The sequence below is a fragment of the Sceloporus occidentalis genome, unplaced genomic scaffold (genome assembly GCF_023333645.1).
Source record: "Sceloporus occidentalis isolate IW3139 unplaced genomic scaffold, rSceOcc1.0.p SCAF_104, whole genome shotgun sequence".
In the NCBI taxonomy this organism is placed as follows: Eukaryota; Metazoa; Chordata; class Lepidosauria; order Squamata; family Phrynosomatidae; genus Sceloporus; species Sceloporus occidentalis.
This window is the reverse complement of record NW_028317084.1, coordinates 427,247-499,335: the sequence shown is the minus strand read 5'-3', so window position 1 is coordinate 499,335 and position 72,089 is coordinate 427,247. Positions and strand designations below refer to the sequence as shown.

Here is a 72,089-nt window from a genome sequence, read left to right as displayed (position 1 = left end):
CGGTAGGTATTATTGAGCTGCTGGAGAGTGTCACTCTCTGTCTCAAGCACTAGCACATCCCCTTGTCCTGCTTCCCTGTCTATATCCTAGTCTGGACCAGACATGTCCCCCTGTCCTTCTGCTTCATTGTCTGTGTCAGAGTCTGAACTTGGTTCTGGGAACAAGTCATGGTAGAGGCTACAATATTCAAACCAGTGGTGCTGCGTTCTGCCTCTGGCTTAATTCATTTGGTATTGAACAAAGGGCCCTAGGTTGCCCTGATCTAGTTCTAAAGCCCCTCTGGAAGCAGTCACTTCAGCCCTCAGCAGCCTTTGGGGTAAGGAGAAAGAAGAAGAAAGAAGGATGGTCTCACCCACTTTTGGCTCTGACTCCACCTTCAACTCATTTTAGCCCCACCATCTATTGACATTCTCAGCTCTCAGCAGATTATCCTTTAGAGAATGGTCTTCATCCTTGGTTCTGCAGGAGCAAACACATCTAGGACAGCCTTACGACTGAAGAATGGCTGTCCTATGTAAATCCACATCTCTCCATCTGGGGTGAAGGGTCAGAGCACTAGAGCTGGCCATGATTTGAAAAGAGCATATTTCTAATATTTAAATGGCCTTGGTGGTCAGTAGGTCTTAGCAAAAAGGAACTTTCACATGGTCAGCCTTGGTCTGCTCCTGCAATATATTTCTCTTTTGATATAATAGTTTATTATATTTGATAATTAAGTACAAAAATATATAAAAACAAAGACAAACAGAATACACAAAGTTAAAAAAAAAGAAAAAAGGAAAGACCCAAACAAATATATCTAAATATCTAAGTGCATAACCATTAAACTATAAATGTTTCACTTCTTTTCCTCTCCCCCCATTTAAAAAGAGAAGAAAAATAGAAAATCAGAGAAAAGAGTAAAACTTCCCATATATTTTTAGATGTTATCTTACTTAAATGCTATTATCCTTATTCAATATAGATATGTTCAATAATAATCCAGATTCCTTTTATCAACCTATCTACAAACAAAAATGGAGATAAAAAAAATAAAACACCATTGTTTCCTGATAATCTGCTTAATTGAAAATTTTAGTGCTACCTATTCTCAAGGGACAAGTCATTGTTAAGACATTCTATGCAATACTATTAGCATCGGCTGTGAAAAGGTGCACTCAACAAATAGAATCGTTACGTCTGGCTTGCAGAAAAAGGATGAAAATAACAATTACTATGAGGACAATAATGATGGCTGCAACTAATATCCATGGAAAGCAACTGGGAGAGAGCCCGATATGAAAAATGCTTATGATATTCAAAATTGCAAACTTTGCACCTGAGCTACAGTGTTAAGGAGGTCTTTTGTAACTTTCTTATTTAAAAAAAAAAGCCCTGGAGTACCTGCTGTAGCATAACAAATTTGAACATAACCAAGTGTGGCACCTGTTGGGTGAATTCTACTGTAGGGATCATTGGGGAAGGGATCTAAACTAAAGCTGCTAACATCATAATGCTTTTATACAGGTCTAAGGCACCAGATCCCATCTGATCCTGGAAGCTAAGCAGGCAGAACCTTGGTTAGTACTTGGATGGGAAACTGCCAATGGATACCAGGTGATGTAGGCAATGTTTTAGAGGATGGAACTATGAAATTCAAGGAGTCGCCATAAGTTGGCAGGTGACTTGAAGTGCACACACAAGGTATGGACACACTTGGAGTACTGTGTATAGTTCTGGTGGACATTTCATTAAAAGTGGGACAGGAATTGTGTGGCCCTCCTGATGCAACCAGCCCTAGTCAGCATAGCCACTTGTGAAGAGTACCAGAGTTAGAAATTCAACAACAAAAGGATATCATATTAGATTATTAAAAATAAAGACAATGAATAACAGACCAAACAGGAAAAATTCAACAACGATTTGAACAGGTGGAATAAGGAAATTATTTAACTTTTGTCAAAAAGATGAATAAAGCTTTATTTGGAAATAAGAGATTGCAGTGTAACAGAAATCTAAAGGTAGATGTGATGTTAATGTGATTGATGGAATGTTTGTGTATTTTTTTATTATCCCCCCCCCCCTTCCCATCTTTTGTGTTTCTTATGGTAAACTCAATAAAATAATTATTTAAAAAAACAAGAAAATATTGTAGATCTGAAAAGAATACAGAAGAGGGCAACCCAAATAGTCAAGAGGCTAGAGCAATTCACTTATGAGGAAAGGCCGCATTGGAGCCAGGACCAGCACAGCAAGTCATCAGTTTCAGAGGACAGATACTGTGGGACAGCAGCAATGACATCCCATCCCCTTGTAATACGAGATCCAGGGATTATCCAGTGAAGCTGAGAGATAGAAGATTCAAGACAGATGAAAGAAATAACTTCAAATCACAAAGCTCTTCAGTGCTCTTGAGTGGTAACTGCACTTGACTTTTGTAGTTAAAATAGACTCTTGTGACAGTTTTAAAACCTAACAGACTTATTCATGGTCACTAGGCATGCCGGTTGGAGGATTCTGGGAGTTGTCATCCAAAAAAGTAACTTTTCTCAAACTCTTATAATGTTTTTGTTGCTCATAGCCAGCTTTCCCATATAAATGAAAATGTCTTTCAAGCTGGTAAGCATTCACTTACAAATTTATTTTATTTATTTATTTGATTTGCACTTTACTTCCCCCCCCCCCCCCCTTCCTCCTAAAGGGACTCAGGCAGTTCAGTATATCTACTTGAGCATGTCATGCCGGTATTGATTCAGTTCTACTATCCATCAGTTTGTTTCTCAGCCAAGGAACAAGGTTCCTGAGAGGTTACTTTTGCCAACATGAAGATGGTGGTTCAGGTTGTATGTTTGTATGTATTTGTCTTCAAGTCCCTTGCCAATTTATGATAATGCCCTGAATTTCAGAGGGTTTTCCAAGGCAAGAAATACTCACTCAGAGCTGGTTTTGCCAATTTGTTCCTCTAAAATATAGCCTACAACACCTGGTATTCATTCTTCCATCTAAGTACTAACCAGAGCTGACCCTGCTTAGCTTCCAAGATCGGATGGGATTGTGCCTTTAGGGTATCTAGGCCTTACTGCTCTCTTTGATCAGAGGGTCTTCTCCATGTGCCACCACCTGTTGTTGTTAAGGAAATGGTGACAGGAGAGGTAGCCTTTTTAGTGGTGGCATCCAAGCAGAGTAACTCCTTTCCAAGGTAGGCATAACCTTTGATTTCTTTTTCGGGCATTAGAACAAATGCTGTCTGTCTTGCTTGGGCATTTTGTGGACCCTATTTGCCCTTGTTGGTGTCTTGTGTGATTGCTCATGACCTGTTTACCGATTTTATGTTGTTTGTTGATGTTTTATAACTGAAAGCTGTTAATTCTTAAACACATGTAATTCTGGAAACACATGTGAAAATGCCAGCCATTCTTCCAAAAAGAAATATGGTTTCTTGGGGGAAATCCTACATACCAGTTGAGGGGGCATTCTTCATACCCACTAGCAAACAATAATACCCAAAGAGGGGGTTTCCTGAAGACTGAAGTAGTTGTAGGGAAGGTCCCTTCTCCATACCTGCTTTGATTCCATTAATTATTAGTGGGTGCACCTTGCATTTCAAAAGCCCACCATAGTGAAGAAGGCAAAAGCATCTTTAATTGGTGAGTCTCTTTTGGCCGTTACATCATATCCCACTCCTTTCTCCCTTTAAAGGGAGAGAGCGGGTAAATGAAACATGAGAAGAAGCTGGTTTAGACATGACCTTATCTATAATTTCAGCTTGTTTTTGTTTGGGTCGGTTTCATCTCAAGCGCTTGGGGGCTGTTATGTCTTCTGTGAAATTCCTGAGCAGTGTTCTCATTCCCTCTAATAGTCAAAGTGGCTGGCATGCTTTTCATCTGCCATTAAGGTAACAAAAAGTGGACCCTCATCCAGCGAGCTATGAGGTGGGGTGGCTTATCCAGAACAAAAAGTTACAGAGCAAACTAAGGGATGGGGAGAACAAAAGTACATTTCCTCCCTCACTACAATGAAAGGGTGATGTTTATACCTGCTGCCTTCATGTTACCAAGAAATTTGAGCTTATGAAACTGTTTAAAACAACAACAACAACAACATACATACATACATACATACAACTCTCAGAATGTTCCTGGGGAATCTGTCCCACCCAGACCAGGAGTATTTTGGAACTGCAAAAAATAACTTTTTCATTGTTGTAATTATTGTTACATTCATTTAGATCTTGCCCCTTTCCCAATAATGAGACCCAAGACAACTTTCAAGTTATTAAAATCAGCACAGACTATTGTTATTCTTGTGTGCTCTCAAGTGATTTCTGGATTGTGGCAGACCTATTACAGGGTTTTCTTGGATAGATTTGTTCAGAGGTTTGCCTTTGCCTTCCTTTGAAGCTGAGAGAGTGGGATTTGCCCAAGGCCACCTAATGGGTTTCCATGGCTGAGCAGAAATTCAAAGCCTGGTCTCCCAGTGTCTAGGACTTCACATGAGGCTGCCAGAGCAGAATTACAGCAGATTAGCAGCATTTGTAATTGTAACTTATCACAAGATGCCTTGTCGGTTTTGTAGCTGCTTTGTTTTCCATCCATTTCTGGAGTGCTCCTTTTCATTGACAGGCAAAACCTGTCAGTGCCTCCCCGTCATGTTGCTTTTTCACTATTGATTCATGTGTAATAAGTTCCTCCCACTGCAGGTCCAATATGCAGACAGTTATATAGTGCGAGTGGGTGTGATTATACTCCTTTTCCCCTTTTCCTCACTATTCCCAAGTAAGCTGTTTTTCTTTCCTTTTTTTTTTTTAAAAATCTTTTCTTATTTTAAAAATTTCCTAACATTATTGGGTTTCCCCCCCCCAGTGATTTATGCCTTCTCACGATGGGTCCAAAGTATGCCAGAAAAAGTTTTGTCATCTTTAAGGTTTTTAAGCAGAGGCTGGATGGCTGTTTGTTGAGTATGCTTTGATTGAGAGTTCTTGCGTGGCAGGGAGTTGGACTGGATGGCCCTTGCGGTCTCTTCCAACTCTACGATTCTATGATTCTATGATCTTGGCTTCCAGGGAGGTTTTTGGCTTGATCTGCTCTAGGACCCATTTGTTTGTCTTTTCGGCTGTCCACGGGATCCTCAACGCTTTTCTCCAGCACTGCATCTCAAATGAATTGATTTTCTTCCTATCTTCTTTCTTAACTGTCCAGCTCTCACAATTCTAAGTAATCCAGTCAAAATTGCAAATCTAAGGATTTCATAGGATGGAACCACAGGACTTGAAGAGGAATTATAACACTATAATTGTGAAAGGGCCCTGGGTCTAGCAGAAACCTTTAGCATGAATTCTTTGCAGTTGCTACAGCTAACAATACAACCCCAGTACTCCGTGTCAGTATCCTTGGAAGCCCAGGAGAGGAGCCCTGAGGCACTACAGGCTCAGAACACATTGTGACATTTTGTTGCAGGTTCCACTACTCCCACATTAATATTTGAACACTGTTGACTTGCTAAAGCTGCTTGGTCAAAAACAGTATGGGTTGTTTTGCAAGAGCTTCTCTGCCAGTGAATTAGAGCATGGCCCATGCTCCTAGTCCAGAACAAAAGGGAAAGCAAGCATTCAGGTGGATACTTGTGTGTAGTCTTTACTGTAGACGCAAGCAGAATTCCTGCCATGCAAGAGTGCAAAAGGTCACAATGAGCCTGTGCTTGCATGCTGCAGCATGTGAGACTGGCACAAACAGGCAGGGATGAGAGTAGGATAAACACTGCTCACTTCAGGATATATATATATACACACACATATACATACACACACACATACTGTGTGTGTGTGTGTGTGTGTGTGTGTGTGTGTGTGTGTGTGTGTGTGGCATGAAGGTCACTCATTGCCTGATCCCAGAGCAGCTGAGGTACCAAAGTGTACAGCTGCACACAGACACCTCTTGGGTGTGACCGAACCAAAAGTGTAGCTGACCAATAGTGAAAATATAGGAGCCAAACCTTTGTCTTTAATAGTCAACCCAGGCACACAGTGATCCTCTCTTACCCTTTACTTGCTCTCTGCTCAGAATTGTCCTTTCATACAAAAACATGCCCTGGTGAGGAGCAGACAGACAGATACACTTCTTTTGATGTTTTAACACAAGTTTAACCTTGTGTGCCTGTTTTTCTATCATGGAGATGACTTACTGATCTGTGTAGCTTGGCTCAAGGTCTTGTTTTTGTTCATTTGGGAGGGTTGTTCTTCACTGTGTATTTAGGAAACACAAGCAAAGCTACACAAAGGGCAGTAGAGTAGAAACACAGTCTGGCTAGCAAAGAATGGGGGTCATCTTTCCAAAACTAGCAGATAAGACATGCTGGGTTGTTTTTTTAAAAATTCATCTATTTTTAGTTGTAAGAGCTACTAGGATACTGAAATCCTAACTCAGCCTTGGTAAAATTTAATCCTTGATCTTGATTTTAACCTCAATAGTGTGGTGTTATCTCCAGGAGAGGGGTATATGGTTACATTTCAGAAAGAACAAGACCTTTGTTAATACTGAGGCATTCAAATGGGAAAATCCGGGCATCTTATTTGAGAAATGTCATCAGATGAACTACAGCTTAAAGATAAAGTGATCCATTTTCCTCAGAAAACTGAGCTTCAGTGTGAGATACAGAGTACAGACTAAGTTCAGCCTTCTGAATTACTGTTAAGATGACTGAAACACCATAGTTGATTTAGGCCTGGAAAGCGGCGGCCTGGGACTAAAATTATTGTTTGGGAGAATGAAGCAATCACCCACTCCTGAACCCTAATATGTGCCAGCGGTGCCATCATGACTCAGCCCCATCCATATGGGGGCCACCATGATAACGCACGCACTGTGCAGCATGCAGACATCGCTGGCAGGAAGTGGCATCATGGTGGCACCTTTCCTGTTTACGGTGCCGCAAAAATGAAACTGCTCTAGGCAGCTTCTTTTCGGTAGCACATAGTTGCTGTGCTGTTTGGTGGCTGCGGCAACGATGCAGGGCAAAGATGGGCAGCATGGAGCCACCTGTATGTCGAGCCCCTTAGATAACTAAAAATACTCTGGCACTTTGTTTTCACTTAAAAGATCATTTGTGCAACTAGAGAGCTCATTTCCAATCCTACATTATTTGTTAATTTTTTTTTAAAAAAAGGGAGACAACAATAACAACGGTATTTGTTTTTTGTAGCTCATCTGTGTGGTGTAGTGGTTTGCGTGTTGGACTAGGTATAGTGTAGTGGTGCAGGGGTTTGAGTGTTGGGCCAGAACTCCAGAAGACCAGGGTTTGAATCCCTGCTCAGTCATGGAAACCCACTGCATGATCTTGGGCAAGTCACACTCTCTCAAGGTGCATCTGCACTGTAGAAATAATAGGGTTTGACACCACTTTTAAGTGCTGTAGCTCCATCCTATGGAAGCCTTGGGTTTGTAATTTTACAAGGTCTTTTGCCTTCTCTACCAAAGATTGCTTGTGCCTCGTTGCTATTGTTTTTGTGTGCCTTCAAGTTGTTTCCAACATATGGTGACCCTAAGGCAAACCTATAATGGGGTTTAATTGGCAAGTTTCTTCAGAGGAGGTTTGCTATTGGACAGTGTGACTTGTCCAAGGTCACTAGTGGGTTTCCATGGCCCAGTGGGGATTCAAACCATGGTCTCCTGGAGTCTTAGTCCAGTACTCAAACTACAATGACAGGTTGGCACTACTGAATATGATACAGCAGATCTAATCCAGATTCAGAGGAGAGGAAGGAGCTTATTGCATTAGCAAATAAGCCAGTTTACCTCTTCCATCTTGAATTCAGGATCCAGGATGCCCTCAGATGTTATCATACCTAAATTGCTGCTGATCTAGCCGGGATGCCACCGCCCGGATGTATCAGGTTGCTCGGCCAGCCAATTTTTAAAGCTCCCCTACTTGAAAAAGTGCTGGCTGAGCGAGGCCTTCGATCTGGGATGCATCCCAGCTAGATCAGCAGCGATTTAGGTATGATAATATCCGGGGCATCCCAGATCCTGAATTCAAGCTGGAAGAGGTAGGCCGTCTTATTTGTTAATGTGATAAGCTCCAAACAGTTCCCTTGTTGTGGTAGGGTGACATATCAAATTGTGTCTATACACTTAAGGGGGAAGGCAGCTGAGATGTGAAATTTAGCTATGAAGAGGGAAAAGTCTACCCTTTCTTTTTAGGTTTTAAACAGCTAGATGGATGCTTCCTATACATAGCTGGTTCAAAGTTCAAAGTAACTACAGTCAGCCCTCTGTAACTACAGATTCAGACTATCCAGGGCTGGAAAATATTCTTTCAATTCTAAAAAGCAAACTATGATTTTGCCATTTTATATTAGGGACACCATTTTACTATGCCATTATATTTAATGGGACTTGAGCATCCATAGATTTTGGTGTCCACAGGGGGTTTGGGACCAAACCCCAGCAGATACCAAGGGCCCACTGTATTCTATATATCTAGCATATGATTGTCATAGCAATGTTTTTTTGTTTGTTTTTTGCCCCTTACTCAGCACATACTCTCTCTCTCCTCTCTGCATTTGGCTAATGATAATGTACTGAGAAAACAGTGGGTGAAGTTCTTCTTAAGCCATTCTGGCCTGATTCCCACCCATTAAGAAGCAGCTCTTTCATTCATGTGTAGATCAGATAACAGCTGTTGCTGTTATCCAAAGAGTGGGCAACAAACCAAGCTGGCAAGTGAAAAAAGCATGATTGTTAAGTGTCTGAATGCCAGTTATATTATGTTCCTGTACAGAGACTTTTATTCTCTGACAGCGCATGATAATTCAGTTCTTATCTGGCAGTCGTGTGGGCACCTAGTCAGAAGGGTCAGTGACATCGCTGCACAGGTTCAAGCAAGTACAAGCATGTTGTCACCTCGGATTTTATTTGTCTTGGTATCTGAAAAACTCACTTTGATATAAGTGAAGTTATAACCATTTAGTGTTTAAAATATAAATGCAAAAGAGATGAAAATGTTGAGGAAAACAGGAAAGGGAGAAAGATGGAAGTATATAGAATATAACTGTGGGTTTGGTATATATTTTAATAGAAGCTAACACCATTCTTTCCAATGCCAATTTCCAGTGTTAGTATCTGCCAAACACATGTAACATTCCTATTCAATTTTTAGAATATAAATGCAAAGGAGGGCATGGACAGGCAGCAACTTGTTTGCATCCAATAGTTTTTTTAAAAACAATTTTAGTATCAGGTTTGTGAACTCATGGAAGTATTCTCATTTTCAACTTTTCTTGGAATCCAAGTACTTTTATATGGGGTATAAAAGTACTGTATACATTATATACAATTATACCTTATATACAAATAAATATACTCAATGTACACATACATAGTGCAATCCTATACATATTGAACAAAATCATACTGAACTAAATGAGACTCGTTTCCAAATATATGTGGACAGGATTCCAAATTTTAGCAAAATCCAAAATCCACAAGCAGCGATACTGTTTTTGGGCCAACTCCAAAGCATAAAATACATTATGTAAGCTTTTGAAGCTTCACTGGCTTCATCAGGCAAAGATGTTAAAGATCTTTTTCTTTGAATTATAGCCTGAGACTGTGAAGTTGAAGGCTTTCACAGCTGGCATCCATAGTTTTTTGTGACCCGGAAAACCCACAAAAAAACGGAGACTACAATTTGGCAGATTTTGCCAAATGCAGCACCTAAATTTTTTTGGAGATGTAACAGCAGAGACTCTTTGGGGATGTTCCCACTTAAGATTTGAAACGATTTAAAATATAACGTTTTTAATAGATCCGATTCAAAATAATCCTGGTCTTATCCCGCGTTCCGAATCGCTTTTATTCTTCGTTCCCATCTGGTTTTTTAAATCGAAGTTTTTACCTGCAAGCGTTCCTACTTGGCATGAAATCGGTGTTTAAATAAAGCGATTCTTCTCCTCCATACCTTATTTGGAGCTGTCGATCAATAGTACGTCAGAATGACGTAACGTTAATCCGGAATATTTGGAAGCGATTTATCTTTTGGCATCGTTTCCATTTCATTGACAGCCAGGGAGAATCCCTTCAGAGAGCACAGAGATCAATGAAGAAGGAGGCTGCTGGCAAAAAGCGAAGCTCTTTCCAGAGGAACTATGGGATAGGTTTTGGAGGGCAGCATCCTTTCTCCCAAGACAGCCAGGGAGAATCCCTTCAGAGAGCCCAGAGATCAATGAAGAAGGAGGCTGCTGGCAAAAAGCGAAGCTCTTTCCAGAGGAACTATGGGATAGGTTTTGGAGGGCAGCATCCTTTCTCCCAAGACAGCCAGGGAGAATCCCTTCAGAGAGCACAGAGATCAATGAAGAAGGAGGCTGCTGGCAAAAAGCGAAGCTCTTTCCAGAGGAACTATGGGATAGGTTTTGGAGGGCAGCATCCTTTCTCCCAAGACAGCCAGGGAGAATCCCTTCAGAGAGCACAGAGATCAATGAAGAAGGAGGCTGCTGGAAAAGCAGGGAGGGAGCACTCTTCCCAAAGATTCTCTTTCCAGGGTTGGAGGAGAAGGCAGATTCCATTTGAGAAATGGAGGGAGAAAAGCTCTATCCCCCCCCCCCCATTGATCAGAGCCCTTCCTTGCCTGGGCGAGATCAGATGCCTCCTCGCGAGGAGCTTTCCCTTCCCTGCCTGGGCAAGATCAGATGCCTCCTCGCGAGGAGCTTTCCCTTCCCTGCCTGGGCGAGATCAGATGCCTCCTCGCAAGGAGCCTTCCCTTCTCTGCCTGGGCGAGATCAGTGCCCAAGCGGGCAGGGAATGCCTCTTTGAGAGGAGCCTTCCCTTCCTGCCTCTCCTCCGTTAGAAATGGGCTCTCCCCAGACAGAGGGGAGGTTGCAATCCACCGGCAGATGCAGGCGCTTGAGCAGCCGGGACTTCAGGCGCTTAAAGCGCTGAAGAGATTAAGCGCCTGTAAACCATTAAAATAAAAAATAAAAATAATCCTTATCTCTTATTGAAAGACCACAGCGGACAAAGGGGTGAGGGAAGCAAAAATGGCGACAGCCATGACGGATGGGGACAGAAAGGGCAACTCCCCCAAGGCCAGCCCCATCACACTCGGCTCCTCCCATCCATCTAACCCGATTTCAAAGGTTGTCGTTCCTATTTAAATACTCCGGTTCCTAACTCGAATCAAGGGAAAAACGAAGGTCAGACCCTTCGTCTTTTTTAACACGCGTTAAATGACGAAAAATCGATTCAAAATTTTAAACCGCTCTACGATTCGATTTGTAGTGGGGATGATTGCGGGTTGCTCTAGAACCGTTCTAGGTTTAAATCGGATCCTAATAGGAACGCCACTCCTTGGATTCGATTCAGAACGCGGGGTTTCACCTAATGGGAACATCCCCTTCATCTCTGCCCCAGAAAGGAGCAGATTCAATGTTCTCTGCTCCAGAAAGGACAAGTTGAGTTCAAACAGGACAGGGACATCTGGGTTGCAAGAACAGTTACCTTTCTGTTCCTAATGGGAGTTGAATTTTTGTTGTTGTTGTTGTTGTTGTTAACTGCTCTCAAGTTGATCGTCATCCACGGTGGATGAGACATCTGCAAGACCCCCTGTCCTCCACTGTTCTGCCCAGCTCCTCCAAACTCATACTTATGAGCTCTTTAATGTCGTCCATCCATCTACATGTGACCTTCCTTTCTTTCTACTTCCCTCCACCTTTCCTAGCATTATTAGTTTTTTTTTCCACTATTGGCTCATGCCTTCTCACAATGGGTCCAAAGTATGCCAGCTTAAGTTTTGTCATCTTGGCTTCCAAGGAGGTTTTTGGCTTGATCTGCTCTAGAACCCATTTGTTCATCTTTTTGGCTGTCCACGGGATCCTCAGCGCTTTTCTCCAGCACTACATCTCAAATTAATTAATTTTGGGACAAGACAGACGGGCAGGAAAACACCACCCCTTTTTGCTGCATAGTGTTGCCGCAGCAGCCAAATGGCAAGGCACTGCTGCGCAGCAAAAAAAGAGCCGCCTAAAGTGGATGAGAAGATGCAAAAGAAGTTATCTCAAAGTAATAGTTTGGGTTCAAAACATGAACGATACAATAACTGTATATAACCTTTATCTGGATTATCAGAAAATGTTCAAAAAAGGTGTTTAATCTCTGAAGGTTCTGACAAAACTCATAAAGCTCAAAGTCTCAAATGTGGAAGTTCCTTTTTGCTCCTGCTTCTCCCACAGCATCACTTGCTCTAACTCCTCACTCTGGTCAGTCTGTCCCAAAATGGTGCTGTGGTGGTGTTGCCCATTCATGCAAGCCGGCAAAGAATGGGCAACACCACCACATGAAGACATCAGTGATGCTGTGTTGTGGTTTTAAGGGGCCCTGAAAAGACGTGTTGCATACATTCCTCATCCCCACCTAAAGGCTGCTGGTTCCCCTTAGAATCATAGACCTGGAAGAGACCACAAGGGCCATCCAGTCCAACCCCATTCTACCATGCAGGAAATCCACATCAAAGCATCCCCGACAGATGGCCATCCAGCCTCTGTTTAAAGACCTCTAAGGAAGGAGACTCCACTACACTCCAAGGGAGTTTGTTCCACTGTCAAACAGCTCTTACTGTCAGGAGGTTCCTCCTAATGTTGAGGTGGAATCTTTTTTCCTGGAGCTTGTATCCATTGTTCTGGGTTCTAGTCTCTGGAGCAGCAGAAAACCAGCAGAAAACTTGTCTTTTTTGTATGCCAATACTTTGACTGAAGACCCACCACCACCTCCTTCTTTTTCCTCACTGCCCTCTAGGATGTTTCCACTGCCCCCAAGAGGGCAGTACTATCCACTTTGGGAATCATTAGTATAGATGATACTGATGCTTGTATTATAAATTATAAACTGGTTCATTGGCTTTTTTGTTGTAATTGGTACTTTATGTCTCCTTTGATACATCCCTTTCATATTTGCTTTTTTACTTACTTCTAACATCTTTTTTTTAAAAACAAGGCTTTATATTTCAGGAAAAATCAAACTGGTGATTCACTCTGGTAAGTATAGAATATAAAGAGAAGGTTGGGAGGAGGAATTCAGGATTGCAAGAACTGTTAAAGAATATTTCTAGGGACAACTAGTTTCCTTGGAATAAGACACTGTGGCGGGATACAAACCGCCATATAGTACGTATAGGATACGTACTAGGGTTAGGAAGGGGCGGTGCTTCCGCACCCCCCTAACCCTAGTATGTATCCTATACGTACAAGATGGCGGCGCCCCTTCCACATGGGCGCCGCCATCTTTACGTACTGGACGCATAGCATCCAGACGTGTCGCGTCCTTTGTGACGTAGTGAGTGCGCCCCTGGCGCCTTGCTACGTTGCAAACGCGACTCCAAAAGAAGCTCCATTTTGGAGCTTCTTTTTTGCTCCACGCGGGAGCCGCGCGGTTTGGCTGCTGCAGCTCCCGCGCGGAGCAAACGGCGGCGGCGGGGAAGCACCGCAAAGCGGCAGTTTGTATCCCGCCAAAAAACCCAGACAGAGGATGTGATTCCTGTATAGAACATTTGTTACAGTGCTGGTCAAATCCATCATCTTGGTGCTGTAAGAGTCAGAACAGATGAAGATTGTTCTCTTCTTCTGTCTAACAAAATTGACAAGAAACAGAAATCACAATTGTTATTATACAAAGGTGAAGGCTGCAGCTGCCCTCTGAGCCTTATAGCTTTATTGCATTCAATAGGGTAAGGACCTAGGAGTAAACCCTACTGAATGCAGCAAAGCTATTTTTTTTTAATATTCTGCATATGGTGTATATCTATAATTGTATCGTCAAGCTCAGTGTTTCACAAAATAAATAAATAAATAAAGGCTAAATTCTGGGGGATTTTGGCTTAGACCTTTGTGGTTTGGATCCTTTCCCATGCTGGCAAAGACATCCCGGTCCTGTTCTATGACTTTTTGTTTTTCCAATTCTTTTTCTCCCCTCCACCCTTGCCTTTCACTTTTCTGAAGTCCTGCAGAGAGAAAAGAAAGGGGCTTTGTTCTGAGAAGACTTGAACCAGCAGCAACTGGCTGCCAGTTCCTCAGGCTAAAACAATACCATCTTGAGGACTTGTTTGTCTGAGATGGTACACCTGCAACAACCTCTCTTGGCTCCTGGATACAATTTCTTTTCAGTTTTCACTTTTCTTGCTTTCTTTCTACTTGAGGTAACATTCTGCCTGCCTTAAGTAGAAACACTTAATACCAAAGTCCACAGATATTCTTACTACTTGCTGTTGTTGTTACTACATTGTTGCTGGGGAGATCAAACTACCGCTTGACCTGAATTTGGCAGCAAGAGTTGATTTGTTGTTGAGAACCATGTCACTCTGTGCTGGCTATTCAACCACCATATTTAGCATGGGGTATACATTTCCTTGTAGGAATCTTTCCCAATGTGCTACTCTAAAGGCACAGGATCCTGTCTGATCTTGAAAACTAATCAGTCAGTCCTAGTTAGTACTTGGATGAGAGACCGCCAACTAATGCCAGGTGTAATGCAGGCTCTATTTCAGAGTAAGAAACTTGCAAAACTACCTTTGAGTATTCCTTGCACAAGAAAACCCTATGAAATTCATTAGGTTGCCATAGGTTGACGGTTGACAGTGACTTGAAGGCACACACATGCATGGACAGAAACCTTTCCCATAATTGCATCACAGATGAAGCAAAAGCACACAGGAGTGGATTTAAGCACTGAATTTAATTTGTATTTAAATGTCATCTTTTAAAAAATAACAAGAATAGTTAACATTACTATAGCACCACCAGGTGTTTAAAGTGCTTCAGGCCTATTGTTTAACTTTAATCCTCACAAGAACCCTGTAGGGCAAGATGGTGGTAGGGAGGATCTTTTGACCAAGAAGCAAGTTAAATTTAAGAGGGACGGGAGTTGTATTCCATTAATGGTGGGAACCAAAGGCAAACAAAGAGCAGGATAAAACTAACAGTATATTTTAGCTTTAAAGTGCTTACTACTAGGAGAGACACTGCAAGCTTTTGGAATGGGGACAAAGCTTGGAAACTAAATGATGGGGTCATGCAGAAGAAGACATAGCCTTCTGGAGAACTTCAGAGAGCTGGATTGGGACCTGGCTTTGTCAGCAAAGGCGGAATGTCTCCATCCCTGCTGTAAGATTTTACTATTATAGATGAAGGGGACTGAAGCTGAAAGAGAGTGGTTTGTCTAAGGATCACCTTGGAAAGTCAGAATAGATGCCTCTTCACTCAGTTTTAGTTAGATGGTAAAAGTGTTTTTGTTCCACATGGCTTTTAATGCTTTTTAATATGTCATTGGCGGGGTACAAACCGCCGCTTTGCGGCGGTCTGCCGCCGCCGCTGGTAGATCCGCGGGGGAGCCGGAGTCTCCAGACGGCGCGGCTCCCGCGCGGAGCGAAAAAGAAGCTCCAAAATGGAGCTTCTTCTTGAGTCGCGTTTGCGACGTAGCGAGGCGCCAGGGGCGCACTCGCTACGTCACAACCCCCGCGACACGTACGGACGCTCAGCGTCCGATACGTAAAGATGGCGGCGCCCATGTGGAAGGGGCGCCGCCATCTTGTACGTATTCTATATGTACTAGGGTTAGGGGGGTGCGGAAGCACCGCCCCTTCCTAACCCTAGTACGTATAGAAGACGTACTATATGGCGGTTTGTATCCCGCCATTGATTCTCCTGTCTCAAGTTTTAACAATGGCTTACATTCAGTATAGCAGTTACAGATATATAACCTAGAGTTAGGGATAGTAATTGCTCCGTATTCCATAACATGTAGCCTCGTACAATAAGATTATGTATGAATTGGGTGTTCAGTTGTTGATCCAGGTGCAAGAAGGAGGATATTTCCACCCCCCCTCTCTCTGTGTATGTATACTAACTTGGAAACCCTATGTGGGTCAAAAGGTGGGTAATCCCACTGGCCTGCATCAATTTATGGAGAACATCTCCCCACTGGCCAAATACAGTGGGCTCTTGGTATATCCTGGGGTTTACTTTCCCAGATCAGATATTAGAAATCCAGTGGCATACTGGTTTGAATGTTGGACTACGACTCTGGAGTCCATGGTTTGATTCCTCCCTGGGCCATGAAACCCATTGCGTGACCTTGGGCCAGGGTGAGCAGACATCCTCCTTTTCAAGGACATGTCCTACATTTCAAGCTTCTGTCCAGGAAAGATGCCCAAATGACCTCTGTTTTGAGTACAATTAGGAATAAGCATACTGCAAGCCAACAAGGCATTTTAATGTAAATAAGTTCATCAGAAAAATATGGTTGAGTATTATTATTATTATAATCATCATTATTATTTTCTTATATCCTGCCTTTCTCCCAATATAGGGCCTCAGAGCAGAGTATATAATAGAATACTGTATATGTATTACAGATGTAAATAAACCATATGAAATGAATTTATATTTATATTAGTTTTCAGCTTTTATTTTGAAACTCCCTACATCTGTCCCTACATTTTGAGCAAAATCCAATCCAATCCAAAGGGGCCTCTGGCCTCACAAGGATGGAGACATATTGGATTGCAAAGGAAGTGTCTTTGTTGCAATGCAAATTGATGTTACATTTCCAGGACTTTGAGTATTCCCCAGTTGCCACATGGCCAGAAGGTCCCAGCCTGGAAGAAATACCCCTCTATCATACCGTCTTAACTAAGAAGAGAAACAGCAAAATGCAGGCCTATGACTAACATCTTCAATCTTCTTCTCCTGTTTGGTTTGTAACACCTGACGAAGAAGCCTGTGAAGCTCCGAAAACTTGCAATGTGTATATTGTGTATTTTGCTTGACCAATAAAGGCATCACTATAGTTTTAATGTGAGTTTTTTGGGCTATGTGGCCATGTTCTAGAAGAGTTTATTCCTGATGTTTCACTAGCATCTGTGGCTGGCATCTTCAGAGAATTCGTCTTCACAAAGGCATCACTGTTTGGTGGGGTTTTGACTGGATTTGCTAAATGGCCAGATTTGTGTTGTATTGTATTGCATTCCGTTAGAGTTGCATTTGCTATTATTATATAACACTTGTGGGAGTAAAAGGGATCATGTCCTCTTGTTGTTAATGTATTATTGCTGCATTGCACTATTGTATTGCCTTTGTGTTATTTTGCTGCCGGGGGAGTGTTGGGAATTGCCATCTAGATTATGTTATGCCTTAATATGATTACCATGTTACGTATTTTGGATTTTGTACTTTGTGTTTTTATTAGGCATTGTGCTGTGTCATATACTTTGGGTTACATTTGTTGTGTTCTCTATTCTTTACTTCTGCTTTTGTATAATTATTGTTGTTATGTTTGTTGTGCTACAATTGGCGGGGACTGCAGGCTACATTGAGGAAAAAGTGGAATATAAATACATAATTTATTATTACCATCGTTATTATTATGATAAATCTTGCCCAAAAACCCCATGACAGGGTCTTGGAAGGCACACAACAAGAACAACAGGAAAGACACACTCAGGAGAGATTGGAAGGCAGAACCAAACAACTGAGATGCCTCCCGTGCCCAGTAGGTGGCGCTCAACCTTAAAGCTCGAAAACAAGGTGTTCAATCAAAAGCCCCTAGAGGGCGAAAAGCCTCCCTCCACCGCTAGAGGGCCACAGCCACTTCCTGTTCGCCATTTCCTTACAGCCTTTCTACCCTTCCTCCCGCCTTAACTCTATGGCTGTGACGCTCCGCAGTAGTGGATCCAGTCTCAGCCAATCAGCGAGCAGGAAAACCTGGGCCGTTCTTTCTCTTTCTCTCTGTGGTTGCGGACGGACGGACGGAGGGAGCTGCTGCTGCTGCGTGTGCTTGAATCCCTGCGGCAGCGACAAAGGGCGACGACGAGGAAGAGGAGGACGAGGAGGGTCGCGAGGACAACGCCTCCGCTCCGGCTGCGCGCGCAACACCCGCGAGCGCTGCCTCTGCCGCCGTCGCCATGGACTACGGGGAAGGTGGGGGGGGGAAGGCGCGCGCCGTTCGCGGAGGGAGAGGCTCAAAATGGCGGCCGAGGCGGAGGCCTCTGCCTGGGCGCGCCTTGTATGGCGCGGGTTCGCAGGCAGACGCCCTTCCCTCGCCTCCTAAGCGTCCCTAAGGCTCTCCTTGTCCAGAGAGAAGCCCTCAGATCCCCGGGTGGGCCTTTTGTTGCCTCTTCCCCGACTCTATCAGGGGCATCCCTTGCCAGTCTTCCTCAGAAGAAGGGGCTTCCCATGTCCTCAGCCTCTGAGGCAGAGAGAGGGGGCCCTGTTTGCAGACATGGACAAGCAGGGATTACAACCCTGGTCCCAGAGAGAGAGAGAGAGAGTGTATATATATATATATATATATATACACACACACACACGTGTGTGTGTGTGTGTGTGTATATATATATATATACACACACAGACACATATATGTGTGTGTGTGTATATGTGTGTGTGTCTCCCACATATAAACTATATGATATACAAACTATATATATATATATATAATATTTTATATGTATTATACATTATATATAGTTTGTATATTATTTATATTGTACTTAGTGTATGTATAAACTAAGCTTTATGTGGAGACAAATCACCATGCTGATTTTGGCTCCCCAGTGAACTTGGAGAGGGAAGCAAGGATGTTCAATATATATATATATATTATATTATATCATATCATTTCATATAATATATAGCCTGTATATTAAATATATATGGTTTATATGTTTCAAACTAAGCTTTATGTGGAGACAGATCGCCATGAGGATTTTGGCCCTTCGCTAAACTCAGAGGGAAGCAAGGATGTTCAGTCCTGAGGTGGTTTTTCTTTTAGGCTTTCCTTGGCTAGTTAGGTCCAAAACACACTGCAGAAATAATCCAGTTTGAAACTGCTTTAACTGCCCTGGCTCAGTGCTGCTGGGAATCCTGGGAAGTGTAGTTTATTGTGGCACCAGAGCTCTCTGACAGAGAAGGCTAAATGTCTCACAGAACTACAGTTTGCAGCATTGCTTAGCTAAAGTGGTCTCGAACTGGAATGTCTCTGCGCTGTGTTCACTGACTTCAGAGGGGGTTTGTTTGCTGCGGCCGTCCTCTGAGGCTGAGAGAGTGCGACTTGCCCAAGGTCACCCAGTGGGTTTCCATGGCCAAGCCGGGATTTGAACCCAGTTCTCCAAACTTGCAGCGCAGTGCTCAAAACAACTACACTACACTTATTATTATTATTATTATTATTATCCCACCCTTTCCCCAAAACTGAGACTCAGGGCAGCTCACAACATTAAAAAACAACAGCAGGGCAATTAAAAGCATACACAGATAGTACAATAAAGAGTTAAATTATTACAGTAACAAAACAAGTTACATATTAAAAACATAAAATACAATTAAAAAGGTTAAAATGTTAAAAATACTTTTAATAAGTATTAATAAGAATACTTTAATTAAATAACTTTAATTATTATCATTATTATTTAAAAACACAACGATCTTTAGAGACCCACAGGTTGCCCACAAGAGCCAGGGTGGCGTAGAGGTTTGAGGGTCACACTGTCTCTAGAGACCAGGGTTCGAATCTCAGCTCAGCCATGGAAACCCACTGGGAGACTTGGGCCAGTCACAAAAGGCAATGGCAGATCTCCTCTGAAGAACGTCACTTGGCCATGGAAACCCACTGGGTGATGTTGTTTCTCGTGTTCAGTCTAGCGCTGGTGAAAAAGGGCAGCGAGGTTTCTTGCCTCCTTTGGGGGAATTTTGAAGTTAGGGAAATAAGAGAGTAGCCATTGCAAAAATAAAAAAACCCACAGTTTTTAAAATAACTGTAGAGAATGAGGTACAGTTAGTGTTGAATGTAATTTTAGCAGTTGGCATTAATGCTAAGTTGTTTGTTTGATAGCTGCTTTCCTTGGTGTTTCTTCCCTGCAGTGGCTGGACAACCTCCCTGGTCTCTTCATTTGTTTTATTACTCTTCTTTTTTTTAAAAAAATCTTCTCATTGAAATAAGAAGCGGGACTGGAAAAATACAGAGCCATGTGAGCCATGAAAACAGATGTAGTAAACAGTTACAAATGTCTGCCCAGACTAAATTCTTTGTAATGCTTGTGCTTGCTTTTCCTGGGTATTCTGCAAGTATCCTATGAAGGCTCTGTTCTAGTATCCTAGATGCTCTAAGCCAGTGTTCCCCAACCTTCTGCCCTCCAGATGCCTTTTAATGCAACATAATTTTACAGACATTTGTAGCTTTGAGGAACTAACAAGAGTTGTGTTCGGACACTTAAACTGAGGCATATATATTGTTCTGTTATTGGGGAAAACATCTTTAAGATTTCTACAATGTCTGATTTGAGGTACCTGGACAGACAGGGCAAATATATTTTCCTTAATACTAGCAGTTTCTTAATGAGTAGAATTAACTGAGTATACTTGCTTCTGAGTAAGTGTAAATGTGATTCCCTTTGCCTAGTAGGACAAATACATTTTGCTGAATCTGCAGGTGGTTCTTGGGCTTTCATATGGTGCTTAAAACAATCCTTCATTTGGCTTGTAACACAAATGGAAAAGCTACATCTTGATCCATATGTTTGTTTGCATTATAAATGCCTTTTTGTTAAAACACTATAACATCATACAGCGGTGATAAATCTCAGCATGAATGGATTGGGGGCAATTTAAATTCTGCGTGTGAAAAAGCCTGTTACGATATGAAATATGTATTAAAAGTTATATTACTTCTGCCCAGCAGGTGGCAACCCAAAACACAGCCTCAGAACTGTAAATCTGCAGTTTTAGCTTCTGTATTTTGTTCTGTTAGGCATGGGGTATCGCTCTTGTGAACAAACAAAGTAATGTTGGCTGAGGGATCCATTAACTTCATTGATTTCATTCTACAAGTGCAGTAATGCCGTTATATAAGTGGCAAATTGCAGCTCCATACTTTGCAGGAGTCCCCCCTGCAGAATACAGTCTACCCTTGACTTTCATGGCTTTGAAACTTGTGGAATTGATTATTTGTGAGTCCCTAGCTGGGCGCATGTGCACTCCTCTTCCCTCCCTACTGGGCTTTTTTTGGGGGGAAAGCCAAGGAAGGAGGGAACAGCACTCTGCTCCCTTTGCAGAGCTATCCGAGGCATTGGAAGGGAAACGGGACCCATGAGCACATTCTCCTCCTGCCCTTACAGTGCCTCAGACAGCTTCCTAGAGCTGTCTGAGGCATTGAAAGGGAGGTGGGAGCACATGCACACATGTGTGCACTGCTCTTGCACCCCATGTTTTATTTATGGACTTTTGACTTTCGCAGGTATTGTGCCCCAATCCCCATGAAAGTCAAGGGTCGGCTGTACACTTTCATTTAGAAACAATTACTGTTACAGTGACATAGCCAGTTATTCTTTCATCCTGTATTCTTGAAGAGAAGTGATTGGTGGTAGGGCTGCTACATTGTTGTAGCAGCAGAAAGTTGTTTGCCGTCTTATAAAAGAAAAAAAAACCCAATGTATCCAGATGGGCTTGATTCAGATGATCATTTAGGAATCACCTTCTCTTTTTTTCGCTTGAGAGTAGGAGAGTAAAGTCTAGATTCACTGCAGTGTATATCAGGAAGCTTTTACTCACAAGTCCCCTTCCATAAATATGAAAGAGAAAAGAGGATGCAAGCATAAGGGTTACCACAGCACATTTTGATCACTTCAGACATGGATTGGATTGGCTCTCTCTAACCTGGGTTCCTCCCATTCTTCGCCATTGGTTGTGCTGGCTGAGACAGCTGGGAGTTTTAGCCTAGAACTTCTGGAAGGATGTTTTCCATTCAGCCATGTTGTAGAGGGTTCTTGATATTTCACCTGGGCTTCAAATTACCCTTTTCTGTTGGAGTAAGCAGGAAATGACTACTCCAGATATAATAGTCCCTTTTCTTCCAAAGGTTGGATTGGTGTTTGCCAGCTCCTGCAAGCCCCTCTAGGCTCTTCTGCATGGACTGGGTTACATGAAAAATGGATTTCAGGGAAAACCTGCCAAATTTTATTCCAAAACCTGTACATAGACTGGAATGCAGTTTGGTGCTAAAATCCAAACATATCTGAAGTATAAATGTACCATATTAGCACCAGATAAGTAGATATCTGAAGCAGTCTGTATACATGATGCACATTTGGAAGAAATTGCATAGAAATAAGTATATTTGAAACAGAAAATCATCACCACTGCAAATACAGTACAAGACATAGTAATATATAAATAGTATAGATATACCTATACAATCACAAAGTGCAAATGTTTAAACATAAAATTATTTTGAGTTACTATACCTACAATGAATATGGTCAGTCACATATATAGTTACTGTCAGCAACCATAAAAGTCTGTTTAAAGAAAAGGCCTTTTTCATCTTGATGTAAACTTAACTTTTCTTCTATTAAATCTTATACTTTGTGACTGATTTAAGCATGTAACGTTTCATTTGGCCACATTGCTTTCTGTACCATGTTGCCCTTAGGCATATTTTTTACCCACCAGAAAACTACATCCAAACCTTTCCAAAACAAAAAGTTTTTAAATTGACCATCATCTTTATTGGAATGGTTCTAGGACTTTTAAGACTAGATATGTAACGATAAGGAAATTCACTTTCCGCAATTACTTGATTTTCATGAAAAAAAAATTAAAAGGCTCTCTAAACTCTCGACTTAGTGGCGGTGGTAGGGTACTCCAAAAGCTGTACATTAGAGAGATTGGGTTGAAGCCTGGCTAAATTAGAGGAGGTTTGCCTTTGCCTTCCTATGAGGTTGAGAGTGTGCGACTTGCTCAAGATCACGCACTGGGTTTCCATGGCTGAGCAAGGATTGGACCCAGTGTCAAACCAGTACACCACACTGGCTCTTCTGTTGCAGCCCTCTATCCCATGTCCCCGTACATTACTAAATTATAACTCCCAGGAAGGCTTTTATGGAGCGTAGTGCACATAAGGGGCTGCTTGCGGAGGAAGAGATGAATAATTCACGTTGCTGCATGGAAGTTAAAATCTTGGTGGATACTTGTCTGTTGTACATATCCTCTTCACTATAACTGAAATGAAGTATATCATTTACTCACCCATCCAAAAGGGGAGATACTGATGGGCTGACAGTTTCCTCTTTAAGAAAAATTTATCCTTTCTTCCTTAGAAATGGACCGTGACTATGGACATGGTGCCTATGGTGGCCCAAGAGCTATGGACTCTTATATGAACCAGTCCTATGGAATGGAAAGTCATGGAGGAGGCGGCGGAGGAGGCGGTGGTGCCAGGTAAAATACTGAATCACTTGTTTTATCTTGAACGCAGCATAATTGCATTCTGTAGCAAATGTGGGAAGCCAGTGGATTGCCAGTTGTTGTTGGACTACAGCTCCCATCATCGCTAATAATGTCTGTGTGACAGGCTGATAGAAGTGGAGTCCAGTAACCTCTGGAAGATCACACGTTCCCATCCCATTCTACTATAAAATTTTATTCGATTTAAGTGTTCCTTGAATATGCTGCAGTAACTGTACATCATAAATTATGTAAACATTGCATAGCAGATTTTTTAAAACTTGCATGTAGTTTATTTTGATAGTATGTGTGCTGCAGACTTGCTTTCAAATTTGTATTAATCTGTATCTTTAACATTTAAATAGCATTAAAAAATTCTAGCAGAAGGATAAGCCATCTGAATTTGAATAAAAATCATTCTTACTTTAACATTCTCTATGAAAGGAACACTTAAATTTAATTATTTTAATGCTAATATATATATTAAGTATGTTCACTTGTAGACAACGTGTCATGTCCAGATTATTTTATTGGCAGGTACTAATTACACTAAAATGTGTGTTTGGGTTACTTTATACATTTCTTGTGCGGTGATCTTGTAATTTATATTCTTTCTAGCACTGTAGTGGTATTTTTGACAAGCTGTTGGATTTGCACTGTGTCTGAAGTTCATGCTTACTAACTTTAGCTTATAGATATTTCTGAAAAATTGGCTTCTTTCTGAGATACGCATTTTAAAACAAATTAACTGGATGAAGTATTAAGCCAAGCTAAGTTTTGTATGTCAGTGTAAGACCACAAGTTTGCAAGTCTGAATCCATAAGTGCTGTTGTGGTAGTGACTGTTAGGGAACCAGGAAACAGTGCTGTTCAAAATTGTTTTGTTATCTATGACTTCTGTATAGCTAACTGCCCTGAAAAGCAAGAATAAACTGTACCTACCATCTAGTAATCTGCATATGATCAGAGTTTACCAATCCGTCAGTACATACTTTTTATACTTTTGTTATGAACTGACTGTTCTGTAGATGACCTTTTTAAATATGCAAGTCTTGTGTGACTGAAACTGTTTAAAACAAGAATTGTAGGGAAGAGTAATTACCAGTTTGTGTTTTTGAATTAAAGACTTTTATATTTTTATTTCTTATTAGTTAGCTATATTTTAAAAGTGTACTCCCTTTCCATGATAACATTGTTGCTCCCCTGCACTCTGCCATTTTATGTACAATAAATAAGTGAACCACTGCATATGGCTTTTGGGGAATACATATTTAAATGTGGTGCACAGCCTTTCCTTCTACCATGTGTACATTGATACTGAAAATTTACTTTATATCTTCAGTTCTATATAGAACTGCTTTATCCTTTAGACCATGGATGAAGCAAATGTGTGGCCTGTCATGTGTTGTTGGACTGCGGTTCCCAGCAGTTCTAGGGAGCTGCAGTCCAGCAACATCTGGAGAGGCACAAATTGCTCATCCTTACTGTAGAATGTGCTAAATGTGATAATAGAAGAATATGTTGAAAGTTGCTAAACGCTTATGCTTAGTAGGTGACATTATGCAATAAGTAAATGATCTAAATAAATGATCTGAATTTTTCAAGGCTTAAAAGAAAAAAAAAAGTCCTCAAGTTGTAATAATTGCTTTTCATTTTTGATATTGTCACCACATTCGCAATTGAGGGCAAAGCCTCTTAAATGCTGTTGAATTGTTATAGGTATGACTTTAAAGACAGAACTGTTTTATTAACAGTTAAAAGACTGTGCAGGTGCCTGCATTGGTAAGACTAGGTCTGGGCACAAACAATGAGGTTTAAATACTGTCGAGAAACTAAATTTAGTGAAGTTCAGGCATTCTGAACTTGAACATTATTTTTATGGAAAAGTGGCTCAGATAGTTTTCTGTCTGGCCACAGTTTGGAATTGCCCAGCCCTAATCAAGGCAAACCCTACCAAAGTAAGATATACATTGATTTTTAGTTGATAAATGTCAACTGATAACTTGTCTTTTGAAATGTTTAACTTTAGTAAGCTTACTTTTTTTTTCCTCACTGCAACTTTTCCAGGTTTGGACCTTATGAGTCTTACGACTCCGGGTCTTCTCTGGGTGGGCGAGATCTGTACAGATCTGGCTATGGTTATAATGAACCCGAACAAAGCCGCTTCGGAGGTAGTTATGGTGGTCGATTTGACAGCAACTACCGGAATAGCCTTGACTCTTTCGGAGGTAGAAACCAGGGCGGGTCTAGCTGGGAAGCACCTTACTCACGCTCAAAGTTGAGGCCTGGGTTTATGGAGGACAGAGGAAGAGAGAGTTACTCTTCCTACAGCAGTTTTTCTTCACCCCATATGAAGCCTGCACCTGTAGGCTCTCGGGGGAGAGGAACGCCTGCTTACCCTGACAGTGGATTTGGAAGCAGAAACTATGATGCTTTTGGAGGACCATCAACAGGCAGAGGCCGTGGCCGAGGAGTAAGTACAGAATCTTTTCAGATTCTTTTCACTAGTCACTCTTTTAAACCCTTTAAAGACCATAGCATTTAAAACAAATGACACTGTATGTAACAGTGCGCTTTTGGCCAAACTGTTAGGGTTGATGACCTTCCAATCCGGTTTGGTGTTTACCCAGAACTTAGTACCCCGTCTCTTCATTTACAAGTAAAAGCACAAAGAGATTAGTTGCTAAGGCTTTATTAAATCTCTCCTTTTGTTTGAAAGGTGAAGATTAAGGCAATGGGTTTGGTCTAAAAGGGGTTAAAAGGAATTGCATTTTTCCTTGTTAACACTAGCATCTTGGCTAGTGGGAGAAGTCTTGAAACATTGTAAAGGTTAATTAGAACCTTTCTCAGTTTTGAGTAGCTTAAAGGTGCAATGTATGTTTAGTATTTAATTTTAGAGGGTGAATGTCATACAGTAGTTTTTGTCTGTCTAGACAGGGATATAGTTCTTCACATTCATATTTAGCTTAATATAAGGTCACCAGACTTGCATGGAAGGGTGGGTCTAATAAAGGTAGGTGATAAGAAATAAGTTGATTTAAAGTCATAGTTAAAGGGATGTCATCAACTTAAAAACTCATCATGCAGAATCAGAACTCACTTAATGCACTTTTATTGCTATGTCTAATGGTTGTGTGATAATTCCATACAATATGTTCTTGCATGCTGGATGTAAAGTTTCAGTACAAGTTCAGAAGTGCAACTGAAAGATTATGAACAATGTAAAGTGCAGATATTAACATAAAACAAACCATAAAAATCACTACAACCCAGATTATTAAAATTTTCTGTACTACTGTTAGAATACTTAAGGTTTATAAGATGATGATGTCCCATTAACTTATTTTATAATTTTATATCTAATTTCATTATGCATAGTTAAGATGTTAATCCTGTGAATGGTATCTTAATATGTTTCTGGTAGCTGACCTTTAAAAAAAACTTCAAGTACCTAGTAACTTGAATATAGGGGCAAGATAACTTTAATAGGTGGCCTGCATGCCTAATATGTTACTTCAAAAATTATTTTACCCATGTAACATTCTGAAGGGTACAATTGGCACAGTTAGACTTATAGGAACCATAAAGAGGGCTAGAATTAGGAGAAAGCTATGAACCTTCATGCAATTTCATAATGAACTACTCAGATTTGTGTAGTGCTAGATTTTTTAAAAGGTTGGTATATGAGGTTGAATGAGTTAAAATCCGAGGGAGTTAAGTATTACTAATTAATTTTTGAACTTTAAACACTTTGAGGAATTAGCCTGCTTACTGTATTTAAAATGCATTGCACCTTTAATAGATTCTGGAAATATTTGCTCATGCGAATGTAAATTGCCTAGAAAGTGTCCTTTGATTTATGAATATGTAGTGTGGAGATATTGCTAGATTGTTATTTACTATGGCCCAGTTTGTGGACAAATTGAAATTTAGAAATTGTGCATGGACTTTGTTAGCATAATTATATTTTCATGATTTCTAACATGTTCTGGCCTGTTACAGCTAGGTATTAATCAAATTAGGAGCATATTTTACAGTTCTACTGCCTTCACTGTGTTCAGCTTTTGATATTAAAGACTTGGTTTAATGGCAGTATATTTATTTCTGCTTATATGATTTCACTCATCCAGTCAGATGAGCCTGTGACTGTCAATTATATGTACAAGTAGGACAATTATGTGTACTAGTAGAAAAGCAGACTTGCATTTCATTACTTGGTGTTCTGCTTCCTTCTCTTCAGTGTACTTCAATGATCAGTGCTTCAAAATCAATTAGAGCAGCCAATTTAAGCATCTTGTATCATTATGCAGATGTCTAAGATGGAAGAAAAAGAACAGCTTTTTTGCATCATAAGTTGATCCTTTTTTTGCAAAATACCTGTTTCCTGCTTTAGAATGAACTTGATATAAGAAGGCTTTATTTTATTCATCACCACATCCATTCTGTTCTGAAAATAAATGTTTTTTGGTAATTGGCATTCTGAAGTGTGCAACCCATCACTTCAATAACATATCTCTTAATATGAAAATATTCAAAAGCTTTGGCTGTGTCAGCTGTTTGGTAAAGAGGAACCATTTATGGAAATTAAGTAGGCACAAAGGGGGGGAACATTGTTGCCCCATTTTTTTCTTGAATTTTTGGTTTTTTAAAAATTTAGGGAACTGTTGTATTATGTCAATCATTTCCAGTCAAACAGCATTATTTATAACTAAAGCGCTATACAAACTGCTCCTTTACTGGCCGGATTGGAAAAAAGGCTCCTTTTTGTGCCCTTGAAGGGGCGCCATAGCCGCTGCTCTGTGCCATGATGGCACTCCTTTGGAGCTGCACCATTTGGATGCAGCGCCAGAGGTGCGTCATGAAGCACGCCATGTGGACTGGTGCACACCAAAATGGCTCCCTGGTGGCGGCGTTAGGGCGTTGAGCGAGGGGACACTCAGCCCTAACTCCACCCACAGGCCGGTGCTTTTTGCCAGTCTCCAGGGCCTTAGTTCACATATACAGGTGTACAAATCTAGCAAATTCGTGAAATTTACAAGGTAATTTTAGTTAAAGTGCTCTTGATTGACATTTAGAGTAAAACACTTTGTCAAGGAAGCTTACATAAAATATTTCTCTGTGTGAAGAAACAGAATCTACTTGATTTAGTGAAACTTATTTCCAGGTAAACATAGCTAGGTTTTTCTACTTAGAAGTAGGTGTCACTGACTTCAATACCCATTTACTCCCACATACTATTGCGAAGAATTACAGCCTTAGATTGCTCTAGTCTTGTGCAGATATACCTGGGAATAAGCTCTATTGAAGTCAGAAGTACTTTTGAGTAGACATGCATATCATTGTACTCTTAATTTTGTACAAGCAAAATTGAATATGTGGGACTGTAGGGCTGTAGTAAAAAAGAAAAAGAAGTAAGAAAAAGTAAAATTTGAAAATAAACTGCAAAGAAGTTATAATTAAGAAAAGAAAGTACTAATATATTGTCTAGACCAGTGGTTCTCAAAAGGTAGGGTGGGACCCTCAGGGGGTGTGTGAAGCTTGGAAACCCTGATCCCGTCTCCCCCTCCTCTTACCAAACTTTTTGTATGTAAACTTTACACATTGAGTTAAATTTTAAATTTACGTAAATAAAACTGTTTTGATTTGAACAATGTTATTTCCTTATAAAAAGTTAAAATATGAATATACATGAATGTGTGAATGAAAATGCACACACTAAACAAACAAAATATTTTTATTCATATACTATTTAAAGTGTGGGGGTCATTCCGTCTGAGTACTGCTAGTCTAGATGAAACATTATTTGTTGGTTTGTTTATTTATTTAGAGTATTTATACCCTGCTCTTCTGCCACACAGGCTCCCAGAGCAGCTTTCAAATTGTTAATTAGACAGTTCCCTGCCCTCAGGTTTACAATCTAATATTCTCCTACAATCACAGTATGGTTATCATAATTATCATTATGTTCATGAACTTTATAGCATGAATAACAACTTTCCTCTAGCACTGTGAATTGTTGAAGATTTGAATTAGTAAAACATCCCCTTAATAAAGCATTTTACCAGAACTTCTCTTTTTGCCGAACCATCACATATCTGCACTCAACTGTTAGATGTGTGTATTCTTTTTGTTAAAGGTATTATCTGGAGACTCTGAAGAGATGGAATACAGCTAAAATTTGCATAAGACTCATGATATGGACCAATGACTTTGCATAAGCAGAAATCCATTTGATACAAACACTTTGTGGTCAAGTAACTGAAAAACTAATAAGCTTGCAATTTTGATATGTGTTAACTTATTAGTATTGTGTTGTTTTTCCTGAGTTAAAATATTTTTAACTATGTTGATATAAAAATTAGGTTGTTTGCAGTTTGCCACATCATTTTCTAATACTTGCTCTTCACCCATTTACAGTACATGGGAGACTTTGGAGGCATGCATAGACCTGGAATTGTGGTAGACTATCATAACAAACCCAGTTCTGCAGCTGTAGCTGCACGAGGAATAAAGAGAAAAATGATACAGCAGCCGTATAACAAACCAGGTGGGACATTTATCAAGAAACCCAAACTGACAAAACCTAATGTGAAGATGAACCAAAACAAACCTAGTAAGTAATTGAATGAAAGATGCGAATTATAGCGCTAATTAATATTTTCTGAGAGGACACATTTATGATGCTTTGTCATTCTTCATTTTTGTAGCCTCAAAGCGCCTTCTGAAGCCAGCTAAACATAGGAATTTATTAGATAGTTTATTCTGATACAGGGGAGTCACTTTTTCAGCTTTGTGCCTATATACTATGCTTTTCTTCTAAACATTTAGTGGAAATGTAATCTTTATGTACATGTATGCATATATTTTGAAACCTTTTCTGGTATTTTTTATTGTGAAGACTGCTTGCTGATGAGTTGCTGTAGGGCTGTTACTAAGAGAACGACTTAATGAAAGTACATTCAGGTCTCAATGTTTACATGTTCATGGAAGTTTGATTATCAGATCCCTATATACTGCAAACGTAACATTTTGTTAGCTCAGGCTATCTGTTGGGTCACTCTGAATGTGGATTTTGTTGCAAAGCAGGAATTAAAAAGCCTCAACACTTTTCTCTGTGCTAATCTCATTATTGAGAATCCATTTAGGAACATGTAGTTTTAATGATTATTCATATGCAAAGTTTGTGTGCCCATGTTTTGAGGGCAAAGTACTATATTACGCAGATCTTCTTGTACACTTAGGGGCTAAACAGACCAGCTTGAAGTGCCGGCGTAGTGGCGCGGTGTTCTGATGCCGTGCGCCCAATCACACAGTGGGGGGGGATTACGGCGCTCCATTGGTGCAATGTTTAGACACGCTGCGCTAAAGGAGCACTGGCAGTGGCAAGGGCACCTTTTTCTGGCTCTAAAAGGAGCGACATTTTGCTGTTCTTTTTAGTGCTGGCAAAGCGCCAGATTGGGGCTGCAGTGTGCAGTTGCTGCAGCCCTGAGCTGGTGAGGAAAGGGACGGCAGGACGATGCACCAAAGGGGGCGGTCTGTTTTGCCCCTTCGTTTCAGTCAGTAACATGTTCAGTTAACGTATGTCACATTCTGGGTGTAGCTTGTATTGTACCTGGATAGCCTGTGCTATACAGCTTACTGGGGTACAAAATCCATTAAAATAAAACTTTTTTTTACAGTACAAGCTTAGGTGAGGAGATTACCTGTTACATATTTGTATGTCCCTCTCCTAACTTTGCCTTGATTTACGGATAGGTGTCCCCCTTCCTTGAATCTAAAAACAAATCCTTACTATGCTTCATTGGTGTTTTTTTTAAGTTGTAACAAATTGACAGTGAAATTCTGCCCTTAAATGTTTGTCTCTTTTCATTAAGAATTAGCTACCAAGCTATCATCAAACGTTTAAAACATATTACATATTTAAAACATATTAAACATAACTAACTCTTGGATCTTCTGACAGGTAATGTGGTCTTGTTTTCCTGATCTAATTAACAAGCTAATCCAAAATTTTGTTTACAATCTCTTGCTATGATCTCTGCACACTGGGTTGCTCATGTATACTATTGATCTGAGAATAAATGAAGAAAAATCTACTGATCTGGTCATGTGTAGGAATGTTAAAGCTAATTTTGGGGTAACAATATCCAATAGTAGTGAATTGAAATTAAAATATGTATAAGAAATGAATGGAAAACCAGTTACATAGTATGATGATATAATCCTGATGGTGTGTATCCACTTTTCAGCTAATTTGTTACTTTTGTAAGTTGTCTTCACAATAAAACCAGAAAGCATCTAGCATAAAGATAACATACATTATTGGCAAGAAGCCTCAACTGTAACTCTACAATTGTTATTATTCATCAGTGCCTCTTATGGTCACTTGTTTAGTGCCTTTAGTATCTAGGCACAATGAGGTTAGGTTGGCTTTAACTCTGGGTTTGAATTTGGTGAGAATGACCTGTAGTCATAGTTCTGTGTTGAAATATTCAGATGTCCCCATTTGCTTTTAAATAAACCATTCCCCTGTGAGAAGCCATTTTGTTACATGGATTGCATTTATTGCTCCTTATGAGATCATAAATAATAGTTGAAAGGGAGTAATAGGGAAATTTAACTTCACATTTCTCCCTGGTTTGAATCTAGAACTCAAATGTTTATTCAACTACTAACTGCTTTTAGGTGTCAAGCCAGAGGTGAAAAATGAAGAAGAAGAAAAGCGTCGCATTGAGGCAAGAAGGGAGAAGCAAAGGCGTAGGAGGGAGAAAAACAGTGAAAAGTATGGTGATGGTTACAGGTTTGTGGTGGAAATGTCATGAATTTGTCCTAGCCGTCCTTTACAGGCATGCACAATGGCAGTAGCATCTTCCTTAAGCTGCCTTTGCTCTGCCTGCTCCATGGTGTCTTTTGTCTCAGTCCCAGTGCCATATAGTCCTTGTACTATGTTTTCATATATATGGGGATATGGTCACTACTGTGTGTATTTGTGAGCCATGTTTAGCATTGAGAAATAGTCTATTGCAAGAACAGAATGCCTATACACCATGTTGAGGAGTCTCCCAGATAACTGACATTTAGATACCAAAGCAAAGAGAGTCAAATGCTTAGTTTTATCGTATTGTAGGTGTTACACAATTTTGTGAACTAATGATGTGGGGTAAATCTGAGCTGTGAGCCACAGTTCTCCTTGTTGAACTCTCATTTTCCTCAGCATAGATATAATATTTCTGTTTTGCCTGATTGTTACAAAGGTTAATGAGACAAACCTTTTGAAACACTTTGAACATTTGAAATGCTTTTAAAAATTCTGTGTGATTTAAAAGATTTTCATGACATTACCTAAACAATGATGCTCTGTTGACAAGCTAAAAGTTAAAAAAAACTAAATGTTATCTTAACCAAGTAGATAAAATACACTTGTTTAATGTGGTAGATTTCTGTTATATTGTGGTTATGATGCACAACTAAATGTTTAGATGATGTTTCCTACTTCTCTGACCCTAGAGATTGGAAAAAACTGTCATGTGTCTGCAAGTAGAATCTTGTGTTACCTTAAGGAGTAACTTCATTGGGCTGTAACCTTTTGTGGGCTCAGCCCTGCTAAAGAAAATCTGCACTAAAAGTACTTTTAAGTGCAGGATTTGGAATCATGTAACCCAGTATATATTGTATTGCAGCTCCCAACATTCCTTCTCATTGGGAAAGGCTGGAGGGTGACATGATTCCCAGCCCTGATACATGTATGAAAACATATCACAGTAACAAATTTAAAGTGCCACAGTCTTCTTGGATCCCCCCCCCCCTTTTTTAAACTGTCTTTCTAAAACTGGCAATGACATGTTGGCAGTTTAACAACTGCTCAATTCTAGTTTTGCCTTGGGAAACTGAAATTTCAGTTACATCTTGGGTGTGTGTGTGTGTGTCCAGGTCATATACCTATACTCTATAAATGAAAGCAACGGCTCATTTTTATTGCCTTTATTGGCCTTGTTCAAAATTCTTTTAAAATTCTCCTGATTTTGTAAAAAATCATTTTCCTACATGGGTATAACAATGTTTGAGAAACAATTTATTACCCATGAGGATTTATGTATTTGGAGGCTGCTCTTGCAGTGTCATTTTAAAAAAACTTGTTAGATGTCAGTCACACTGAATTCTTTAGGAATTACTGTATAGGATGTGTGCTAAAAATGTAAATACCATGAGCTGATTTGCATTACTCTTGTTAGAACTACTTTATTTGCATATATGGATGTTTAAAGTAAAAACTTTAATATTAATCAAAAGCATTATAAGTATTATGGAATTGTAACAAAATGCTATATCTATGTAATATGCCTATATCTCCTGTTAGAATGGCATTCACCTGCTCATTTTGTAAGTTTCGAACATTTGAAGAAAAAGACATTGAAGCTCATCTGGAAAGTGCTGTTCACCAGGAAACTTTAGATCATATTCAGAAACAAACCAAATTTGACAAAGTTGTGATGGAGTTTCTTCATGTAAGTAGCAGTCTTGTCTAAATCATATTAATGGGGGGGGGGGCATAGATTGTAATTTCACTTTACAATTTACAAATACATCATGGTGGCCTTCAGAAATGGCATTTGAAGAACAAACAGCAAAAGTACCAATAAGAAAAAGAAAAAAAAGAGCAGTGCATGCAAGTCTCTAATCACAAGTATAGATATCTGCTTAATGCATTCTTCCCTTATTTTTGCATCATGGAGATGTGCTGCATGCTTGGCAAAAATGTTGATCAGTGCCCCCTAAGACATTTTGCTACCTCCAACAGAGCCTAAATTGCATTGCTGCTTTCAGTATCCAAGATTTTTTTCCTTGTTACTGCAGTGGACTAAGCTGTTTCTGAGAAATGCCTAAAGTTCTGTGGTTATTTTGGCAACTTGTTGTCATTGAGTGATGGTTGGAGTGCAGCTCCCATAAGGCCTAGCTAAAGTAGCAACCAACAAAATAAAATATAGGAGTTTTGTTGAATGACACCAGGAAGTCACAAGTTGCCCAGTCTCTGGTTATTGGACACTGGCCAATGGCCTTGTTTGACATCTGTTTGACATTGTTAAAGTGCCATATTCCACTTTAACTTCCATAGCACCATCCTGTGAAATTCTGGGGTTTGTAGTTTAGTGAGGCCCAAGAACTCTGGCTGAGAATTCTAAATGCCTCTCCCTAAACTGCAAATCCCAGGATACCATAGGATATTGCCATGGCAATTAAAGTAGAATGTAGCACTGTAACTTGTAATATGATAAGGCTCTTAAGAGTATGCGAAGTAAACTTGAGGTAAGTAAAGATAAAGGTTGTCTCTCTCTAAATGGTATAAACTTACCTTCTAGGAATGTATGGTGAATAAGTTCAAGAAAACTGCCATGCGTAAGCAGCAGACTACAAGCCAAATGGAAGCTGCTCAGATTGCTGAAAAAGATGTAATGGAAGGCAAGTAGACTACAAAAATGTCAATTTTATACAAGTACAGTAGTTTTGTTGGGTAGGGTTGGTCTGAAACTGCATATTAAAAGAGTAACCAGTTTCGTAGAGCCTGGTCTCTTCAATATGACTTATTTTAAACACTGGATAAATTGGGCCTTACTTAATTATATAACCTGCAAAGAAGGTCTTGTGACTTTGTAACTGGCATTGTAACTGTCAGGTGGACATTCCTGGATAATTTTTGAATTTCAATCACAGTGGGCCTAGATTTAACTTGGAAGGGCTTCATATAAATCCCCTTTATCTTCATTGACAAAATACATTTTTGCTGTTTCTGTACGTAGATTTATATAATGGCTTTATGGTATGGGACTGTAATACCCACAATGCTTTTCTTTCTTTTCAAGGTGTTACAGCTGATGATCATATGATGAAAGTGGAGACTGTTCTCTGCTCTGCATGTAGTGTGTATGTTCCTGCACTACATAGTTCTGTTCAGCAGCACCTTAAGTCTCCAGAGCATGCAAAGGGAAAACAGGTACCAATCTGTTATTGGTGAATTTAATGGGAAAAAAAAACAAGGCAGGAAGGCAAACTGACTGTAGAAACTATAGGGATCTATTTTTATGCAACCTAGTGAGTTACCTCATAGTCCATGCTATTTTGCTGGAGATCTGAGCAGATGGATAGTTACATAGCATTGCAGTATCATTATACAGTAGAGTCTCGGTTATCCGACATTCGGGAATATCCGACTGTCGGATAACTAGGGGGTGTGACTTTGGGCCTTTCCGCACCCCCCAGACACGCCCCCAAACAGAAAAAGCCCCAAGCGGGTGGCAGCTTGTTTTCCCTTGGCTTGAAGGGAGCTCCGTGGAGCTCCGTTCGAGCCAAGGGAAACCAGGCCGCGAAGGAAACGACTGGCCTTGGCCCAGCCCCTCCTCGGTGGCTTGGTTTCCCTTGGCTTGAACGGAGCTGCACGGAGCTCCCTTCAAGCCAAGGGAAACCAGGACTCCCTTGGGGCTGAAGGAGTGCAAGCCCAGGCCCCTTCTCGGCGAGGCTTACCCTCCCTCAGCCCAAGGGAGTCCTCAGATTCCCTTGGGACTGAAGAAGTCCAAGCTGCGCTGAGGAAAGGCATGGGCTGTCGGCCCGGGCTCTTTCTTGGCGACTAAGACTCCTTCAGCCCCAAGGGAGCCCTCGGACTCCCTTGGGACTGAAGGAGTCCAAGCTGCGCTGAGGAGAGGCGTGGGCTGTTGGCCCAGGCCCCTTCTTGGTGAGGCTTAGACTCCTTCAGCCCCAAGGGAGCCACTGTACTCAGTGGTGGTGTACATGCGTGTGCGCACGTTGTCATTGAATTATCTGACATTTTCGGCTATTCAACAATCAGTCGGCCCATTTATGTCAGATAATCGGGACTCTACTGTATTTCACAATTTGATGATAGTGCAAAGCAGGCAGAAAGTGTAAAAGCAAGCAACAGTGATTATAATGTACCAAACTGCTTATAGATAGGAAAAAGGGAGGGAGAGTACCTCATAAGAGGTATAATCATCTCCTGTTTTTGGAAAGTGAAATGCAACAGAACAAAAACAAAGGCTCAATATATTGTAGGATTAATTTTATATGTTTTCCCCGTGATATGTCTGCTGACCTAACCCTAAACTATATGAATAGCCTAGCAGTCACTTGTGTGAACAGTTGTTTCAGCAGCTGCTAACCTTGCCTGAGGTTGCAGTGTTGATGTGCTCTTTACATTGAAAGGTTGGAAACGGTACAACGAGTGTTAGGATCACATTTAGTACTACTCCTTCCTCCCCTTCCCCCATGACACTATTCCTTGGGTCAGGGTTAGGGAACCTTTTTGAGCCGGGGGCCGGGTTGCTGTCCCTCAGACAACTGGGGGGCCGAAGCCCAAAAATAAATAATTAAATGATTTTTAAAAAAAAAAAAATTAAATAAATAAATAAACCGGGACAAATGTAGGACAAAATTTTCAAATGGAAGATACTTTTAAAAAAAAATGGAGAACAAGCGAAAAAATTTGCTGATTTTTTTAAAAATGTTAATATAAATGCATGTTTCTGAGGCTTCTATAGACAATTGCCCCCCTTGCCTGCCGCTTGCCCCCGTTGCCCGCCTCCTCCTGATAGGCCAAAGGCCCCACGCCCTCACGCGAGAGGCCAAAGGCTCCGGTGGCAATCGGTGGCAGGACCGGGCTGGGGCCGGTCCCAAGGCCTTGCCGGGCCGCATCCGGCCCGCGGGCCATAGGTTGCCTACCCCTGCCTTGGGTGGTGCACTTTATTCCATTTTCTGTTTGGGAAGCATTTGAAAATTGAAAAGCAAAATAATTAAACCCAAATCTGCAAGAGCTAGAGGATTTTTTTTTACTTGTTCAGTTTTCAAGACAAATAATAAACAGCTTTATTCCTTCCCAAAGCAAATACCAGTATGTTTACAGTTACCCCTACCCTGTTGGGTTGCTTATTTTTATTTTTGTTTATTTACCATTTAAAAAAAAACTGACAGTTGCTACAAATGTAATTTATTAATCTTAATTTCCAAAATTTTAAATGTTAGCTATCAGTCCCACTGAGATAGGCCAGTGCTTTCTCTAGTTAATTGATGTGGCCAATGAGCATATTTTCTCCAGTGTGCTAGGAACTGGTACTATATTTGTGCCACATTATTATTATCATATTTGCATAGTTTCCTGGAAACTAACTGCAGACTGGCAGCTGTGATAGCATATGAACTGGCACTAGTCTGTGGACCACCACTTTGATTTGGACTGTCTTAGGTAACCTGAAGCAGCCTTGCACATACAGAAGGGGAGAAATGGCAAAAAACCTAACCTAAGTGCCCTGTCTTGAAAGGGTAGGGACATACATTTGAATACCCCTTTCCTTGCAGAGGTGTAACAATATCAGTTACACTGTTATAGTGCTATTATTCCACCTTAACTGTCATTGCAGCATCCTGTGGTATTCTGGGATCTTAGTTTAGTGAGATCGAAGACCTCTGGCTGAGAATTCTAAATGCCTTCCTTAAAGTGCAAATCCCAGGATGCTACAGGAAGTCACCACAGCAGTGAAAGTAGAATATGTGATATTGTCCAGACTCATAATTTTTTAAGCCGTTGCCCTCTGGTGGCTGCTGAGGAGCAACCCACATCTGCCATGTTATCACCTGTACTGCTACAAATTACAGGCAAAGAAGCATGATCTTCAAGAAGTTTAGTATGGACTCCCCATCCTGTCAATAAAATTTATATAAATAGGAGATTACATATGACCCATGCTTAGCTTAATAATGTAGTTATTTAAAAAAAATTATAAAGGTGAGATTAAAAAAGACTTACACAACAGCTGGCAAATAAAATACAACAGTATTTGTTACACTGTGTTTTGAATGTCCCTATCGGCATGTAATGTTTATGCTGTAATCTTATTTGCAGACTTACAAAGAACAAATTAAAAGAGAGAGTGTTCTGACTGCTACCAGCATTTTGAATAACCCAATTGTGAAGGCACGGTATGAACGTTACGTCAAGGTAATGTTACCCTAAGAAAGGTGGGGCATGGGGTGAGGTCCCCACCAAATATTGTTGGGGGAATTGGTTTTTGCAAGAGGCTGGGTAACCTTTAGGATCATTTGCACCTGCATATACCAGTAATAACTGAAAAGTTAGCCAGGTTTGGAGTGATTTAAGAGAGTTTTATGTAGAAAAGTGCAGAGCACAATTACACAAGCAATAGCAATTCACACAGACACAACATTCACAGCTAACCAAAATAGAAATATGGAAACAGAATAGTGGAGTTTGAGTGGTTTGCAGGGTGAGCATTACCTTGTAGGTAGTAGACTGTGGAAAGCTGGAGTGGCTCAGACTGGGAGGTCTGAAGGCAATACAGAACGCAGAGGTATACGATGCCAGTGTGTGCAGAGGCTAGGTTTTGAGACCAATACTTACACCTAAAAGTTAGCCATAAATGGTGGGTTGTCTTGTTAGCTTACAAAAGCTGAGTGTTCTTTCAGGAATTGACAATGGAATTCTGGATTGGTTGATGGCTTTATTTTTTATGTGGCAAAAACCGATTGGATCAGGATATCCCCAGAATGGATAGATAGGGAAGTCTGGCTGGGAACAAAAAGGGGGTAGGCGAGGAGGTTGGCTTACTGCTTTGGGTGCAAGAAGATATTTTGTCTCAAGATGCAAAAGGAAATGCTGATGACATGGGGAAAGGGAGGAGCATTTAATACACCCATCTGGGTTTGATTGTTTTATTACCTGGATGTGCACATGCCTTGAGTCATTCTCCTTTTCTTTTGGGAACCTAACCTAGTATTCCTGAAAAGTCATCGATCTCTCAAAAACGTGGTATCTCCAGATATGGGATATGAAATAAGGGGACCCAAAATACAGTGTTAGGTATGCATGTTGTGCTATCAGTAAACTTGCATAATAGAACAGTTTTTGGCAGCAGTCACCAATGATGAAAATATGTCAAATTCCTCCCTGCATGAATCTATCATGGTGATTTTCATATGCGAAATAATTTTAATGGTATAGTTAGATAAAGATTAGCTTGATAACGTAGCACAGTTCCTGCAGAGTTCCAGGACAATGGAAATTGGGTTGGGAAATTTTATTAAAATGTGATTTGCAATTGGATTTTTTCACTGCCAGAGGGTCATCGGTTGTGACAAAATGTACATTTAATGCATATTGTTATATTTATGTAACATATATTGTAATGTAATTTATAATGCATACATATTGTATAGGTGACCATAGAATTTTAAAAATATTTATTTATATATATTAGTGATGAGAGACACTTAGAATCTGAAAGCCATAGTTTTAGAAAATACTTTTGGTATTGAAGCACATGTTGAATTTAAAAATCATAGTATTAGAAAGGCTTTCCTACAAGTTTGGTGTAAGTACCAACAGAGACATTAGAACAATATTAGTTCCCTTGTGGCATGAAGCTTTTTTTAAGGAAAAAAGGGTTAAAATTGGAGATGATTGCTCTGTGGTGATCTTTTGTGTTTTGAACAAGATACCTGGAAGTTTACATTTAAGGAAGGCAAATATCTTGAATTCTACCACCAGATATCAAGAATTCTACCATTACATTAAATGATCCTACTAAAATTACCAACAACCATAGCCACAGATTGTTAGATTTCTTATTTTTCAAAAATAGTTTTCAGTCTTTCAAAAATTCTTCAATTGCTTAGCCTTTAGCACGTCCTTTGGGCATGTTAATTTTGCTATTTGGGCTAATTCGGTAAACGTAACCTATTCTTCCATTGTTGGTGCTTTCTTTCATTTCTAAGTTTGAGCGAGTAATACTCTTGTTGCTGTTGTCATATATCAAAGTAGTGATCCATATTAACTATCCAGTTTTTTATCCCCCCCAAAAAATCTGTTAAAATTACTATTTTATTTACTTACAAATCCACCACATATGAAAAAAGGAAACATTCTTATCCTGACATCCCAAACATTGTTTTGAAACATTTTGGGCATTTTCTACTGTCTTGTGTATCTTTGGATGACGTATTCCCCCTTACATTTATATGAACATTATGTCTAAAATTTTGGGCCCACTTTCTCATGTACTCATCATCTGTCTAGTTTCAGAAGCTATTTATCCACTTTTTAAAATTACATGGTCATGATCTTTACACAACTCTAAGTAAAACTCATTTTCTCTCACTTCTATGGCTGCAATTCTTTTGCTTGATTAAATGTGTTCATAAGTTGCATATAAGCAAACCAATTAAGATATTTACTTTCCTTAAACTTAAAGTGCAAATATATGAAAGCCAGGATAGGCTGACATAGGACAACACAATCAACCAGACAGCCTAGACCTGAGCTATAGAGGGGTTTACAGGTCACAACCAATATTGTGAATTGTGTCTGGAAAGAGAATGACAGTCAGTGCCTCTGTTGTAACAAGGGAATCACAAGCTCCTGGTCAACAGTTTGGCTACAGGCTTTTGGACAATACATTTTACTTTAGGACAAGAGCTCCAACATGAGCATTTTTCAGCATTGTCAGTGAAACAGAAATTACATTAGAAATGACACAATATTGGTTGTGACATGTAAACCCCTCTATAGCTCAGGTCTAGACTGTCTGGTTGACTGTGTTGCCCCATGTTAGCCTTTTCTTGGTCATGCCTTACAGGAACATCTGGTGGGAACATAAGAGAGGGCTTTTCTGCTGGTTGGTCCCATGCTCTGAAACGTTTTTTCCTTGGGAGGCTAGACAGGTTCCCTTTCCTCTTTTCCTTCTGTCACTGAAGAGTTAATTTTAAGGGCTTCTAAAAAGGAACTATAAAGACTATAAAGAAAAAGATTTTAGTTTTATTTCTTTCCTTTTTAATGAATGACATTATTATTCATTAAAATTAATTTAACACTAATGATGATCATGCAAATAAGACTTCCCATTCAGTAAACTCTGCCCATGATGATTTTTATTTAGCTTAGTTGGTTTTAATGTGTAGTTTTTAATCTTACATTGTTTAATCTTGTTTTAAGGGGGGGTATTATGTATATATGGATGTATTTTAACCTGTTGTACGCCGCTTTGATTGCTTGGCAAAAAGCGGGATAGAAATAAAAATTTTATTTTTATTCATTTTTATTGTATAGTATGGAAAGAAAGAAATCCCATATAAACATGAGGTACAAACTGTGTATCCAGTTCATGTTTTCTTTCACAGCTCCTTTGCTGATGCTGTTTTCTTTCTCTAACATAGTTTTCTTGATTGTCCTTTTTTATTAACATGTTAGGGTGAAAATCCATTTGAAGTTACAGATCAAAACCCAGAGCAGCAAGAAGGAGAAGAAGAAGACAAGGTAAATGAACCTGCAGAGGAGGAGGAAGAAGAAGCAGAAGCTGAGGAAGAGGAGGAAGCAGAAGGTGAAGAACAACCAGACTTCACTCTTGACCAAACAGAAGACAGTTAAATACAAGAAATTTTACACAAGTAGTGGCAAATGCTGCTTTACTTTTCTGTCTCTGTGGCTAAGTGTAAAGTTTCTAATAGTTAAATGCAAGTCTCTTACTATTATCCTTTACCCTCTGCATGCATTCCATTTAAATTGAAAATGTATTTGTGTAATGTTTAATCTCTGCTTAAAATGAAGGTTTAATGTTTTTAGTTCGGCTTTTTAAATAACCTTGCTAGAACACTAAGGTATGATGTATGTTTTAATTACTTGATTTTTTTTTCTTGATAGTTAAGAATTGGTTATAAAAGTAGAAAGTTTAAATCATTTCAACACAACAATATTTCAAAAAATGCAGCATATATATAGTTCTAGAATGCATAAAATTATGTTGTGAGTGTGGCTGTCATTTGGACTGCATCACTCATTGTAAAATATGTGTTATGTCATACCTTGTAGGTTTTTCTTGTGATAAAATGTACTTGTTTGTAGCAATAAAACATTTTAGGAACATCTTAATGTCATGTAATTTTAAGAGAAGACCCTGCAGTGTCAGTTTGTTAAATATTATTTAACTCTTTGTTAGATTGTGGTTATTACAATATGCTACATCTTTGAAACACAAATGTATTGGTGTGGTATGTTCATTCTGACAACACTTGTGCCTTAAGACAGTTTCTGTAATGGTGCCATCCAAATGGGGGCTGGGATTCTTGGGATGAACAAATAAGACAAACTTGTTAATAATGGCTCAAATTACAATGATCCTTAGAATCATAGAACCATGGAATTGGAAGAGATTACAAGGGCCATCCACTCCAAATCCCTGCCATGCAGGAATATACAGTCAACAAATGACCATGCAGCTTCTGTTTAAAAACTTCCAAAGAAGGAGACTCCACCATTCTCAGAGGCTGTATATTCTAGTTGGATGGCTCTTACCATCAGGAAGTTCTTCCTAATGTTTAGGTGGAATCTCTTTTCCTGTAGTTTGAATCCATTGCTCCATGTTATAGTTTCTGGTGTAGCAGAAATAAGCTTGCTCCATCCTCAATATGATATCCCTTCAAACATTTAAACATGGTTATCATGTCGCTCCTTCCCTTTTGATCTTGTTTTGGCTGCTGAGTGCCTGCTGACAAGACTTCTTTGAGACGCTATGGAATACAAACGGTGGCAAGACATAACCGTGCTAGTTTGGAATATCAGTATGCAAAGAGTTGTTGTAGTCTCAAAGGTGTTACAAGACCCTCCACATTTACAGCATTTGATTTTTGCTAGATCTGTGTATAGAAGATGGTGAAGTACTAAAAGGGTACAGAGGAAAGGCACTCAACATCTATGCCTTGGTCTTCTCTGAAAAGGAGAACATTGCCCAGCCTGGGGAAAATGAAGTAGATGATGCAGTAGAGGAAATACAGTACAGAATAGGTAAAGAGGCAATACAGGAATACCTGGCTACTCGAAACAAATTCAAGTCTCCGAGTCCAGATGAACTACATCCAAAGGTATGGAAAGAACTGGCAGAAGTAATCTCAAAACTAGAAGCAATAATGGCTGTGAGGTCCTGGAGAGCAGGAGAATTCCCAGCAGATAAGAAGAAGGCAAATGTCCACATCTTCAAAAAGAGAAAAAAGGACCCAAATAATTATTGCCCAGTCAGCCAGACATCAATATGAGAAAAGATTTTGGAGCCAACCATTAAACAGTCTGTAATCACTTAGGAATGCTGTGACTTGCTAAACGTCAGCATGGGTTTTTTCAAAGTCATGCCAGACTAACCTCCTTTGTTTATAGAGCCACAAGCTTGATATCTGATAGGAATGCTGTGGATGTAATATATCTTGATTTCAGGAAGGCCTTTAACAAGGTTCCCCATGATATCCTTGCAGAAAAGCTAGTAAAATGTGGGCTAGGCAATGTGACTGTTAAGTGAATTTGTATTTATTTATAGTATTTATACCCCGCTCTTCAGCCAAAAGGCTATCAGAGCGCCTTGCATTTTTTTAATTGGTTGACTGACCAAACCCAAAGGGTGATCAACAATGACTCCTCTTCATCCTGGAGAGAAATGACTAGTGGAGTGCCACAGTGTTCTGTCCAGGGTGCAGTGCTATTCAACATCTTTATCAATGACTTGGATGATGGAATAGAAGGCATGTTTATCAAATTTACAGATGTCACCAAATTAGGAGGGGTGGCTAATACCCCAGAGCGCATCATCAGAATTCAAAATGAGTTTATCAGAAAACTGGGCCAAAACTAACAAAATGATTTTGTTTCTCAGGGAGAAATGTAGGATACTACACTTGGGCAGTAAAAATGACATGCACAGATATAGGATGGGTTGTTAAGGAAAATGCAACATGGGATATACAGTGAAAGAAATAAAACTTGTATGTGAGAGTCAGGGTGACTCAGCAGAAGCAATTAAGAGCCACACAGGTGTAAAAGGTAATACAATTAGCAAGTCCTAAATGCCAAGGACAGAAATGTAAAGTGGATAATTGAACACACCTGAGAATTGTTAAGTGGTCAAGGCTGAGATGATGAAATCATTAATTCTGGGTAGAAACAAGAGAACCAATGAGAGTGGATGTACACGCCCACTGGGTGGATACTGACAAGAGTGGGTGGTATGATCCAAGGACTATAATAATGGCTATGAATCCTAATGTATTTTGTGGGTAGTAGCAGTGGGTAGTAGTTGTGGAGTATTGTTGTATTGGAGTTGTGTTGGATAGTTTTGGAGCTGTATATAGTAGAATAAAGTAGATCTTTTATATAAGACTACTGAGTTGTCTGGTGTCTTGAGTGAAGATGCAAGAGCCAGCTGGATCCTGAAGAAGTGGGAAGACTTCTGTGGAAGCAAGAGTGAGAAGGCTTGGAGAGTTTGTCAGGGTCTTCAGCCTATTCTCTGTAACTCTGCTGCTTTAGAGCAAAGCTTTAACCATTGGCCAAAACTGGTCAGCGCCGGTGCGTAACAAGGTGGTGAGTTCGAGCCAGAGGTGAAGAGCTACAACTCCCATCATCCCTGACATGGGTGACACCTGGTCTGACAGCAGTATATGCGAAAGGGGTCTATAAGTCTTGGTGGACCACAGGCTGAGCATGAGTCAGCAATGTGATGTGATAGCTAAGAAAGCCAATGTAATTGTAGGCTGCCTCAATAGGAATATTGTGTCTAGATCAAAAGAAGTAACAGTGCCACTCTGTTCTGCTGTGGTCAGACCTCATCTGGAATATTGCATCCAGTTCTGGTGACCACATTTCAATAACAAGTTGACAGGTGTGTCCAGAGGAGGGCAAACAAAATGGTGAAAGGTCTGGAAACCATATCCTATGAAGAGCCACTTAGGGAGTTAGGTATAGCTTGGAGAAGAGAAGGTTAAAAGTTGATATGATAACCCTGTTTAAGTATTTGAAGGGGTGTCACATTGAGGATGGAGCAAGCTTGCTTTCTGTTGCTCCAGAGACCAGAACACAGAACAATGGATGCAAGCTACAGGAAAAGAGAGTTCACCTCAACATTAGGAGGAACTTATTGATGGCAAGAGCTGTTTGACGGTGGAACATACTGCCTCAGAAAGTAAAATATGGCGGGGTACAGACCGCCGCTTTGCGGCGGTCTGCCGCCGCCGCCAGAAGGTCCGCGGGGGAGCCGGAGCCTTCAGACGGCCCGACTCCCGCGCGGACCGAAAAAAGAAGCTCCAAAATGGAGCTTCTTTTTGCGTCGCGTTTGCGACGTAGCGAGGCGCCAGGGGCGCGCTCGCTACGTCAGCAGCGGCGCGACGCGTCTGGACGCTGTGCGTCCGATACGTAAAGATGGCGGCGCCCATGTAGAAGGGGCGCCGCCATCTTGTACGGACGGAGTCCGTACTAGGCCATGGGGCGTCTAAAAGAGACGCCCCTTTTTTAAAATGGGACGTCCGGAGGACGTCCCAAATGGCAATGTAGAAAGCCCCTATGTTTATTTGATTAACATTTCTGACCAAGAAAACTTTCTGAATTTAATGTGAACCTAAGCATTCAACAAGTGTGTAAGTGTTTATTTTGAAGCCACATTTCTACCGACTCAACCCAAAATTGATTCTGACCCCATGACTAGACTCTACAACCTTGCTTGGCACATTGGCTGTGATGCTATGGACCGTGGAATTGTCCACTTTAGGAAAATGTACATGTTACCATAGAATTCTAACAACAACAACAACAAAAGTGCTGCATGCGTGATCAAAAACCCTTTCATACAGTGGTCCCTTGGTATCTGCAGGGGTTTGGTTCAACTATTGTGGATGCTCAAGTCCCATTATATACAATGGTGTAGTAAAATGGTATCCCTTATACAAAATGGCAAAATTAAAAGGTTTATATTTTGCAATGTATATTTTTTGAATATTTTCAATCCATGGATAAGAAATCCATGGATACATAGGGTTGACTGTACTACAAAATCATACCACTATGATTCCGCTTTACCTACCATGGTTTCCCTCTATGGAATCCTGGGATTTAGGAGGGATACTTTAAATTCTCAGCCAGAAATCTCTAGCCACAGCAGACTTAACTCCAGGGTTCTATATGTTGCAGCCATTTCAGCTAAAATGTAATAGCACTATAATTCTGTGGTGTGAAATGGCTCGTGGATAAATGCCCAGTGTCTTATCTGTTACATTGGAGGTTGTCACTTTTTGCAAATACAGCATTGTTTGTGTTCTGAGTTTCCATTCCTTCCCTGAAAGGTGTGGCATAAGCATGACAACTGTGTTGATAAAGCCCCAGGGAGACATTATCAAGACCTAGGACCAATTCACATTGGATCTAAAGTGGGCCCTCCACATTCACTGTGTTAGGATTATAGGACCTTTGTGAAAGTGGAAAAAACCACAAATAAAAAATCACCAGTGAAATGACTTGGACTCAACTCAAATGACTAACTTGATTTGATTCGTGACTTGTATATTTCTAGTGATTGACTTGCGGGCCTAACTTTATCCAGAAACAGCAAACACATTAGGCAATGTGTTGCACATCAGAATTGCCTTTTAAAGTTTTTGAAAAGCTTTAGTACAGTAGTTCTCAACCTGTGGGTCGCGACTCCTTTGGGGGTCGAATCATCCTTTCACAGGGGTTGCCTAAGACCATTGGAAAACACATATTTCCGATGGTCTTAGGAACTGAGACACATGGTTGGGGGTCACCACACCATGAGGAACTGTATTAAAGGGTCGCAGCATTAGGAAGGTTGAGAACCACTGCTTTAGAAGAATCATTTCACCTGAAGCCCATTGTCTAATATGCTTGCTGTTCTCTGAATTTTTATAGCTAACATTGTGCACGTCTTCTTGATTTTCTAGTTAAGCAACTCCACTCCCCACCACCACCACTTCATCTTTTTTCTGTTAAAGTTGGTGCCAGGATTTGAGACTTGACTTGAAAATATCTCGTACTTGAGACTTGGAGTAAAAGAATAATATATAACTGAAAATCACTTTTTTTGAACCTGACAGAACACCTCTGGACAGAACACAACTGGTCAATATCTGGCAGATATTAACCATAGAATTGTGCTGGAGGACCCACAAATGTGAGAAGTGTTTTTTCTTGGAATCTCTAGTCCTCCAGTGTGACTCTATGGTCAACTTCCAGTAGAGTTGTGCTGGAGGACCTAGAGATTCCTAGAGAGAACACATTATTCAAATCTACAAATAATTAAATATTCAAAAGTCAAAGCTATAAAAGTAGAAGGCCAACCATATTTCATTTATTTGTAACTCCCAGGCCCACCAACCAGGCTGGTACAAAAGACACACACTTACAATGAAAACCAAGGGACATCTGAGCACGTGGTGACACTCAGTATTTGTTTTCAGTACCAGAAATAGATTGAACTTCCAGTCTTTGGTCCAGCTTTATTTGCATTTCAAAGGCTTACTTTAGGTAGGAAAATTATACTGTTCTTTAAATAACAGAGACCCTTGCCAGTCTGTTGTAAAACATCCTGAGATCTGCCAGTAGAACCCAATTAACCGTCTGTTCACCCTGGGCCTAGGAAAGCATTGTTGAATACAAATGATTTACTCCAGCTATTCCATTTGTGTAGATACTGTTTAGGTGGCCAAAGTCAGAACTGACAGTAAGATAAGTTTTTAAATTTGCTCTTACTGTGCATATACCTTTGTGGTACTCGTAACTTATCAGGACTTTGGAGAGATTGATTCAGTCTGGTAGGATGGTCCACTAAATATTTGCACCCTTGGGTTACATTCAGTTTGCAGTTTCATGACTGAATCAACTCAGTGCAAAAGAAGTAAAAAACTGAAAGGACATGCCCATTTTTTCTCTTTGCAACCCCTTCAAGTTGTAGAAGGATTATAGTCTCAACATCTCAATGTGTGTGTGTTGTATGCCTTCAAGTTATTTCTGATTTATTGTGAGTTGTGTGTGTGTGTGGGGTGCGTGTGTGTTTTTTGGCAAGAGTTGTTCAGAAGAGGTTAATACCAAATACTTAGTTATTGAAATCAATGGAATTTCTGTGCCACCTCCAGAATGGCCTGGTTCTGACAAATTTAGGCTTGAGAAAACTGGATTATACTGTTTTCATTGAATGATTGTACCCCTACCCTTTCTCAGAACACTGCACTTAAAAGATATTGGAGGACAAGAGTAATAACCTAGGTTATTACATGCTGTTTAGTACCTTGCAAGCGTCCTTACATGCCCACGTAATCACAAATTATGTGAACAGCCACTTGTAGTCTGAAAGATCCACGGTATAGAAAATATTTATTATGTCAGGCTGTTTATTTAGGTAGGGCCTAAAGGCATGTCCTGAAGTTGTCCTGGAATAATAAATACCTTGGATAGCAGTTACAAATAGATTGAAATCCAGTTTGCTGTTGCCTCAAGTGGTCAACTTTAAAATCCAATTAAAAGTTCTCCCGCACATACACTTTTTAAAAAAAATAAACATGAGTGTTGGCATAGACATTCATTTAAATTATGCTTTTGTGTTGGTGTGATGCTAAACAAATGCAATGTGTTGCCCTTGAAACTTCTGGAAGCCTTTGTGTGCCAGGGCTCTTGTCCTCCCATCCACTAAGGGGTTAACTTGTCTCCACTCCCCCAGGGATCTGGCTTGCCTGTCTGTGCTGAGGTCATTGTCACTCTTAAATGACAGATGTCTTCCTGAAAATCTCTTGCATCTTCCCTTGTGATGTAAAGTTCAGCAACTGCAATAACAGGGTGGAGTTCTCTAATAACTGTTAAATTTATTCTTTAGAGACGTTGCAAAAATGTTCTATTGCTCTTAGAGGGCTCCCTTGGCACCAAACTCTGCATTTTCTTTTTGCATAATGCCTGTAGATTTAAAGTCGCTCTACTCCCAGTCGTACGGTTTCAGTAGCCCTGGTTCAGTGCTGCTGAAATGCTCGTAAATCTCCTTTCTTTTAGCGGCTTTGTGCAGCAGCTGGGGTATGACAATAAGGTCCCTGATCTGTAATTCCAGGCAGCCCCTGCGGGGTGTAGAGAATGACCAATCCTGAGCCTCTGTGTCACTTTAAATGATGAAGCTCAGAGAAGTATGCAATCCCCAAGACATAATTATCTAATGCTTTCTATTTGTATTCTTCAGCAAACTTCTTTCTGTACCCATACATGGAGGATTTGTCATGATTACGGGGCATACATTCCCATTATGCACAGAAATACAGACTGGTGCAGTTTCTAAATGTGCTTAATGTTGGCTGTACTGATAGTTTCAGCTGAGGACTGATAGACTTAAGAATTTTATTACCAACTGATGACTATGTAAAGGCTCACCTTTTCTGGAATCTTAATGGGCATCAGTTTCTTTAAATACAGTGCTCCGTGGAACTTAGGATAACAGTTTTTTAAAAAAGAAATGTGATTTAATACACTAAATAATATTCAGAAAGGGCAGTGCTTTGCATGAAATCATGCCACAGTTTCTCAACAAAAGGAACAAAGTCAGGCCTATCCATGGTTCAGCTTGCTTGGAAGTAAGTCCCATTATGTTTGGTGCCAATGATGATGATGCCAATCGTACCATTTTATACAACACAAATAACATGTGTAAGCTTGATGCAGCCAGACAATGTGCCACATGCATGCAATGTCAGAGTAGCCAATATTTTTTGGGGGGGGGGAGGTATTCATACTCATAATATTGCAATTTTTGTTTGAAAAACTTACAATGTTTAAAATTAAAGTGCTGTAGCAAATACTGTTAAAACAGACCCCTTCCTATTGCAGATGTAATTTATGCCTTTTACCTTCAATTACTTTTTTTTATATACAAAGTTTTCTTGACTACTTAAAATAAGACATTTTCATGTGAAAGTGGCCAGAATATACTTAGAAAAAGGGGGCCAATTCATAGAAGCAGGCTGGGGAAAAAATTGGCTTCAGAATCTAGGGCTCTGCTTATGCCTGTAGTCCTTGAAAGATGCTTTAATGGTACCCCGGAGTTATTTCTTTCATCCTGCCGCCTCAAAGGTATTCTGTTGCTTTTCTCCATACGCATGGGACTGTCTTTAGTATTCAAGTTAAGCAATTTGGGCAGCAGTTTTTCCATAATTGCTTCAGGGATCCCATATTTGCTCCCCACTAAAGGGCTCCGAAAATATACATTGTGGAAACTGGGCTTGCTTTCTACTCTGTCTTCTTTATATCAGAACTAATTTTACCAAAAGATTGTGCTTTAAAAGGTAAGTAGTTTCAAATGGGAAGATTGTAGCTTCTGCTCATTTCACATCTCACTATCATCTCCCATTTTTCCAGGCAATAAATTCTCCCATTCATTATTACCTCCTCTTGTGAGAGACAGAGCTTTACCTTCACATAACACACACAAATGGTATAATTTGCATGGCTGATTCTCCTCCTTTTTTGATCCACTTTGCTCTTCTTGTAGGCTGCTAGCATAAACAAAGTACCACTTAGGTTAATATCATTTTCCAAGCATAATGAAAACTTTTATGCTTGCCTGAGGGAGATGCATAAAGAACAGTTGGCTGATTAAATAATTCCAGATTAGTGTTAATAGGATTTCACTTTCAATAGTGCTAAGTTATTAGTTGTAGTATGCGTTGCTCCAGGTTTTTCTGTTTCTTTTGGTAAATAATATCCAGAGGGCTAGCTGTGTGAAGTCTGGTGCACAAAGACAACAAAGCTTCTTGCAGCACCTTAAAGGCTAAGAAATTCATTATGGAATAAGCTGCCAACTCAAGATGACATTCCATAAATCATAGGGAGGTGAATCATGGTCCATCAAGGTTCATGTCATGCTGCATGTGTTTAGTCTCCACTCAGGAGAATCATGGTATCTGAGCTGCTTTCTTTTGGAAGCGGCGCATGTAGTCACAGCACAAAAAGTAAGGGTGTTAAAAAGGCCCTGAGATCTGAAAAGGCTGGAGGCAGTACACCATGTTGGGATGCCCATGGGCACAGGTGAGATAGACAAGGAGGAAAGACTAATAATCCATAAGGCTTCAAAAGCATGTGTGCTGGCACGAGAAAAGAATAACCATTATTAAATAGCATTTAACATTTATTTTTGCAAGATATGCATTTGCTGGGAGACTGGTGCCATATTTCTGTGAGTAGGAAACTGGAATGTTGGAAGTAATCTAAGGCCTGGGACAGATGGTCCCAAAGCGCCGTGCCACCACCAATTCTAGGGCTAGGGACTGCGCACCAACCGCATGGTCCCTAATCCTAACCCTAGCACGGCACAGCGGTGGCCTAATGGTGGTGCGCTGTCCACATGGGTGCCGCCATCTTGGCATAAGTGATGTACAGCATGTAGACATTGCTGTGCATTGCTTACATCATGAGTGTGCCATTGCTGACTTCTTTTTGGGGCAGAGGGACGATGGGCAGTTTGGCTGATGCGGCGTCCATCCGGAGGGAAACAGGCTGCCGCCAGCCCACCCTTTTAGGGTGGACTTTCCTGGGCCTAAATTCCACTAAATATGTCATAGACCAAGAGATTTTGTGGATTTAACTGAAATGCACTTAAGAGTGTATGAATACCGTTTGCAATAAAATGAAAATATGGTTCTGCCACTGATGATTTGCCTTCCCTTATCATTGTTTTCAAAGTACCTGTCTTTCACACTAAGATGGTGAGATCTACAAAAGCTACTTGTTAAGAACCAGTTTTAGTAGCCTGTCTGCCAACGTAGTATCAGAACTTAGAAAAGTAACTTATTTGGAGTTGTAATCCATATCCATATCTACGTTGTTGTTGTCATGTACCGTCAAGTCATTTCTGACTTATGATGACCCGAAGGCGAACCTCTCATGTGGTTTTCTTAGCAAGATTTCTTGAGAGAGGGTTTGCCTTTGCCTTCCTATGAGGCCGAGAGTGTGCCTTGCCCAAGGGTAAGGTTTCCATGTCTGAGTAGGGATTCGAACCCTGGTCTTCCAGTATCTTAGTTGAACACTCAAACCACTACACCATATTTCTATCTATCTGCAATATCCTTATTCTTTTTTGCTATAATGCAGGACTAAAGGAAAAGCACAACAACTTTCCAAAGTGCTTTGCTCCCTGGTCATTTGAAGGCAATACTTACTAAAAAGAATCAAATGAAAAGCTAATTTCCATCTTATGCTATCTTCTACCTAGGCCTTAACTGGAACTCTCTTTCATGCAGAAAACTATGCCTGATTCCCAGCATCTTATTATTGGAAGGATAAGGGCATTTGTAAACCATTCAAGAAACTCCTACTCTTCATATGAAGTAGTAAGTCCCAATAGGTCTACATGTGTCATAAAAGTGAAAGAGCCATCACTTAAAACATTTCTCCAACAGGTTGTGTTGGCAAATCACCAGTAGCGCAATGTTTGCAATTATTGTAGATGCATCCCCTTCCAATTCTAGTAAGGCTGACTTATTGTTGAACATATGTAGGCAACTGGTACTCTGGTCTCACTAATGTCTACTTTGGCTAGCAACAGTTTTCTGGATACTGGGATACCAAGTGTTTTAGAACCTGCTCCATTGAATACCCCTAAAACTACATGAACCTTGCTGTGATAAAATAACTATTGATAGCAACTGCTTAGTGGCAGCTTTTTCAGCAGTAAGATAAAGATGTCCTGGTCCAGACCTTAAAAACCAGAGCTTGGTGCTTTGACAAACATCCCTACTTTTTCAGTATTTATTAGATGCTGCTGCTGCTGCTGCTCCTCCTCCTCATCAAAGCAATCACAGCCCTTCTCATTAATGACCATCTTTTCAAGTTCAAGATAAGACCATTTTATCAAAGCTCTCGCTCCCCATATTTTAGCTATCCAAGTCAATCCTATGGATTCCTTTTAGCACTGATGGCTGATTGCTGATAGAGCTGTTTATACAGGTGTAATCTCCTTGTAAATTCATCTAGTTAGGTTTGGGTAGAAGGTAAATCTGGATCTACTGGGAGATATCTGGATGTTCAGCAAGGGTTTCTCAGGGCGTTTTACACAACATAATCACAGCATTTTACACACTTTTACTGCCATATTTCCATCTACAGAATCTGTAGTTTTGTCAGATACTTAAAATTCTCCACAAAAGAGCTCTAGTTCCTCATCAAGCTACAAAACCCAGGTTTCTGCAGGATGCAACCATGGCAGATAAAGTGGTATCAAAGAGCTAACAGTAGCACCAAGAAAAATAAAGTACCAACATTATCTTCAATTAGACTGCTCAAATAAAGAAAGGTTGGCATAAAGGGGAAGATTTGGGGGCAGAAAGTCTATAGCCTGTGTTTACTGCTGATATTTTTTTTTAATTTGAAGTACATTTCCCCCAAGCCCTTGATGGTGGTTTTTGATATTGTAAATAAAAAGCTTAAATAGATCTCATTAGACTATGTATGTTTGCCTCAAACTGATCTGAGCCAGACATTTCTATCCCACTCTATATGTATGAAGAAGTAGCCACTCTTGCCTGTACTGATCCTACTGTCAAACGCTTTCACTGGTAAACCCAGAGTTAAGAACATAGGAGTCTTGCTGTATCAGGCCAAAGGCCAATCTAATCTAATATTCTCTTCAAATAGATCTTCAAAGCTAACCTGATACTGGAGGGTGTATCAGTCCTAGTATTATGAAAGAGATAGAAAACTTTATATGAGGAATCAATAAAAGGTCTCAGAAAATAAGAAAGGAAGTATCTTTGACTGGACCAACCAATGTTAGTATGCAATTTTGTGATGATCTGCAGAACTGCTGGCTGAGCAGAGCATCTCCTCATCTGTGACAAAACAATACATCAGGGTTAACTTTCTAGTAATGTTATATGAAAGCCAGTGTGGTGTAGTGATTTGAGTGTTGGACTATGACTTTGGAGATCAGTGTTTGAATCCCAGCTTGGCCATGGAAACCCACTGGGTGACCTTGGATGAATGATATTCAGCCTCAGAGGAAAGTAAAAGCAACCCCCCTCTGAATAAATCTTGCCAAGAAAACCCTGTAATAGGTTTACCTTAGGGTCACCATTAAATCCAATATGACCTGAAGGCACACAACAACAACTATAACCACTATAGGATTTGATGGGAAGTCAGAAGAACAGGATATCATCTACATATGAATCCTTAATCTCTGAATGAAACCTTGTGGTTTCATATAAATGTTAATCCCAGGATTGCCATCTATTGTTTGGGACACTGGGTATTACACTTTTCAGCTAGATAAAATGTTAAAAGAGAATTCAGATCATATTCTTCAACAGCAATGAAAGTCTGTCTGTACAACTGACTCAAGTGAAAGTTCCAATGAACTTCGGTTTTTCTGCCTGCTCTCTTCTTTACCCATTTATAGATTTTTGAAGTAACTAAAATAACTTTTTGTTAACAATGTTGAATGATAAGGAAATAAAAAGTTGTTTGTTTAAAAAAAGAAATGTAATCAATATAGTAACTATTATTGTTTGGGCTTTGTAGCTGCAGCCAATTATTTTCAAAATCTAACTTCAAAAGCTTTGCCTCTTACAGTTTATTCTTCCTCTGCAGTCCACACCTGAGGAAAGTTACCAAAAGTGCTCTGCCTAGTCAGGTGTCTATGATAAGAGTGAAGTAACTTTTTCCCTTCTTGGGGACCTTCCTGAGAGATCCTTCAGTAACCTTTGATGGAAGATGTGACAGGTGAGAGAGTAAAAGGTGAGGCGTTCATATCAACACTTTTTCCTCTGATATGCTTACCTGTTAGATCAGTTATAAAAATGTAACTTCTCTTCCTATGTCTCTCTTCAGCCTAAAATCCTGATAGCGGGAGATGAGGCATTATCCTTGTTTTTAAAAACAGTTTATCACAGTACCAAGTGTCTCAAAGCAACCAAAGGGAGTTGGGGAAGAAAAAGGTGGGACTTGGCTGGCGTCATTTTCTTCCATTTCAACTGAAGACTTAAAGAATAACATCCCAAGTCCTGGTAGGGTTGCAAGACTGCAAACTGGAGAGGGCTCCTGTACCTTTAATTGTTGGGTATAAGAAGGAATTTCAGTAGGCATTGGTCAGGCAACATTTACTGAAATACTCAGCATTTCAACAAGACAGGAAGGCTTTACTAAAGAAAAGGAAGGTACATATAGCACCACAAGGTGTCCCAAATCCCAAAACACAAGAGTTTGCAACTGTATTATTATATAATGTGATCAAAATATATTCAGAAATATGGCTGAAGCAAGAAGCCAATATATAAGAGACAGTGATAATGATGCATACAAAATAATATCAGTATAACAAAGATGCCAGCAACAAATGACAGTGATAATGAAAAACAATGTCAAAGGAACAAAAGATGGGTAATAACAACAGTAACTGACAATGTACATATTAAGTCAATATTGATAACAACTAACAACATTAAGTGCCTAAGTATTTATGACTGGTAATATTTTACATGGATAAATACAATTACTCCACCTGAATCTGCTGGTTTTATAACTATAGATTTGTACTTATTAAGAGCCTGGGGGGCATATCTTCCACTGGATAAATTACAGTATCTCATTCCGAAGGTATTTTCCAGTCTGGACACTTTGTTGTGGAAAACCTTCTCAAACGTCCAGATATTACTGTTAGTGTTAGATGGATTACATTTGGAATTGTTCTTAAAGTTGGAGGGAACCTGATGTCATGCTCCCACCAAAATCCTTCAGTTTGATCAAACAAAACAAATACATCAATTCTTGAAATATGCTATATTTGGAGGGGGGGGGAGCAAAAACAAGCCTGAGGCTCATTTGGAAAAAGGTTCCTGGATGATACTGATTCTGAGTCCCTTGTTGCCCTTGAGACTGTTGAGAAGGACCTCTTAGACATTGTTGGTGTAGTGAGATATATATACATACATGTCTGAGCCATTGCTTCCTTCCTTATCAGATTGTGCTGATAACTCCTGGTAGTCACTTCTCTCATTTTCAGATGAGTATATTATCGGGGGGGGGGGGGGGGGGGGAGACCTGTTTCTTGATTTTGTATAACCAGGGATATAATCTCTGTCTCTGGTAATTAAGCTCATCCTGCTTAAATTTCTTAATCTTAAACAGCTTCAGTTCGTTAAATAAACAATTAATTTCAGCTGCCAGTTTTGCTATCTGAACATTTAATACCTCTAGTTAAATAGAAGCCCTATGTCTTGGCCAGTGGAAGATAATTCTGTTTTTTACCCAAAGAGAAGGACGATGCTGCAATACAAGGGTAGTCAACCTAGGGCACTTCAGATATGTTGGGCTCCCATAAGGCCGCAGCCATCCTAGTCATGGTTAGGGATCTGGGGAGCTGTGGTTCCAAACCATCTGGAAGGTCCCCAATTGCCTCTCCAGTTCTACTAAAAAAGTTGTATATCTGTTTTTATATTTCTCATAAGGACAGGCAGAGGGCAGCAAAGCCTTATTTTAAACCGTTTCTCCTTGGCTGATTCAAGGCATGGGCTTTAGTTTAAACTCAACAAAGCTGTGCCCTGTTGACAGATGATGTGCTCCTTTATTTATCGATTTAAAAATTTAAACAAAGAGACGCTTTAGTCAAGACTACACCTGTAAAAACATTTCAAACAGGGATGCCTACTTGGAGCAATAAAGGAAACAAGTCAGGCATCTGCTGTTCCAAATATTGGTGGAGTTAAGTTAGTACTGTGCAAAAGCTAAAAGGATAATACAAAGATATAATTTTGAAGATCATACCTGAGAATGGAACCCGTGGTGAAGCAGAGCCACAAGCATTTGTTTCTATAGGGCTTTGTAGCCTTGGCTGTGAAATTTCACTGAACTGAAGGGTGGCTGCACTACAGCAGTGCTTGGCAGACAGGACGCAATTTCACAAAATGATTCTGGACGTATTTCTATCTCCTGCATCCTTTAAAATGAAAGGGCAAAGTCTTGCCTCCGGCAGAGGATTGATTTTTGGATATAAACTGCATCATCCTGTTAGTTTTCTAGTAGTGAGAAATTATTCATATTATTCAGTGGCCAAACTCTCTATTCCCCTGTCTAGCCTGATATGTGTTCCTGAAATAAAAGCATGAAAACTTAAAATAAAAATTAAAATGAAAAAGATGATCCTGGCACCAGTTTCTGAATTGTAAACATTCCACAGGAGGATCTGACAAATTGTTAATGGAGAGAGGGGGGGAAACACGTTAAGCGGAGGCTAATTTTTATGATTTCTTCCAAAAGGGAATATCCTTTGCAGTACTGTGCCCATTAATAATGAATGTTAGTCATTAAAGCAGAAAGTAGAATTTGCTTCATTAAATACAAGATATGGTAGCGTTGTTTTGCTAACCAAGTGGTTATAATAGTATGTTATTTAAGCAGTTGTGGCGGCTTGCACCAATGCCAAAGTGCTACAAAGGTAATGTGAGTTCATTTCTCTTGCTAGGCAGAGGGGGATTAGAACAGTATTCTTTTTTAGCTTGCACATTGGACTTTTAATATGGATTGGAACTGTAGTGTATTTAATTTTACCATCTGGCTCTAAGGAAGCCAGTTCCCAGGAACAAGCACTACACAAAGAAGTGGAATCCATAGTGCACATAGGCTGATGGAATGGTTTGAGCTACACTGAAAGGGGGCTGATTTAGTTATGAGTGGCTGTTGTTGTTGTTGTTGTTGTTGTTGTTGTTGTTGTTGTTGTTTTGTGTCTTCAAGTCATTTCTGACTTATGGCAACCCCAAGACAAAGCTATCATGGGTTTTTTTTTGGCAGGTTTCTACATAAAGGGTTTCCTATTGCCATCCTCTGAGGCTGAGAGAGTGTGACTTGCCTAAGCTCACCCAGTAGGTTTTTACATGGCTGAGCTGGGATTCAGACTCTGGTCTCTAGAGCCGTAATCCAACACTCAAAACACTGCTCCATGCTGGCTCTCACAGTAAACAAATTCCACACCAGGGCTCCTTCACACTACACAATTATTGCACTATGAATCTACTTCAACTGTCATGGCAAACAACCTCTGAAATCCTGGGGCTTGCAGTTGACTGAGACATAATTAGGATTTTCAGCCACAGAGGTCTACCAAACTATAGATCCCAGGATTCCATAAGATATTGTCATGGCAGTTAAAATGGAATCACGGTGTTGTACGTGTGTAGTGCAATGCTAGTGTTACTACTATTTAACTGTTTAAAAACAACAACAACCATGCACCTCTTTGCTCCCAGCATATATAGATGGCTGCCCTAACTGGTAAATAAAAACAACTTAGTAAGAAGGATCCATCTTGCACCTCATCCCAGCAAGACAAACAGAAGAGAAAAAATAGCCCAGAAAAAATGCTAAGCAGCATATGACTTGAAAAATTGAGCAACCGAACCTTATTGCATATACAAAAATTGTGTAACATTTTGTTACAAAGCCAAGTATTTGCTTGTGTGGGTCAGTTATATTCACCAGGTATTTGTTGGCACCATCAGTAGCTGACAAGGGTCTAATCTGCACTGTAGATACAATGCAGTTTGACACAGCTTTAACTGCCTTGCAGAAGCCAGAAAAGTAAGTAAACTGAATGAATCAAGAATAATACATAAGTAGACCCCCCACAAAAACAAAACAAAACAAAACAAAACAAAAACCAAAACAAACAAGCAAGTGTATAGGATAGTTCAGTTTATCTCAGGGAAAACACCGAGTTTAGGTCACTAAATATGGAATAGTAAAGTCCCAATATTGTGGTGAATCAAGGTAAGATTTTGCAGCATGACACTTGATAACTTGTATTGGTTTACTCAGATCTAAGTCCCTCTTTTCCAGTGGAGTTTATTCCTAGGAAGGATATATAGGATTGGTATGTAAGGGCTCAGTTAGGAGGTGGATGTTATGCACCCTTCCAGATATGCAGGTTTTAGCATGTATTACTAATGGTAATGAATGCTGGGAGTTGCAGTCCATCAAATATTCTCCCCACTAGCATAGACCCATTGACATCAGTAAGACCCACTGACATTATTAAGGAGCCCTGGTGGCACAGTAATTAAATGCTAATACTACAACTTCTCACTCACAAACCACAAGGTTGTGGGTTCAGTCTCAGCCAGGGTCTCAGGGTTAACTTAGCCTGGCATCCTTCTGAGGTCATTAAAAATGAGGACCCAGCTTGATGTGGGCAATTAGCTTATCATTGTAAACCGCTTAGAGCTTGCTCAGTGTGTTATGAAGCAGTATATAAATGAAACTGCTATTGGTATTGCTAAACCTTATGTTACTGAAACTGAAAAGTCCCATTTATTGCAGTGGGTCTAGTATTATCAGAACCAACTTTGGATTTAGTTCTAAGATAATAACTTCTATATTTCAGCTGAATGCAAGACAACAATGAGCTGATAACTTACCGCACCATCCTTAGAATTGCTCCAACGTTGATTTGCTTATCATTCAGCTTTTATCCATCTGCATTTGCATTTATTTAGGATTTCTATCTTCCTTTTGCATTTCAGCATTTATCCTGCTTTTGCATTTATTTGGGATTTCTGAGTTAGTGTTAAAGAAAATCTAGTTATTTGTTTGAATATTGAATATCTATCTATCTATCTATCTATCTATCTATCTATCTATCTATCTATCTATCTATCCATCCATCCATCCATCCCTTGTTGGCCTGTATCATCCAATTAATGTGGTTTTCAAATGCACCGAATCCCATTTGGCCTCCCATAATGTGCCATTGGCTTTCATGGCAGTCAACGGGAATCCCTTGTGAGCACAATGGCAATCCAAATGCAGTCCCCACATATTTTTCTAATCTTCCTGAGTATTTGTAAATGATTCATTTCCTCCTGAGACATCGGTGGCTCTTGGGTAAATACACACATGTATTTTTTCCTCCTTTTAAAAATGTTTTTCAGTTGCCTGGAATTGGAACTGCTTTGTGCCACTTATTTCTCTGATTTATTTGCAAGTAGTCTGTGTGCCTCAACAGGAAGCATCAATGAACAAGACGCCTATATAATGAGTCTGCTTTTACTCAAGTAATTTTGATTCTCCTCTCGGATCACTGAATGAATCTGTAGTATAGGTTGCAATGCCTTGTTAAATGAATGATCAATATCAGCTGTAGGTATTAATACTAACAGGAGGAAGACAGCACATTTCATCATATTCAAATGTTCTTTAAAGCTGTAATGGATAGATTTGCTGACCTTTGTCAGTCAATATTAGCATGCATGTGTTTAGATAATCCTTTATACATTTAATTCATATTTGACATTCATGCATATTTAAAGCACAAAACTGCTTAGTGCTGATGTGAAACAAAATCCTTTTGTGTGTTTACTCAAAAGCTGACTCTACTAAGTTCGGTGGGACGTTCAAGGCAGTGTGCATAGGACTGCAGTTCGTTCTTTATGATCAAACGCAATGCCTTGACTGTCTGAAACATATCAATAACATATCTATCTTGATATATATGACCAAGTGTATTTTCTGTTGCTGAATTCTACACATCTCCCTTTTCTTTTCCTCAAAATATGTGAAAATAGATGATAGGTAGACAGACTAATAGATAGATGATAACCAAATAAGCTACGGAACAGCTGTTAAAGGTCTAATATATTTTTCTTACAGCAGCTAGCCTGAGAAAACTACCTTGGATCATGTTATATAATGCTTAAAAAAGAAAAGCCAAATAGAAGCAGTGATGCAATGGGTCGCCACAGTATCTTGAAGCATGGCTGCCATAATGAACAAAATATTGCATTTTTCATTGGCCAGCCGAGCCTATAGTGCCGCCAGTGAATAACAGATTGACATTTGGTCATTATTTCTTATCAAGGGTGTTTTACTTATAATGCTACTTGACAGCTATATTCTAGGTCTGACAGCACTGAACCAGCTTAATTCCCACTGAACTGCTCTAAATACGTGGTATTGCAATCAGTTTAACAACCCCTGGAGGCAATGAAATCTCTCCTTTGAACACACTCAAGGGGAAGAAATCTAAGATTTATAAAGGGCAGCAAGTATTCAAGAAAGGGGGCAAAGTTTATATGTGAGCCTATAATTGATGTTTCCTTTGTTGCAAAAGAAAGCTTGGATATGCTTTAAGAATTAATCTTTAACAAGTTCTAATCTGCACTAACAAGATCTGTTCAAGATGACTGAGAGAAAGAGAGATGTGATGCTCAGAGTTTTGTCAGTTTCAGTCTACTAAGGTAATAGAGTTCAGGTACATGCCACTGAGAGAAGAGGAAAATTTCCCATTTGCCCACAGGTGATTACTGAAAGTAACAATCTCTCTTTTTCTTTCTTTCCTTCCATACCCAGGTTTGCTGGGGAGTAAACAGTCAGAGAAAAGAAGTGAAGCTTGTCACTAATATACAGTATGGGACTGAAAGAACACATCCAAGAATGGCAAAGACAATGGTGGGTGCTTTTTGCTAATGACCTTCCTCAGCTAAACCAGGTAGGTAATGCAGCAACCAGACATATTAAAGTCAAATCAATGTAATATATTTGCCACATGCACAGTTCATTTGGATTGCTGAAAGTGGTGCTAGGTTTGGCTTCATTTGCAAAATCAAAGTAGAAACATAGCTGTTGTTGAATGCTGCAGCCAGACTATTGGGCTGACCAGGGCTACATATTGAAATAGTTTGATCTGCAGCTTCGTTGACTACTTTTTTTGAGCACAATTCAAAGTAATTGTGATGACATACAAAACGTTTAAGGCTATAATAAATCTGAGGGGTCACCTATTTCCATATAAGCCTTCCAGAATTTGGATTTTTTACCCCAGAGATTGCTTTGTCTCTGTTCATCAGTATCTCAAGTATATTTGATCAGGACTCAGAGAATGGGATCTACTCAACAGCTATAGCCAAGCTCTGGAAGTACCTTCCTTTGCAGGTTTTTCTAGTTCCATCTCCAAGGGCTATCTGTAGATGGATAAACAGTAGTGGCTGGTTGATCCATGTCAGTGGGAGCAGTGAATCCATGTCAGGATTTAGCTGCCAAATCCTTTCCTCCTAATAGGTTCAGCACCCTGGACAATTCCTTTGAAGTTTAATCTAAAATAGCAATTGTAATAGCAAGTACAGTTCTGTACAGTTTATCAGTGAACTAGCACTCCCTAAGTGGTTTACAATGTGTAAGCTAATTGCCTCCAACAAGCTGGGTACTCATTTTACTGACCTACAAAAAGATGGAAGGCTGAGTGGACCCTGGAGCCCTGCCTGGACTCAAGCTCATAACCTTGTGGCCACAGTACCAGCATTTAACCACTGCACCACCAGGGCTCCTAAAATTTTGAGCAGAGTCACTGCCCTAAGGAAATGAGAGCACCAGCTGCCACTACAGCCAAGACCATGTGTAGTTAAACAGATCTTTGGCTTATGAGTGACCCTAACCAGCTTTGTCATTGTGATGAGATAATTCAGTTACTCAGATATGAAGTTGTGCCCTAGAATTTGGTGAGCGTTGTTGCTGTTGTGTGCCTTCAAGTCATTTCTGACTTATGGCGACCTTAAGACAAATCTATTATGGGGTTTTCTTGGCACGTTTCTTCAGAGGGGGCTTGCCATTGCCATCCTCCAAGGCTCAGAGAGTGTGACTTGCCCAAGGTCACCCAGGGGGTTTCCATAGCTAAGCTGGGATTTGAACCCTGGTTTCCAGAGTCATAATAGTCTAATGCTGAAACCACTACAGCACACTGGCTCCCAGAATCTGGTTTTCCTTAAGAATATAGAATGGCATCGTGGTATGCTCTGATCAGCCTTTTAACAGTGCTGCCATTGATCCTTATTTCATCCTGATTTTGTGATACTATCTTGAAGCCACATCTCATCTGACATCTGACATCATTGTTCAGCTTTTCTGATGCCTGATTTACTGTGGTTGCCACCGGATGATGTCCCTGTTTGTTAATTGTTGCTTAGTTACAATCATCTCTGATCTGTTCTCCAAAGAGCTGAAGGCCACAGACATGGCCACTCTCCCTTATTTTATCCTCACAACAATCCTGAGCAGATCAGAAAGTGGTGTTTCATGGCTCATTTAGGACTTTAAATAGGATGTCTGAAGTCCCATGCTAATTCCGTAACCACTACATTGTCCCTGTTTGTTTAGAAAATTGTGCTGAAACAGCAGATGGATGAGAAAGCAGATGTGAACAGCTGGCAAAAGCTTTTAAAGGTAAGCAGCTATGGCTGCAGAGCTCACCCATTTCTCTTCAGGTGTTTTTTTTTTTTTAAAAAATCAAAATAAAGCTTCTTGCACAAAAATCTCTGTAGCCAGTTCTCTGAAATCTGGCCAATTCCTATGGCATCAGTGGAAAAACTGCATAGATTCACTGCCTAATCGACATGGGAGTTACCAGGTACCACTGCTTATAGTAAATACACATCCAAAATATCTAGCGCAGGGGTAGGAACCATGTGGTTCATTGTGGTCTCCAGCACATGTCGATCCTCAGTTGTTGTTGTTTTTACACAAAAGTTTAATGTTGCTGGTGAAGGACATGTTTTGTTCAAATAGGTTTTTGGCCATTAACTAGTGCCTGCGGAAGAGTTTTTGTTATGCAGTGTGTGTGTTGCATTTTTTAATCTTTTTTCCCTCTGTTGTACTTGAGATCCTTTGAACCTATTTGTAATTCACTGCTCTTAATGTGACCATTTATCTTACTGTGTTTTTAAGCTGCTATGATTGATTTTAGCTATATTGCCTTTTAACGTTTGTTGGAACCTACGTTGGGTCCCGTATTGTAACAAAGGCAGGATATTAATTAATGAAATAATGAGATAAGTGCATGTTGGATTGTAGTCTATGCTCAAAAGCAGGAATGGCAAAGCCAATGGTGCATGTTCTTTGCTACTGATTTTCCTCAGCTAAACTTTTATTTATTTATTTACCTTTGGACTTAAAGCAAAAAGGAAAGTAGGAAGAAAGCTAGAAAAATGTTTCTTTGGACTGCAGTTTGCAGAATCCAGATGGATGGTTCTGGCACCTGCAATCCAAAAAGGTAGAGATATTGCCTCTATTATTCATCTGCCTGCCTGGTTTTGTCGGTCTTTGAATTTACTAAACCCGGAGTTATGGCTTGTTGATGGGAGAGATGTCTTTTAAAGTGAAGATGGGAAGTGAAGGGAAACAGAAAGTGGAGAATAGAACTGTAGAAGGCAGAAGGATATACTGACAGAGGTGGGAAGGCCATTTGACTGCTATGAGTGAGGGAGTAAAACAGTGGATTGGTTGGCCCTATTGGTGAATGGTGGCTTGCACATCAGAGATCATTGTATTCATTCCAATTTTAGTATGAAATATAAAGATGGTATCCAAATTACTGAATGCTATCCCTCAAAACAGTTGTCCAGCACCTTCAGAATAAAACCCAGAAATAAGAACAAAACTGAGAGTGCATCAGTCTACCTGCCTGTCTATCTATCTGTCTATCTATTGAACTTATATTCCACCTTTCTCCCAAAATGCCTTACAGTAAGGCAGCTTACAATAATTTAAGGATACAACTAAAACATTAAGTTTAAAAATTAAAAAAAAGAATTAAACAACAACAGTATTAAAACAGAATAGTTAAAAACACAACATAATTAAAACAATTTCCATAAAAAATTTAAAACATGAAAGTATTAAAAACAACACACCAGTTACATACACATGCTACACAGGTAAAATTCACACTTTAAAAGTCTGCCTAAATAAGAATATCTTCAGCTGCCGGTGAAAAGGAGGGAGATGACCTGACCTCCCGTGGAAGGGAGTTCCAAAGCATGGGAGCAGCCATGGAGAAGGGACTGTCCCAAGTCCCCACCAATTGCACCTGCAAAGGAGGTGGGACTGAGAGAAAGCCCTCCCCTGCTGATCTTAACAGTCAGTATGGTATGTATAGAGAGATACAGTCCTTCAGATAGTCTGGACCCAAGGTGATTTGGGCTTTAAATGTCAAAACTACTTCACCATGACATTGATATGGAAGTCTTCAGCCACTACTGTTTGTTCCCGAAGTGTCTCTCAGCTCAAAGTAGGCTTGACTACTCTCTCCCTGGCTTGAATGTAATGTTACTGAAGGCCAGGTAGGTGAATAGAAAAAATGACAAGCACTCAGGACATGATCCTAAGAGACTTGTACCAATGTAGTCTGTATACCAGAAACCTGGCTGGGTGAGTTGAGAAGGTGAGGACAGGAAGGAATTCCTCTCTAACATCTACAAGGCAAAGTCATGAGGTCTTTTACAGAGCCAGCATTTGACACTGCAGTCACCTTGGACATCTTCATCTCTTAGTTTAGTTTGAGCTGCGATTCTTATTTAAGACTCTTCCAGAATCTTCTTCATCAACTCTTACTCCTTTCTAGCTCTAGGTCTGCCATATCTCCCTGATAGTTGAGTAACTATTCTGCATGTTAGTTGGTATTTGCATATTATGCATCTATGTGCTTGCCCCACAGTTAGATAACTAATACTGGGCACTGAAGCCCACCAAGTCAACTTCAAGTTCCAACAACTTACCAATTTGTACCCTGGCTCCACCCTTAAGACATGAAAGCGTCTCTGGCTCCATCCCTACTTAACCAATTCTGACATGCCTGTTTCTGCCCCTGCCCTCATTGCCCTAAAGCCTGGCTCTTTGGCTGTGACTATGAGATCAACACAGAGGTGTAGTGGTAAAATTTGAATTTCAGGAACTTTGTATGAATCAGCATAGTTATGGTCCCACAAAGAGTTTGAAAGTGGAAACAATCTGTGTCGATCCATATCAACAAGTAAGAATTAGTAATTTTCAGTCTAATCCTATTACAAGTCTCAAACAGGATAGACTCATTAAATTAATGAGCCAACACTTATGCAAGTTCCATTGATTCACTGGGTTTCCACTAGCTGGGATTTACATTTGGATTTAGACCATTATTTCCACTGGGCATGATATATTTTGTAAAGCAAATGGATCTTATTTGCCTCCTCAAGAGCTGGTTGCCCACAATTGCTGTACAGCTCACAACACATTATTTCTGGGAAAATTCATTCCTCCAACTTATGCACCGTGATGATGGCTTCTCAGAGGAAACAGAAAATCATGGAAGGATTTCAACCAATATCATCATCCATGTTAATCACATGAAGATGATACCTGGTTTTACTACATCACTTGACCAGCACTTTAAAAATCAAAATTTAACAACCTTGCTTTGTGCAAGTGTAGATGATCATGTTGTGACTTATCTCTAGAGGGTTTACTGTCTAAGAGAACTGTAACATCACAATGGGGTGGCATGGGCCATCTTTGTCTCAACACCAGCATAGCAGTGGCAAACCAGTGGCCATACATAAAAGGCCAGTGTTAGCCTGTTACTTGGCACTTGGGATATTTTATTTTAGGCACAAAAGAGCCCATGGGGCATATAGTTTCCTGGGTGTCTTCTGAAGTTTATGCTAAGGAAGTTGGGTTCCTTGGAAGAAATGTCTGCTATGCTCTCTGCAACACTGTAGCACCTAAGGTACCAGGGAGTGTCCTTCCCATTGTTTTCATGGCACAGAGTCCCCAAAATTTATCTGTTTGGACTAGAACTCTCAGAATCCATTACCTATATTGGCTGACACGCAAACTGAAAACAGAGTTTCAAGTCACTTCCTCATCAGTTCCCCAGTATAGGGTTCTTTTCCCAATAAGTAGTTACAAGCCATAGATTTGATTTTCATTAGTGATGATGACTAATAGGCTATGTCCTTTGGGTCAATGGTGGGTGGTAGAGTTCCTGTATCTAGGATCAAACTTTGATCAGAGTGGAGAGTGCAGTCAAGAAATAAGAAGACGACTAGGAATGGGTAGGGCAGTTATGAACGAACTAGAAAAGATCCTGAAGAACAAAGATATACAACACAGCACTATAGTCAGAATCGTCCAGGCAATAGTATTCCCCTTTGCCATATATGGATGCAAGAGCCAGACAATAAAGGAAGCAGACAGAAAGAAAATCAATGCATTCGAGATGTGGTGCTGGCGAAGAGTGCTTTAGGATACCACGGACAGCCAAAAAGTCAAACAAATGGGTCCTTGAACAGATCATGCCAGAATTCTCCTTGGAAGCCAAGATGATCAAATTGAGGCTGTCATACTTTGGCTACATAATGAGAAGACATGGGTCACTAGTAAAAACAATAATGCTTAAAAGGTAGAGGGGAGAGGAAGGAGGGAAAGACTGCAAGCAAGATGGATGGACTCAATCAGGGGAGTCACAGGCATGAGTTTGCAGGGACTGAGCAGAACAGTGGAGGATAGGGAATCTTGGACGTGTCTCATCCACAGGGTTGCCTTGAGTCGGGGCTGATTCGAGGGCAGTTAACAACAACAAATAAAAAGAATTAGAAGAGTAAGAACAGACATTTATCCAGCTCATCAGGAATGTGTGGGAGAGGGTGCAGTTGCACTCGTACCCTGCTGTCATGCTTTCCATGGGTGGGTACTTCTTTAGCATATGAATAGAATGGACAACTTAGGCCTTTGGTTTGATCCAGGAGGATTTTTCCCCCTACCTGCTTTGACAGAACCTAACAAATGTTAGGATAAATGGCATCTTAATTTCATGAGTTTTGCCTCTTGGGGGCACACTTTGCTTGAGGCTCCTGTCTTCTACTGAATACTGAGACAACTGGGGATCCTGCCCTCACCTCCAGATTCCTGATAAGACTGACTATGCCTTGGGGCTTGGGAGAGAAGAGCATTAATGGATACTAGCCAATAACATCAAAAGATGGATATTACAGCTATTGACGTGTGGAAAAGTTCTTGCTAACCTTTTTTTTTTTTGGCTCTCCAAGCAAAATGGAATGCATTAGAGATATTCAGCTGAACTCAGTAGATCATTTCAAATACTAATCTCAGCCAGGTAAGCAAGACCGACTATAAATTGGATTAATTACTGTAGCTCAAGATTTAGCTCAACAGCTCTTAATTTCAACTTCCAAAGGCTACACAAACCAATTTTGTACTCTTAGATTATAATGAGGAGTCTTTATTCTTTAATCAGTTCATCCACTATCTAGCTGTCTAATGTAACGTTCCTTTGAAGTCTAGCAAGATCTAACATAATTGAAGAAATGTCGAACTACTTGACTTTCTCCCTTTTTTAAAAAACATAAAGGAATTAAACATTAATCAGACTTGTGCATCTCAATTAAACCAATTAAAATTATCACAGAATGAACTACACATTGCAATAGGTAGCTTTAATGTTTGAATACATTATCAACCTCTACCTAATTTCTTTTAAAACGTTTGTTTTTGGAAGAAAAAAAACAACGCTATCCATCACTTATATTGTTGATCTTACACTGTTGATTCAGTAGACATTTCCTCCTTAGATATTCAAGTTATAAACAAATATGGTGTAGCACATGGACCACTTAAAACCTTTCATCTGTATCATAGTGTCCTTATTGATTGTGAGTAGGTACTAGTGTTGCCAGGCTTTCAAAACAGCCAAAATTTGTGATATGCTGGGATGACAATCTGGTAGTAATTATTAGCAAGTTTGTGTTTACCAGGTAGAATATACCTAAATATCAAATAAAAGTATTGGTTTCAGTTAACTTAGAGGCTGTACAGACGGGCCATTAAGGCTGGCCTGGGGGCAGAGTTGGAGCATGGCATCCATACGATGCATGGCCTGACTCTGTCCCCAGGCTGGTGTGATACCGCGCATCACACCACATAGTGCATGGCATCACAGCACTCCTCTGGCATTGTATCTAGATGGCACAGCACCAAAGGAGCACCAAAAAGCCATGGTGCCTGTGTCTACACTGCCCTTTCTGTGGTGCAGAAAGGACCCACTTTTGCGTCTCCTTTTTGCAACATGGAAAGACAAGTTTGGGGTGGTAGCATGCAGTTGCCATAGCCCCTAAAAGGGATGGCTGCCCTTAGATATGTATTTCTCTGCAAAAAAAAAATGTACACATTTATAAATTACATGATGCACACATGATGCACACATTCTCTCTCTCTCTCTGTCCTCTGGCAAATCTTGTCAAGAAAATCTTGTGGTTCACTCTAGGGTCACCATAAGTTAGAAATAAACAATTACAATATATCTAACTACTTAGGCATCTTGTTCAATCTGTAGAAAAGAAAAAGCATTCCAATCCTGAAATAGTGGACATCCCTTATAATAAGGGATACTTGTCTGTCCCAAAAGGGACAAGCTTTCTGACACTCAAATAAGGGACATCCTTTATAATAAGGGACAACTAGCATCACTAGTGGGTATAGAAGGATGCATGTGCATGTGTATTCACAGTCACAGAGAGACACACACGTAAAGATGATGGAAATACAAACAGGTTAGTAAGTGTGAATTTGTTGCTATCAAAGGCAGACAGAGTTTGGTCTTGTAAGCTGATGCATATACACAAAGTCCATATAATTACTAATAATTTGTAACAAGTGTTAATTGATAAACAGCTCCCTCTGGTCGCTTAATTAATGCAGTAGGATATCTAGGCAATTTACGACTGGGATTGATCTCAATTAGTCAACAAAAATCTGTGTAGTGTGTTCAAAGTAAATGGAGGAAATTCAGTCCTGTGAGGCTTTGGGGATTTTTCTCTTTACAGTTCCTCCCTCCTTTCTTCTTCTTCGTCTTGGAATGGAGAGCAAGAAAGTCACACAGTCTACTAACGCTGCATGGCATGTTGTGCCTTTCCTTTGCACCCCACAACACTTTTCTTTCATCAGCTTGTTCCTGTTTGGTTATAGAATGTTGTACTCTGATTTAAAAGCAAGGAAAATAGTTACACTTACAGAAATTCCCCTAAAGACTGTAAACCAAAAGAATGGAAAACATTATCTGTATGTGTTTATCTATATTATATTTATCTGTGTACTTTCAGCCCACCCCATCCACAGGGTTCAGCTCTGGACCATTTATGGATAAAGTCCCCTGTGGGAACTCAAGTCCTATTATCGTCAATGGTCAATGTGTCCATGTCCATGTCCTGCCACTGGTGATAATGGGATGGGGCCATCGATGCATTCTCCAATCCATGAGTGGGTAGCTCTCAGACAGGGTGGGCCTACTGTACTTTATCCATTTATAAACTGATAGTCTGCAGTTTTAATTTCTGCAGGTAATATGTGTATGTGTTGTGTGCCTTCAAGTAGTTTATGACTTATGGTGACTCTAAGGTGACCCAATAATAATAATAATAATAATAATAATAATAATAATAATAATAATTTGTTTTATTTATATACCGCTATTCCAAGGATCATAGCGGTGAACAGCAAGTAAGCTAATTAGCAAGTAAGGGGGTTTTCATGGGGTTTTCTTGGCAATATTTGCTCAGAGGGGGTTTGCCATTGCTTTCCTCTGAGGCTGAGAGCATGAGACTTTCTCAAAGTCACCCAGTGGGTTTAACGGTTGAGCTAGGAATCGAACCCTAGTTTCCAGAGTCTTAGTCCAACACTCAAATTACAATGCTGCACTAGCATTAGGCAAATAGCTGGATAGGTGTGCAGGAGCAGCAGTCTTTTTAAGCTCAGTTCCTCTCTGGCATGGTTCACTGCTCCTTTATCATTTGGACTGATAGCCCAATACAAAAATCTAGGAATACCTGAAATTGTTTCAATAGAATATAATTGAGTAAGGCTGCATTCACACTGCAGAAATAATTTAATTTGACATCACTTTAACTGCCATGACTCAATGCTATGGAATTCTGGGGATTCTCGTATGTTGTGGCACACTGCAGAATTAAAGGAGTTTGACACAACTTCAACTGTCATGGCTCCATCCTGTGGAATCCTGTGATTTGTAGTTTATGGTGACACCAGCGCTCTCTGACAGAGAAGGCTATCTCACAAAACTGCAAACTACAGAATTTTTTTCGTATTGCACCATGACAGTTAAAGCAGTGTCAAACTGCATTAATTCTGCAATGTAGATGCAGTTCTGATAAACATAACAATAAAGATCTTTCATTCCCTCCCTTCCCTTCAGAAGGCAGCATCCTTTGTGGTTGCAGACCACACTGAGGTCAAGCATTAGAACTATTTTTGAAAACAACAATTCCTTTCTTAATAGTATTATGTGAACATCTGGATGATCCCAAACACAAATGGGTTTCTCACTGAATCTAAGCAGGAGCATCACCATCCATGCCACTGGAGCTTCAAAAGCTTGCTTTATGTATTTTGTGAATTTTGGCTGGTTGAATAAAGGTATCACTGTTTTGAGGACATTTGATGTCACTTTTCTCATGATGCTTTCCTTCAGTGACATGGTTACTGATGCTGAAATTTAAATTATGGCATTGCAAGGGTTATTTTCCTCCACAAAATTAAAAAAAAGCAAGTTTTTGTCCTAAAACATACACCACACAACAGCTGGCTATGTTGGATAGGAACATCTTAACATTATAAATATATTACACATATTACATTAGCAATGGAGATTGTGACAGGATTATTCTCAGGGTGAGGACTCCCTGAATAAAGTTGGCATACAAGTTCTTATTCTGTTCTAACTCTTCTAAGTAGAGTAGAAAGTGATGTTTGATCTGTGTAGTAATCATTAAAAATGGAAAGCTGAACATCTCAGCAGGCAGGAATAAATGGCCTGAACAAGGGAGATAGCCGTACTCACACTACACTTTACAGAAGTGGTGGGCAACTTTGGTGGGTGTGTGGTCCAAATATGCCATGTCCCTGCCCCTGAAATTCAGTGGCATAGTAACAGAGGCAAACTGTGTTGTCAAAAACCCATTTAAAGCAAGGGTTTGCTTCCAGTCAAAGAGCTTTCCTCAGGATGTCACTGAATCTCAGCAGCATATCACTACTAGCCATTTAAAGCAAGGATGCTTCTACCTGATACTGCTTTTTAAAAATAACAGGAATTAATTAAAAAACAAAACAAAACAGGGAATCAAACTAGAAACTAGATAATGGAATAATCCTCCAAAATATGGTTACT

The 72,089-nt window shown here is 40.0% G+C and overlaps 1 protein-coding gene across 4 annotated transcripts; it reads left to right on the top strand.

The window, feature by feature from the left end:
- The first annotated feature begins 17,738 nt into the window (after window positions 1-17,738).
- Window positions 17,739-42,172, top strand: ZNF326 (zinc finger protein 326). Of its 4 annotated transcripts, none has more exons than XM_089497565.1 (10): window positions 17,739-17,935; window positions 23,110-23,230; window positions 25,303-25,708; window positions 29,653-29,848; window positions 31,921-32,035; window positions 33,593-33,740; window positions 34,593-34,692; window positions 35,094-35,224; window positions 38,141-38,236; window positions 41,501-42,172. In XM_089497565.1, the coding sequence occupies exons 1-10, from the start codon at window positions 17,920-17,922 to the stop codon at window positions 41,675-41,677; spliced, it is 1,506 nt and encodes a 501-aa protein (XP_089353691.1). In that variant the 5' UTR covers window positions 17,739-17,919; the 3' UTR covers window positions 41,678-42,172. The 4 variants fall into 4 exon arrangements, with proteins under 4 accessions (XP_089353691.1, XP_089353690.1, XP_089353689.1 ...); XM_089497564.1 differs by lacking the exon at window positions 17,739-17,935 and adding an exon at window positions 17,967-18,113 and having other exon boundaries at window positions 29,653-29,782; XM_089497563.1 differs by lacking the exon at window positions 17,739-17,935 and adding an exon at window positions 17,968-18,113 and having other exon boundaries at window positions 31,921-32,017.
- Window positions 42,173-72,089: the final 29,917 nt, after the last annotated feature.

Excerpts from the sequence above, each read along its gene's own strand:
- ZNF326 (XM_089497562.1), top strand. The coding sequence starts at position 18,023 with ATGGCGCGGGTTCGCAGGCAGACGCCCTTCCCTCGCCTCCTAAGCGTC. Across the intron at positions 29,849-31,920 it reads GATGAACCAAAACAAACCTA|GTGTCAAGCCAGAGGTGAAA; the intron begins GTAAGTAATTGA and ends AACTGCTTTTAG. Across the intron at positions 32,036-33,592 it reads AAGTATGGTGATGGTTACAG|AATGGCATTCACCTGCTCAT; the intron begins GTTTGTGGTGGA and ends ATCTCCTGTTAG.